Source organism: Neoarius graeffei, chromosome 4 (genome assembly GCF_027579695.1).
Source record: "Neoarius graeffei isolate fNeoGra1 chromosome 4, fNeoGra1.pri, whole genome shotgun sequence".
NCBI lineage: Eukaryota > Metazoa > Chordata > Actinopteri > Siluriformes > Ariidae > Neoarius > Neoarius graeffei.
In genome coordinates, this window is record NC_083572.1 from 116,579,028 (window position 1) to 116,651,116 (window position 72,089).

A 72,089-nucleotide genomic window follows, 5' to 3' on the forward strand; every position below is an offset into this window, starting at 1 on the left:
TTTCCTTCCTTGTTTCAGCAATGCAGCTTTATGTTTTCGATTGATGAATCTCATGATGATGGCAGTGTTTTCCTTGTCTCTCCTGGGTAGAATGTGGCAGGCCTTGACGTTGCTGCAATCAATATCGATTCCCTTTGAGTGTAGGAATGCCGACACTTGTTGCTCCACGGAGTTGCTGCCCAGTTCATCAGATTCTCCCTCCCTTGTCACTGCTTTTGCATATGACCTGGGTTTAATCTGAATCCCAGTGATGATGACATCGTTCATCCTGGTGTACTGTTCCAGTTCAGCAACTCTGCTTTCCAGGTGGGCGAGACGCCGGTCCTTCTCGGCGTTCTGCAGCCTGAGCGACTTCACTTCCATCACCAGGTCCATGATGGTTTTCTGTTGTTGTTTAATAACAGAAACTTCTTCTGCCAGAAAGTTGAGTGACTTTTTAATGTCCTCGCCTTCCTCGGCTGTAAAGTTCTTTTTTGGTGGCATAACTCCGTGTCTGTGTGGGTTTCCTCCGGGTGCTCCGTTTTTCCCCCCACAGTCCAAAGACATGCAGTTAGGTTGACGTGGGACGGCCTTGGGCTGAGATGCCCTTGAGCGAGGTACCGAACCCCTGACTGCTCCCCAGGCGCTGTGTGTGGCTGCCCACTGCTCTGGGTGTGTGTGCATGTGTTCACTGCTTCAGATGGGTTAAATGCAGAGGATGAATTTCACTGTGCTTGAAGTGTGCATGTGACAAATAAAGGTTTCTTTTTTTTTAATCTCAGAAATATTACAAAGATTGAAAAAACAGTATCACTATATGATGCAGAAAAACCAGTTCTTGCTTTGTTACCCCTAGGTTAAATTATTATAATACATTTGCTCTCTGGATGTTCCAGTAGTTGCATAAACATGCCCCATAAATAAGCTCCAGCAGCAGCTACATGCTTGCAGTTCTTACTAGAACCACTAGCAGCATCGTTGTTTGTCCTTTCCACAGTAGACACCTATTAGAATACTCATCTCATTCTCATCTCATTATCTCTAGCTGCTTTATCCTGTTCTACAGGGTCACAGGCAATCTGCAAAGCCAGCAGCATTATGGATGTTCCCTCCTACCCCTCTAATCGACTCTACATTGTCCTGCCATCTGGCAAAAGGTACCGAAGGTCCTCAACACACTGCTGCCTTCCACGCCCACCTCAACTAACCAAGCCCTTCTCAATATCCTCAATACCATAATCATATCTTCACATTTTGAGTGCACTTTAAATTTACAGCATCCCACTTTCACTTCATATTTGAACAATATTCCTTTGCCTACTGTTAGGACTGGGACTGTTTTGGCCTCTAGAGGCCACTGTAATTTCCTTTTCGTGTCATGTTTGTTTTGGCCTCTAGAGGCCGTCATTGTTCCTGTGTTTTGTGTTTGTGTTAATTGCCTGTTTAGTCCTGATTATTTTCACCTGTGTTCAATTTAGTTTGTGTATTTATACCCCCTGAGTTCAGTCCTCTTGTCACAGAGTCTTTGTGCTGTTATGTTTATCTCCAGTTTCCTCTGTACCGTGTTCTTTATTTTGCATTTTGCTTTTCTTTTGGACCTAGTAGTTACTGTGTTTTTGGATCTTCTGAGCTTTGGTATTTTTGCCTTTTCTTTTCTGTTTTTTTTTTTTTTGGCTTTTGTTTTGTACTTTTGGATTTTTTATTTTTTCCCTTATATCTTCTGAGCGTTTTTGTATTTTTACTTTTTGGATATTTTTTGTACATATTGTAAATAAACCTTTTGATACTTTTTCTACTTCCGCCTCACGCCTCTGCATTTGAGTCATCCCCCTGGTGGCCTAGTGGGGGTTTGCTGGATTATCACACCAACGAACCAGGTTCGAATCCCAGCAAAACCCTAACAGAAAGACTCCGTCATGACCAACTCAGCAGAGGCTGCTTCTACTGTCTACCCGGCCAACCTTCAGGGAATTATGGCAGCTTTGACACGCTTCGGAGCGACCATGGACGCTCATGGACATACGCTCACCAGCCAACGTGAGGCCCTTCCTCGCCACAAGGAACTCTCATCTCATCTCGTTATCTCTAGCCACTTTATCCTTCTACAGGGTCGCAGGCAAGCTGGAGCCTATCCCAGCTGACTACGGGCGAAAGGCGGGGTACACCCTGGACAAGTCGCCAGGTCATCACAGGGCTGACACATAGACACAGACAACCATTCACACTCACATTCACACCTACGGTCAATTTCGAGTCACCAGTTAACCTAACCTGCATGTCTTTGGACTGTGGGGGAAACCGGAGCACCCGGAGGAAACCCACGCGGACACGGGGAGAACATGCAAACTCCACACAGAAAGGCCCTCGCCGGCCCCGGGGCTCGAACCCAGGACCTTCTTGCTGTGAGGCGACAGCGCTAACCACTACACCACCGTGCTGCCGCCACGAGGAACTGCTTCAGCAAATTGGGAAAACCCTGGCACAGCTGACATCTCTGCCTGCATCTCCTCATCCTGATCCAGCTCCCGCTCCTGCTCCAGTGCCTCCTGCCATGCTGCCTTCTTCACCTCGCGAACCCAGCCTTCCTGCACCACAGAGGTATGACGGCAAGCACAGTGAGTGCCGAGAGTTCCTTACCCAGTGTCAACTCACCTTTGAGCTTCAGCCTACCACCTATACTACGGATCGCCACAAGATTGCCTTTGTGATAACCTTATTAGCTGGTAAGGCGTGAGCCTGGGCTACTGCTATCTGGCAGAGACAGGGACCTGAGTGCCTTGATTTCCAGCTGTTTTCTGAAGAGATGCTTCGGGTCTTCGATCAGGCAGACATCAGTACCGACGCAGCCCGAAAGCTCATGTCCATCCAGCAAGGAGGAAGCATCGCAGATTACGCCATCTCGTTCCGGACGCTCGCAGCAGTAAGCGGATGGAACGAGACTGCCCTGGTGTCAGCCTTCCACCATGGTCTGTCTGACCCCATCAAGGACGGTCTGGCCTCTATTGGATGCCCAAGTGACCTCGAAACCCTCATCTCACATGCTATTCGTCTGGACAACAGGATGAGAGAACACCACCAAGCCTTGAGCCCCCCCAGCCTCCCTACCTCTACCTGGAGACCGTCAACCTCCTTCAGTGACTGTCCAGAACCCATGCAAGTGGGTCGTACTCGCCTCTCCGCATCTGAGAGGGAGCGCAGAAGGAGGGACAAGTGCTGCATCTACTGTGGCAAGCCTGGTCACTTCCGAGCATCATGTCCCGAACTCTTGGGAAAAGGACCGCCCCGTCCAGCCGAGGGAGGGTTGTGACGGGGCCTACCCTCTCTCCCGGACTCCCTGGCCAAGGAATCTACATCCCGGTCTCCATCTCCTGGGGTGAGTCTGTCCACTCTTGTCAAGCTTTGTTAGACTCAGGGGCGGCTGGGAACTTTATGGATATTCACTTTGCCCAAAGCATCAATATTCCTACTGCACCTCTTGAAGTCCCACTGTCTGTGTCTGCCCTCAATGGCCAAGCGTTAGGTGATGGAAGAGTCACCCAAGTTACTTCTCCAGTCTTCCTCCAGTCTCAAGGTCACAAGGAAGAAATATCCCTGCACCTGATTCCTTCACCTGAGTTCCCAGTTATTCTAGGCCTTCCTTGGCTTACTCGCCACAACCCTCGCATAGACTGGGTAACAAGCCAGGTTGTGGAATGGGGTCCTGCATGCCATGCCTCTTGTCTGCTCTCTAGCTCTCCTGTGTCTCCTGCCGAGCCCCCTGATCTCACCGAGTTATCTCAAGTTCCCACAGAGTACTGGGATCTCAAGGAGGTATTCAGCAAGAGCAGGGCCGCCGTTCTTCCTCCGCACCGGGTCTACGACTGTGCCATCGACTTGCTCCCTGGGACTACCCCTCCTCGTGGCAGACTGTTTTCCCTCTCTCAGCCAGAACACAAGGCCATGGAGGAATACCTCAAAGACGCCCTGGTCTCTGGGTTCATTCGACCCTCCACCTCACCTGCTGGTGCCGGCTTCTTCTTTGTCGGCAAGAAGGATGGGGGGCTCCGACCATGTATTGACTACAGGGGCCTGAACAAGATCACTGTGCGCAACCGATATCCCCTTCCGCTGATGTCCACTGCTTTTGACCTGCTCCAAGGCGCCACCGTCTTCACCAAGTTGGACCTACGGAACGCATACCACCTCATCCGTATCCGACAGGGAGATGAGTGGAAGACTGCCTTTAACACCCCGTCTGGGCACTATGAATACCAGGTGATGCCCTTCGGACTCACCAACGCACCAGCTGTTTTTCAGGCCCTAATCAATGACGTCTTAAGGGACATGATTAACCTGTATGTTTTTGTCTACCTCGACGACGTCCTTATCTTTTCCAAGACCGTGCAGGAGCACCGCCACCATGTCCGCCAGGTTCTCCAGAGGCTGCTACAGAACAATCTGTTCACCAAGGCCCAGAAATGCGAATTTCATGTTCCCGAGGTCTCCTTTCTGGGATTTATTGTACGGACAGGCCAACTCCAAATGGACCCTGCCAAGACCCTGGCCGTCCGGGACTGGCCTACTCCCAAGTCCGTTAAGGAGGTTTAGCGGTTCTTAGGATTCGCTAATTTCTACCGCAAGTTCATCAGGAACTTCAGTTCTGTAGCAACACCCATGTCGGACCTCACTAAAGGGACAGGTGGATCTTATGTCTGGTCTCCTCAGGCGGAAAAGGCATTCAAAGACCTCAAGGACCACTTCTGCACGGCACCCATTCTGGTCCTCCCGGACACCTCCCAACCATTCATCGTGGAGGTGGATGCCTCGGACAGTGGTGTCGGCGCGGTGCTCTCTCAACGTTCGGAACGAAAGCTGCACCCCTGCGCTTACTCCTCCCACTGCCTGAGCCCTGCGGAGTCCCGGTACGATGTGGGGGATCGAGAACTGCTAGCGGTCAAACTGGCCCTTGAGGAGTGGAGGCACTGGCTGGAGGGAGCGCAACATCCATTCCTGGTTTGGACTGACCACAAGAACCTGGAGTACCTCCAGCAAGCCAAGAGACTGAACCCTCGACAGGCTAGGTGGGCCCTCTTTTTCAGTTGGTTTGACTTCACCCTCTCGTACCGCCCCGGCTCCAAGAACACCAAACCTGACGCACTGTCCAGGCTGTTCTCTGCCACTAACAGGGAGAATGAAGTCAGGCCTATTATCCCTGTGTCCCGGATTGTGGCCCCTGTCCGCTGGGGTATTGAGGAGGCTGTCCGACGAGCCCAACGCCAGGACCCCGGTCCTGGGACGGGGCCACCGGGCCTCTTGTACGTCCCACATCAAGCCCGGGCCAAGGTTCTCCAGTGGGGTCACTCTTCCCCTCTCACCGCCCACCCAGGAGCTCGGAGGACCCTGGACTTCCTGAAAAGACGCTTCTGGTGGCCTAACATGGAGAAGGAAGTAAGGTCATTTGTCCTGTCCTGTGAGGTTTGCACCAGAACCAAGAACCCACGACAGCGTCCCCAGGGTCTCCTGCATCCTCTGACCATTCCCCGGCGTCCCTGGTCCCACGTGGCAGTCGACTTCATCACTGGTCTCCCTGAGTTACAAGGTAACATGGTCATTTTGGTCATAGTTGACAGATTCTCCAAGGCCTGCCGCTTCATACCGCTGTGCAAACTCCCCTCTGCTCTTGAAACAGCGAAACTTATGTTTAATCATGTCTTCCGAGTCTTTGGTCTTCCACAGGACATCGTCTCAGACTGAGGGCCCCAGTTCTCCCGAGTGTGGCACGGGTTCTGCAAGGTCATCGGAGCCACTGCCAGCCTCTCCTCTGGGTTTCACCCACAGTCCAATGGTCAGACGGAGAGGCTCAACCAGGACCTGGAAACCACCCTGCGAGGCCTGGCTATGGATAACCCGACATCGTGGAGCACCTGGCTGCCATGGGCAGAGTATGCCCACAACACCCTGCAGTCATCGGCCACCAAGCTGTCGCCATTCCAGTGCCAATTCGGGTTCCAGCCACCTCTGTTCCCAGACCAGGAGGAGGACGCGGGGGTGCCCTCGGTCAACCAATATGTGAGACGGTGTCGCAAGACCTGGAGCAAGGTCAGGAAGACCCTCATACAGACCTCCAGAACCAACCAAACTCAGGCCAACCGCCATAGAAGACCTGCACACGCTTTCCGCCCTGGACAGCGGGTTTGGCTGTCCACTAAGGACCTTCCGCTGCGGGTGGAGAACCGCAAGCTTGCTCCTCGCTACATTGGCCCCTTCAAGGTGGTGCGCAGGGTGAACCCTGTCTCCTACCGGCTCCAGTTGCCCCGGACTCTGAGGATCAACCCCACTTTCCATGTTTCCCTGTTGCGGCCCGTACTGACGTCTACGTATGCCCCTGCCTCAGGAACCCCCCACCCCCCCGCATCTTCCAGGGTCAGACTGTGTTCACTGTGCATCACCTGCTTGACTCCCGCCGGGTCCGCGGCGGGCTGCAATATCTGGTGGACTGGGAGGGCTATGGTCCTGAGGACCGCTGCTGGGTTCCTGCTCGGGATGTCCTAGATAAAGAACTGTGTCGGGACTTCCATTTGGCCCATCCGGATCGCCCTGGGAACGTCAGGAGATGCTCCTAGAGGGGGGGTCCTGTTAGGACTGGGACTGTTTTGGCCTCTAGAGGCCGCTGTAATTTCCTTTTCATGTCATGTTTGTTTTGGCCTCTAGAGGCTGTCATTGTTCCTTTGTTTTGTGTTTGTGTTAATTGCCTGTTTAGTCCTGATTATTTTCACCTGTGTTCAATTTAGTTTGTGTATTTATACCCCCTGAGTTCAGTCCTCTTGTCACAGAGTCTTTGTGCTGTTATGTTTATCTCCAGTTTCCTCTGTACCGTGTTCTTTATTTTGCATTTTGCTTTTCTTTTGGACCTAGTAGTTACTGTGTTTTTGGATCTTCTGAGCTTTGGTATTTTTGCCTTTTCTTTTCTGTTTTTTTTTTTTGGCTTTTGTTTTGTACTTTTGGATTTTTTATTTTTTCCCTTATATCTTCTGAGCGTTTTTGTATTTTTACTTTTTGGATATTTTTTGTACATATTGTAAATAAACCTTTTGATACTTTTTCTACTTCCGCCTCACGCCTCTGCATTTGAGTCATCCTAGTGGTGGTTTGCTGGATTATCACACCAACGAACCAGGTTCGAATCCCAGCAAAACCCTAACAGCCTACCATTGCAGAGGAGGATTGCTCCAGGTTAGACGCTGCATTCACGCTGGAGGAGGTCTGGGCTGCAATCCAATCTATGCCAAATGGGAAGTGTCCAGGCCCAGATGGGTTTCCACTGGAATTTTTTAAGAAATTCTGGACAGAGATCCATCCAATTTTTATGCCTGCCATCAATGGTATTTTAAGAGATGGCATCCCCCCCCCCCCCCCCCCCCCCCGGAAATACGCTTCCATTAGTCTGCTTTTAAAAAAAGATAAAAACCCTTTGGATTGTTCATCATTTAGGCCTATTAGTCTCCTAAATGTGGACTACAAAGGTTAGGGTTAGGGTTAAACCTAACCCTAACCCTTGTTGCAAAGGTACTGGCTCGGAGATTAGAAAACATCCTTCTGAAAATAATAAACCCAGATCAGGCAGGGTTTGTAAAATCAAGATATGGCACAGACAGTGTACGTCGTGCTCTTAATGTTGTTCAGTATCTTAATACTCATAAAAACCCGGCGCTGATAGTCTCCCTTGATGCCGAAAAGGCCTTTGACCGAGTGGAATGGTCTGTTTTATTTCTGGTATTAGAAAAATTCGGTCTGGGCTCTAACTTCATTAATATGATTAAAACTTTCTATTCAGACCCAATAGCCACAGTTAATACTAACGGCCTGTTGTCTGATGGCTTCCCAGTGCGCAGGGGCTGCAGACAGGGGTGCCCCCTGTCACCTTTATTATTTATATTGTTTATTGAACCTTTGGCCGAGGTCATCAGAATTAACCATGATATATCTGGAGTTAGGGTAGGTGACAAAAACCACATTATTTCCTTATTTGCAGATGATGTATATTTGAATAAACCTGAGAAACCTATTCCAGCAGTTTTGAAATCTATAGCCATATTCAGTACCTTATCGGGTTATAAGATTAACCTAGGGAAGTCAGTCGCTACACCCTTTAATATCCCCCAGGATATGTCAATACTGTTAGGACTGGGACTGTTTTGGCCTCTAGAGGCCGCTGTTACTTCCTTATCTTGTCATGTTTGTTTTGGCCTCTAGAGGCTGCCACTGTTTCTGTGTTTTGTGTTTTTGTTTTGACAGCCATGTGCCTTTGTTTTTCCATGCGCCTTGTGCCCCGCCTAGTCCTCATTATTGTCACCTGTGTCCTATTTAGTTTGTGTATTTATACCCCCTCAGTTTGGTCCCTAGTCACGGAATCTTTGTGCTGTTATGTTTAGCTCCAGTAACCTCTGTTCCGTGTTCCTCGCCTGTGTCTTTGTGGTTTTTGTACTTTGCTTTCTTTTGGACTTTTTGGACTTTGTGTTTACCATTTTTTGGATCTTCTGAGCGTTTGAATTGTTTGCCTCTTCTTTTCTGGTTTTTGGCTCTTTGTTTCGACTTTGAACTTTTGTTTTTTTCCCGGTTATCTTCTGAGCATTTGGATTATACTTTTGTTTTTGCCTTGGATTGTAAATATTGTAAATAAACTGTTTTTTCTACTCTATTTTCGTCTCACTCCTCTGCACTTGAGTCATTCCCCTGGTGGCCTAGTGGGGGTTTGCTGGATCACTACACCAGTGACCTGGGTTTGATCCCCAGCAAAACCCTAACAGAAAGACTCCGTCATGACCGACTCAGCAGAGGCATCTTCAACGGTCTACCCAGCTAACCTTCAGGGAATTATGGCTGCTTTAACATGCTTCAGAGCTACCATGGACACTCATGGATGAACACTTGCAAGCCAACGTGAGGCCCTTGCTCGCCACGAGGTACTGCTTCAGCAAATTGGGAAAACCCTGGCACAGCTAACTCCTCTGCCCACATCTCCTCATCCTGATCCGGCTCCTGCTCCACCATCTGCTCCCGCTCCAGTGCCTCCCGCCATGCTGCCTCCTTCACCTCGCGAACACAGCCTTCCTACACCACAGAGGTATGACGGCAAGCACGGTGAGTGCCGGGAGTTCCTTACCCAGTGCCAACTCACCTTTGAGCTCCAGCCTACCACCTACACTACGGATCGCCGCAAGATTGCCTTTGTGATAACCTTGTTAGCTGGTAAGGCATGAGCTTGGGCAACAGCCATCTGGCAGAGACAGGGACCCGAGTGCTTTGATTTCAAGCTGTTTATGGAGGAGATGCTTCATGTCTTCGATCAGGCAGACATCAGTAAAGACGCAGCCAGAAAGCTCATGTCCATCCGGCAAGGAGGAAGCGTTGCAGACTACACCATCTCATTCCGGATGCTCGCAGCAGTCAGCGGATGGAATGAGACTGCCCTGGTTTCAGCCTTCCACCATGGTCTGTCTGACCCCATCAAAGACGGCCTGGCCTCTATCGGATGCCCAAGTGACCTCGAAACTCTGATCTTGCATGCCATTCGTCTTGATAACCGGATTAGAGAGCACCACCAAGTCCTGAGTTCCCCTTGCCTCACTGCCTCAACCTGGAGTCCATCCACCTCCTCCAGTGACTGTCCAGAGCCCATGCAAGTTGGCCATACTCGTTTCTCCGCAGCTGAAAGGGAGCACAGGAGGAGGGACAAGTGCTGCATATACTCTGGCAAGCCTGGCCACTTCCGAGCATCATGTCCCGAGCTCTCAGGAAAAGGACCGCCCCGTCCAGCCAAGGGAGGGTTGTGACGGGGCCTACCCTCTCTCCCGAACTTCCTGGCCAAGGAGTCTACATCCCTGTCTCCATCTCCTGGGGTGAGTCCGTCCACTCTTGTCAGGCCTTGCTAGACTCCGGGGCAGCTGGAAACTTTATGGATGTCCACTTCACCCGAAGAATCAATGTCCCTACTGCTCCTCTTGAAGTCCCACTGTCTGTCTGCCCTGGATGGCCAAGCTTTAGGTGATGGAAGAGTCACCCAAGTTACTTCTCCAGTCTTTCTCCAGTCCCAAGATCACCGAGAAGAAATATCCCTGCACCTGATTCATTCACCAGAGTTCCCGCTGATTCTAGACCTTCCTTGGCTTACCCGCCACAACCCTCGTATAGACTGGGTAACAAGCCAGGTTGTGGAATGGGGTCCTGCGTGCTATGCCTCTTGTCTGCTCTCTAGCTCTCCTGTGTCTCCTGCCGAGCCTCCTGATCTCACAGAGTTATCTCAAGTTCCCACAGAGTACTGGGATCTTAAAGAAGTTTTTAGCAAGAGCAGGGCTGCCGTTCTTCCTCCACACCGTGCCTACGACTGTGCCATCGACTTGCTCCCTGGGGCTACCCCTCCTCATGGCAGACTGTTTTCCCTCTCTCAGCCAGAACGCAAGGCCATGGAGGAGTACATCAAGGATGCCTTGGCCTCTGGGTTCATTCGACCCTCCACCTCACCCGCTGGTGCCGGCTTCTTCTTTGTCGGCAAGAAGGATGGGGGGGCTCCGGCCGTGTATTGATTACAGGGGCCTGAACAAGATCACTGTGCGCAACCGCTATCCCCTTCCGCTGATGTCCACAGCGTTCGATCTGCTCCAAGGCGCCACTGTCTTCACCAAGTTGGACTTACGGAATGCATACCACCTCATCCACATCCAACAGGGAGATGAGTGGAAGACTGCCTTTAACACCCCGTCTGGGCACTACGAGTACCAAGTTACGCCCTTCGGACTCACCAGTGCGCCAGCAGTGTTTCAGGCCCTTATCAACGACGTCTTGAGGGATATGATCAATCAGTACGTTTTCGTCTACCTCGACGACATCCTAATATTTTCCAAGACCGTGCAGGAGCACTGCCACCATGTCCGCCAGGTTCTCAAGAGGCTGCTACAGAACAATCTGTTTGCCAAAGCCCAGAAATGCAACTTTCATGTCCCCGAGGTCTCCTTCCTGGGTTTCATTGTACGAACGGAACAACTCCAGATGGATCCAGCCAAGACCCTGGCCATCCGGGACTGGCCCATTCCCAAGTCCATTAAAGAAGTTCAGCGGTCCTTAGGGTTTGCTAACTTCTACCGCAAGTTTGTCAGGAACTTCAGTTCTGTAGCAGCGCCCATATCGGACCTCACCAAGAAGACAGGTGGATCTTTGTCTGGTCTCCTCAGGCAGAAAAGGCGTTCAGGGACCTCAAGCACCGCTTCTGCACGGCACCCATCCTGGTCCTCCCAGACACATTGCAACGATTTGTCGTCGAGGTGGACGCCTCAGACAGTGGCGTCAGCGTGGTCCTCTCTCAACATTCGGAGGGAAAGCTGCACCCCTGCACTTACTTCTCCCACCGCCTGAGCCCTGCGGAGTCCCGGTATGATGTGGGGGATCGGGAACTGTTCGCAGTCAAACTGGCCCTTGAGGAGTGGAGGCATTGGTTGGAGGGAGCACAACATCCATTCCTGGTTTGGACAGACCACAAGAACCTGGAGTACCTCCAGCAAGCCAAGAGACTGAATCCACGACAGGCTAGGTGGGCCTTGTTCTTTAGCCGATTCGACTTCACCCTATCGTACCGCACCGGCTCTAAGAACACCAAACATGACGCGCTTTCCAGGCTGTTCTCTGCCACCAACAGGGAGAGTGAAGTTGGGCCTATTATCCCTGTGTCCCGGATTGTGGCCCCTGTCCGCTGGGGTGTCGAGGAGGTTGTCCGACGAGCTCAACGCCAGGACCCCGATCCTGGGACAGGGCCACCGGGCCTCTTGTACGTCCCTCGTCAAGCCCGGGCCAAGGTTCTCCAGTGGGGTCACTCGTCCCCTCTCACCACCCACCCGGGAGCTCGGAGGACCCTGGACTTCTTGAAAAGACGCTTCTGGTGGCCGAGCATGGAGAAGGAGGTGAGGTCATTTGTCCTGTCCTGTGATGTGTGCACCAGAACCAAGAACCCACGACAGCATCCCCAGGGCCTCCTGCACCCTCTGCCCATTCCCCGGCATCCCTGGTCCCATGTGGCAGTCGACTTCATCACGGGCCTTCCAGACTCTCAAGGTAACACGGTCATTTTGGTCATTGTCGACAGATTCTCCAAAGCCTGCCACTTCATACCACTGTGCAAACTTCCTTCTGCTCTTGAAACAGCCAAAAATATATTTACCCATGTCTTCCGAGTCTTTGGTCTTCCGCAGGACATCGTCTCAGACCGGGGGCCCCAGTTCTCCTCCCGAATGTGGCGGGGGTTCTGCAAACTCATCGGGGCCACTGCCAGCCTCTCTTCTGGGCTCCACCCCCAGTCCAACGGCCAGACCGAGAGGCTCAACCAGGACCTGGAAACCACCCTGCGAGGCCTGGCGATGGATAACCCAACAACTTGGAGCACCTGGCTGCCATGGGCAGAGTATGCCCACAACACCCTGCAGTCATCTGCCACCAGGTTGTTGCCATTCCAGTGCCAGTTCGGGTTCCAGCCACCTCTGTTTCCTGAACAGGAGGAGGACGCTGGGGTGCCCTCGGTCAATCAGTACGTGAGACGGTGTCGCAAGACCTGGAACAAGGTCAGGAGGACCCTCATCCAGACTTCCAGGTCCAACCAGACTCAGGCCAACCGCCATAGAAGGCCTGCCCACGTTTTCCGCCCTGGGCAGCGGGTTTGGCTGTCCACCAAGGACCTTCCGCTGTGGGTGGAGAACCGCAAGCTTGCTCCTCGCTACATTGGCCCCTTCAAGGTTGTGCGCAGGGTGAACCCTGTCGCCTACCGGCTCCAGTTGCCCCGGACTCTAAGGATCAACCCCACATTCCATGTTTCCCTGTTGCGGCCCATACTGTCGTCCACGTATGCCCCTGCCCCTAGGAATCCCCTGCCCCCCCTGCATCTTCCAGGGTCAGACCATGTTCACTGTGCGCCGTCTGCTGGACTCCCGCCGGATCCATGGCGGGCTCCAATATCTAGTGGACTGGGAGGGCTATGGCCCTGAGGAGCGCTGCTGGGTTCCCGCTCGGGACGTATTAGACAAGGATCTGTGTCGGGACTTCCATTCGGCCCATCCGGATCGCCCTAGGAACGTCAGGAGACGCTCCTTTGGGGGGGGGTCCTGTTAGGACTGGGACTGTTTTGGCCTCTAGAGGCCGCTGTTACTTCCTTATCTTGTCATGTTTGTTTTGGCCTCTAGAAGCCGCCACTGTTTCTGTGTTTTGTGTTTTTGTTTTGACAGCCATGTGCCTTTGTTTTTCCATGTGCCTTGTGCCCCGCCAAGTCCTCATTATTGTCACCTGTGTCCTATTTAGTTTGTGTATTTATACCCCCTCAGTTTGGTCCCTAGTCACGGAGTCTTTGTGCTGTTATGTTTAGCTCCAGTAACCTCTGTTCCGTGTTCCTTGCCTGTGTCTTTGTGGTTTTTGTACTTTGCTTTCTTTTGGACTTTTTGGACTTTGTGTTTACCATTTTTTGGATCTTCTGAGCGTTTGAATTGTTTGCCTCTTCTTTTCTGTTTTTTGGCTCTTTGTTTCGACTTTGAACTTTTGTTTTTTTCCCGGTTATCTTCTGAGCATCTGGATTATACTTTTGTTTTTGCCTTGGATTGTAAATATTGTAAATAAACTGTTTTTTTCTACTCTACTTTTGCCTCACTCCTCTGCACCTGAGTCATTCCCTGGTAGCCTAGTGGGGGTTTGTTGGATCACTACACCAGCGACCTGGGTTCGATCCCCAGGAAAACCCTAACAAATACAATCTCCTTTTCAAGTGTCTAAGAGGGGTTTCAAATATTTAGGTATCTTTGTCACTCCTGACTTAAATAATCTGCTTGAAACTAATTACTCACCCCTAATTCAAAAGGTTAAGAATGATCTGACAAAATGGGCATCCTTACCAACTTCTCTTCTTGGGAAAATCAACACTATAAAAATGAACATTCTTCTTTGGTTGAACTATGTATTTCAAAATCTCCCATGCTATTTGACCCCTGCCTTCTTTAAGTCACTGAACTCTTGTATCTCTTGCTATATTTGGAATAACAAACCCCAAAGAGTTAAGTTCTCTATACTTACTAAGCCAAAGGATCTGGGAGGCTTATCCCTGCCCAATCTGCAACTATATTATTGGTCAGCACAACTTAAAACGATGTCAAATTGGTTTATGAACAGGAAAGATTCCTTATGGTTGGGTCTTGAATCCCTATCTTGTTATCCCAGAAGGCTTAACTCTCTTCCTTTTATCAATAATATAGATCAGTTAAATCATCTCAAGAATAACATAATTGTCTATAACACATTACTGGTTTGGTGAGATGTGAAGAAATACCTAATTATTTCCCCTGCCATCTCTCTCCATTCTCCCCTGGCTCTGAATCCAGATTTACCAGCACAGATTAGGAATATTGGTTTGATGGAGTGGACATCTAAGGGCCTGTCAAACTTTACAGACCTGTTGGTCTCTGACTCTGTTAAGTCATTTGAGCAAATCAGGGCTGGTTTTAATATCCCTCACATGGATTTTTATAAGCATCTCCAAATTCGTCACTTTATAGGGTCTCTCTTGAGGACAGGCGGGAGCCGCATGAGACTGTCAGAGCTGGAAAATACTATAGTTTTGGCCAAATCTCCCAAAGGACTGATTTCCAAGATTTATGCTTCATTACTTTATTCTGATTCTTCAGGCTACGACTCTCTGAGGCTGTTGTGGGAACGCGATCTGGAGGTGATGTTTAATCCTGTAGACTGGGACAAGATCTGCAGTGGGGGTTTCCCTAAATGCACTGTAAAAAAAAATAGTTGAGAATACTTGAAATTTCAAGGCAACAGTCTGCATTAAGAATTTTATGTTTTGCCAACGATGTGCCCATGATAATCCAAACTATGATAAAACTGTTATCTTTATTAAGAATTCTTAATTAAGTCAATTTTCAATTCCTCATTCTGCCAACATAGATTTCTCTTTTTGCTGAACAGTGGCATTCACAGTAGTGCAAAAAGGCAATTGAGGTTATCACAATTTTTTTTTTTAGATTTTTTTGGGGCTTTTTTCACCTCTATTTGGATAGGACAGCATAGAGACAGGAAATGAGCAGGAGAGACGGGGAGGGATCGGGAAATGACCTTGGGTCGGAACCGAACCCAGGTCCCCGGATTTATGGTATGGCGCCTTATCCACCTGAGCCACGACAATTTATCATTAAACTATACATGCCTTTTTTCATTGTTCTACACAATTACAAAACTTCAATATTGAAATAAAGTTTTTAAAACCCACATCGTGGGTATGGCGTCGTGGCTCAGGTGGATAAGGCGCCATACCATAAATCCTACTACTGTGAATGCCACTGTTCAGTAAAAAGAGAAATCTATGTTGGCAGAATGAGGAATTGAAAATTGACTTAATTAAGAATTCTTAATAAAGATAACAGTTTTATCATAGTTTGGATTATCATGGGCACATCATTGGCAAAACATAAAATTCTTAATGCAGACTGTTGCCTTGAAATTTCAAGTATTCTCAACTATTCTTTTTTTACAGTGTGTACTTCAATCTCTATACATAACAGAACTTTACATTTTTTCACCGAACTTATTACACACCTGTTCACCTCCAGAGAATGTTCCCTGGCACTTCTAACCTTTGTTATAAATGTAAAGCACACAAAGGTACATTTATTCACTTGTTTTGGTCATGTGACCACATCCAGACTTTCTGGAAGGGGGTTCACTCTGTAATCCAGGAGGACACTAGTAAACAGTTTTTGCTGACTCCTTCTTTCTGTCTACTTGGCCATGCTCCAGATAATTTCTCAGACATGGACACCAAGTCTCTGTTGATAATTCTTTTGTCTCATCTCATTATCTCTAGCCGCTTTATCCTTCTACAGGGTCGCAGGCAAGCTGGAGCCTATCCCAGCTGACTATGGGCGAAAGGCGGGGTACACCCTGGACAAGTCGCCAGGTCATCACAGGGCTGACACAGACACAGACAACCATTCACACTCACATTCACACCTACGGTCAATTTAGAGTCACCAGTTAACCTAACCTGCATGTCTTTGGACTGTGGGGGAAACCGGAGCACCCGGAGGAAACCCACGCGGACACGGGGAGAACATGCAAACTCCACACAGAAAGGCCCTCACCGGCCCCGGGGCTCGAACCCAGGACCTTCTTGCTGTGAGGCGACAGCGCTAACCACTACACCACCGTGCCGCCATAATTCTTTTGTTTCTGGCTAAAAAATTTATTTTGCTGCGGTGGTCAACTCCCCAGGTCCCTACAGTCGACATGTGGATATCTCAGATTTCTGCTCTCATTCCTCTCGAGAAGTTGACTCATGACCTTAATCACAAATCGGACAAGTTTTGGAAGATCTGGGAACCATTGCATTCCTTCTTACAGAAGCTTTAACTCACCATCTGTCCCTGGAAGATGAGGACTGTCTGCCCTTTCATTTATTTCAAGAATGTGCTCTTCATGTACCTGTCTCCTGTCGTCTTTCTATTTACTTACTTTATGTATACATAGATATATATAGCGCAGCGCTCTCTGTTAGGTTAGGTTTGGGTGGGACTTTTTTGTTTTGTTGTTTGTTTTTTTTCTAATGTTTGTTTATAAAAATTGAAAAACCAATAAAAAGAGTATAAAAAAATTTACAGCATCATTTCATAAATAATGCTGCTAATTAAATATTCTCATTTAGTTATTTACTTTTAATTATTTGTTTCAGACTCTACGATAATTTGTCACTGTGACTGAACACACCCTGACACACCTTGGTAATAGCAATCCCAGACATGGGTGGTATTAGGCCTCCTTCATTTGTAACCCTGCTCATCTTTACCCCATCCCTCCTCCTTATTCTCCTCCATATACTAACTGTTCAATCTGTAAACTTGAGGTGGTTAAACTTTTCTGGAAGCATGCTTCTTTTGAGGAAAACTGATATGAAAATTCTTCAAGCAGAAAATAAATATCAGTCTGAAGATCAGCACTATCAGTTTTTCTACCCCGCTGCATGATAGTGTAGCGTCAACGGTTTACAGACATTTGTTTGCACTGCTTCCTTAACTACAATTCTGTTCTCTCATTCTGTTTACTTGGTGTGAACTGTCCTGTGTATTTATTGTATATTTCACACTCGTCTAACACTGTTATGTATTTGCATTTTATGTAGTTCTATGTACTATGCTACTACAGGGTATCTGCACATTTTTCAAGTACAAATTTAGACTTTTAAGACCTTTTCAAGACCTCTAAATGAAAAAATTAAGACTGTACCATGGCAAAGAAAATGATAAATACGGCAACTTAAAACTGTTTTCTGCAATAGTTTTTTTTTACTAACTTTAAGAAGAATGCACACAATTGGTGAACAACAGGGTGCATCAATGGCAACTGTTAGACATGCAAACAGCTGAAGCAAAGTCGTGTGTTCTGGGCCTGCAGAACTACTGTAGCAGCAAGGAGAAGACTGGAGTTTACTGGAGAAAACACCATGAATCATTTCAAAAACGAAAACAATAAACGGGGGCGGCACGGTGGTGTAGTGGTTAGCGCTGTCGCCTCACAGCAAGAAGGTCCTGGGTTCGAGCCCCGGGGCCGGCAAGGGCCTTTCTGTGCAGAGTTTGCATGTTCTCCCCGTGTCTGCGTGGGTTTCCTCCGGGTGCTCCGGTTTCCCCCACAGTCCAAAGACATGCAGGTTAGGTTAACTGGTGACTCTAAATTGACCATAGGTGTGAATGTGAGTGTGAATGGTTGTCTGTCTATGTGTCAGCCCTGTGATGACCTGGCGACTTGTCCAGGGTGAACCCCGCCTTTCGCCCGTAGTCAGCTGGGATAGGCTCCAGCTTGCCTGCGACCCTGTAGAAGGATAAAGCGGCTAGAGATAATGTGATGTGTGTGTGAAACAATAAACGGCAAGTAGAACCAGCTGAACAACCTTAGCTGGCATTATTTCAATCCCCAAAGATTATCTTTGATGACGTGTGATTTTGTGTCCGACAGCAAAATCAGTCTGCGTGTGGTACAGTATACAGCTGGCTGAGGAAGTTCTCGAGTATCTTCTGCATTATAGCAGGTAACAGCATAAACCTGTTTATGCAGTCATACAATCATCAGAGCGTTACATTAAACACAGAAAAACATCTGTCACCTTTCATAACCATTATCAATATTAATCAATGTGTTGTAATAACTAAACTAATTATCATCAGTGCAATTGTTATATCAATGTTCATTATTCAAAAATAATCATTAATTATTATCTATAATCCATGAATAATTGTTTGTATTACTACTACTACTAATAACTACTTTTTTAATAATAATTTAAAAAATTAACTCAATTTTATAACATTTTAATAATCACTACTTATTAGCTGAATTAATTAATAATAGAGTAGCAATTATTATAATTCAGTATTATTAATTACTACTTAATAAGCAGTGATTATCAAAATGTAATTTAATAATAAGTAGTAATTATCAATTACTAAATTATACTAATAATAAGTAGTGATTATTAAAATGCTATAAAATTGAGTTATAAGATTAGTTAAAATTATTATTAAAAAAGTAGTAATTATTATTATTAGTAGTAGTGATACAAACAATTATTCATGGATTATAGATAAGTTGTTTTTAATAGTGAACATTGATATAACAATTGAACTGATGATAATAATAATAATAACAACAACAAGTATTACTAGTAGTATTATTGTTTATTATTATTATTATTATTATTATTAGTATAACTATATCAGTGTTCACTATTTTAAAAAATTATCTATAATCCATGAGTATTTGTTTGTATTCTACCAATTACTACTTTTTAATAATTTGTAATAATTTTTAATAACTTAATTTTATAACATTTCATAATCCCTAGTACTTATTAATCACTAATTCCTAAGTAGTAATGATTAATAATCAATAATAATTACTACTAATTATTATTAGTGGTTGTTAATATTATTCTTATTATTATATTAAAAACACTGTTGTAGACGATAAGTAATAAAACTAAAAAACTTTCTGTACAAATTATTTATATTGTACTATATTTAGAATTATTGTATTTTCTGGAGTTCTTTTTAATTGAGTTTTGAAATAAAGGTTTATATATTTATATTAAACTTAGTACAATAAACAATGTTAATTATGTAAAAAAAATGATGCTAATCACTATTATTAGTAGTATTATGTCCTATAAGTCCCATTTTCCACCTGACTCTTGTGCGCATGCGCGAACCCCCCTGCGTTTCACTCCAGAGCGCTTGACCTCTAACACGCACGCGCGCCTCGTGTCGGTGAAAAGCCAGTTTCCCAGTCCGCCGTGTCCCCAGCGCTGCGTTACCGTCTTTAAACACATTTGTGCGATCCAGCGCTTTTTATCGCAAACGATTCTTCTCCTTATTTTGGGGGTATTTGTCATCCCCCAACCACTTGTCGTTAAACAGACATCTTCCCATAATTATCAACGCTTTCTAGCGCCCACGTAAGCTACCTGCGCATCTCTCACTCTTCACACCACACCCACACCACACTGCCTCCAGTAGCCTCCTAACATTAGTTCTTGATCTACGGAATGCACTGAACGCACAGAACCAATGCTGCCCTCAAAAGGTGCACTGGTCACTTTTAAAATTACGGTTAAAAAAATACCCCAAACCGGATGGAGACATTTCACTCGTTCGGTCCAATATTAAATTTAATACCTCCCTTTCGAAAAGTCCAGTCATTCCAAACAATTTAAGACGTTTTTAGGCTTTGAAAACCAAAAGTTGTATTTAAGACTTTTTAAGGACCCGCGGGAACCCTGTACTATATTATTACACTACCCGGCCAAAAAATGTCACCATTTGGATTTAAATAAGCAGATAATTAAGAACCTTAACGGCAGCACAACACATGTAAATGGGAAATGGCAACACCAAGAAGAATACAAAAGATTAGACTCCTGCATATGTGAATAGTCTGCTCAACATCATGCTTTATTGGCAAAGTACACCTTTACATATTAGAAATTTGACAAAGTTATCACACTGAACTTGTCTGCAAAACCACTGGAGGAAAAAAAAATTAAATATTAATGAAATATTAAGGGAAAATGTAAATAATTGTTTAATGCCTAACTGAATAAATGAAATAAGCTTTACTGTAATAAACTGCCAGATGTCTTGCTGTAGGTGTCAACAAACTCCAACAACCTTTCTTCTGAGTGAGGTTGGACTAAGGAGGGCTTATGTAGAGTGAGGAGGCTTGGTACATGTTCCAATTCATCCCAAAGGTGTTCAGTGGAGTTGAGGTCAGGGCTCTGTGTAGGGCACTCAAGTTGTCATGCTGGAACAGGTTTGGGACCATTAGTTCCAGTGTGCTTCTAAACTTTGTGACAACAGTTTAGAAAGGCCCACATATGGGTGTGATGGTCAGGTGTCCACATATTTTGGCCACAGAGTACCAGGTTAGGCAGTATACAAATGACTTATAATACAAATGGGAAGAGGAGGTGAACTACTATGAGCAGTGATGTGTCTTTATGCTAATATGAATGCATTGGTGTTTTTGGAGATGATCCTGTCCATCAAAACTCTTTCCACACTGTAAACAGTCATACGGCTTCTCTTCTCCATGAATATGCTGGTGTTTTCGAAGACTATTCTGGTGATTATAACTCTTGCCACACTGTGAGCATTGCTATGGCTTCTCTTCTGTGTGAATGTTCTGGTGTAGTTTAAGATGACTTCGGCGATTAAAACCCTTTCCACACTGTGAGCAGTGATATGGTTTCTCTCCTGTGTGAATATGTTGGTGTTGTTGAAGATTACACTGTTGAGTAAAACTCTTCCCACACTGTGAGCAGTAATATGGCTTCTCTCCTGTGTGAATGCGCTGATGTTTTCGGAGATTACTTGGGTGAATAAAACTCTTTTCACACTCTGAGCAGTGATATGGCTTTTCTCCTGTGTGGATGCGCTGGTGCAACTGTAGTGCACTCTGTTCAGTAAAACTCTTTCCACATTCTGAGCAGTTATATGGCTTCTCTCCTGTGTGAGTACGCTGGTGTCGTTGTAGAGAACTTGGATGAGTAAAACCCTTTCCACAATCTGAGCAGTGGTGGAATTCCTTCTGCAGTTCATTGTGAGAGTTGTTGGAACTGAGAGTACCAGACGCTTGCTGATTAACGGAGCATTTCACGGGCATCTGAGTCTCATACTTGATCCCTCTTGATTTATGAAGTCTCACATGCTCTTCATAGTGGCATCTCCGCATGTGTTTGTCGAGGTAAATTTGAGATGTATAGGAAAGTGTACAGAAGGAGCAGGAGACAACTTGCAACAAAGCGTTGTTTAGTTCTGGAACAGTGAAAGAAAAATCAGTATGAAATGCAACCAAATTAAACTATCCTTAGGAACATGTTTCAGACATAAAAGAATGCTAAAATGATTTTACGTTATTATTATTATTTATTCATTTAAACCACTGTAAGTTGCTCATTTATTGATTCATCTCCAGTAACTCCTTTATCCTGTTCAAGGTGGTGGTGGATCCAGAGCCTATCCTGAGAACACAAAGGGTGGGAGGTGAGTATACATCATGGATTGGGTGCAAATCCATCACAGGGCAGCATGCACATGTTGCCCTGTCAACCACTGGCATGTTTTCAGAAGGTGGAAGAAAACCAGGGAACCCAGAGGAAATTGTTAGTTACCGTGGTTGAGTGCATTCATCGTTGGCTACAGGAGCTACGGAATACTTCTAGAGTAGGCTGTTTTCTGTGTTTTGCTGTCTGTTTTTCCATGATTAGAATACTGTGTTTTTCTGTTGCTTGCAGGCTTGTAGTACTCGAGTCCAGGACTTGGACTCGAGTCCGACTCGTGCCCTAATTTTAAGTACTTGTGACTTGACTTGGACTTGAGAACTGATGATTCGGACTCGTAAATTGCAGATGAGGACTCGGATATTTTTTTTTTAATTTTGTAACATGCCATAATAATTTGGCATAAGATATTTAGATCTACGTTAATTTTTGTACGAATTTCGTGCAAGAGCATCACACCTGCGTGCCTTGGCGCATGCATCAGATAGACTCTTGGGCACGCTCCAGATAGCACGCGCCAAGAGGACCCTCTTGCGTGCGTGCCGTAAACGGTTTCACATAAAGGCAGCAACAGCCACCATCAAAGGGTGCGGTTTGAGTCTTGTTCTTGGACTCAACATTTTTTTAATGACTTGGACTTGAACATTGGGGACTCGAGACTGGACTTGGACTCGAGCTTTAGTGACTCGACAACAACACTGGTTGCTTGTATCTGTTGAATACTTGGTGTTTATCTGTTGCTTTTTAGGCACATGCTATTCCATTACCTTGTGTTTTATATCTGCTTAGCTACTAGACGGGATTTGCCCATCAGTTTTGATTGCACAAGCGATCAGATGTTTTTCATTTGCTACGTAGCAAGGCTTTTAGTGTGGTTTTGAGCTCCTTCCCAAAATCTCTCCTCTTTTCCTACCACTGCCATAACTTGTTCATTGTGTCTCTACCCCATTCCTGTTTGTGGTCTCACCCACAGAAGGTGCTTCAATCATCATGGCCCCCTGCGAGGCCAATGCCTCTCCAACCACATCTACCACCCACTGACATGTTCTGGATCACTGCTGGACTATGGAACTGCCAGTCTGCCACATGGAAGGCTGACTTCATCTCTGCCTACACTTCCCTCTTGTCCCGCCACATCCTTGCACTGATGGTGATGGATTTCACCTGAGAACACCACGACACCTGGAGCCCTCTCCACCTCCCTCTCCTTATCTCACACCCCTCGATTGTCTGGTTGTGGTTTTGGTTTGTTGATCTCTCAGTCATAGAAATTTTCAACTCCACTCCCTCACCTCCTTTGAATTTCACACTATTTCAGTCTTCTCTCCAGTTAACTTGTTTATTATTGTTGTTTATTGTACTCCTGGACCTGTAGGATGTTTCTTTGATGAACTGGACATCCTACTCAGTTCCCTCCCAGAAAATGGCACCCCACTGATGTTCCTGGGAGACTTCAACCTTCTCTTCGAAGACTCCCACTCTACTGCCTTCCTTCCACTAATACACTCCTTTGGTTTCTCCCTGCTGCACTCATCTCCAACCCATAAAGCTAGTAACCTTCTAGACCGGATCTTCCTCAGAAACTGCTCTGCCTCAGATCCCACAATTACCCCTCTCCACCCCTCTGTCTGACCACCTTTTCATTTCATTTTCACTTCCTCTCCATCCATCCTCCTCTCTCCTACCTCCACTGTGACAGTCCATCATAACCTCTGCTCACCCTCTCCCTCTTGTCTTGCCTCCTTTGAATCCTTCTCCAATCTTCCCACTAAATCTGCTGCATCTTCTCTACTCTTCCTCATCACTTAACACATTACCTCCTCTTGTTTCCAGGCAGGGAAGATTTTTCCCCTCCTAGCCCCTGGCTGTCTGAAACACTTCACTCCAGCAGAAGTAGCCTGCGAACAGTGGAGAGGAAGTGGAGAAAATCCAGGGCCCCAGTCAACTGGTCTCACTACCAGTCCCACTTGGCCGAGTTCACAGTTTCACTCGCATCAGCTAAAATCAAAAATTCTATCATTTCAAAATTCATAACTCCATCTCTAACCCTCGTCAACTGTTCTGTTTTCTCTTCTTTTCTCACCTCTCCACCAGCTGCACCTCAGTCTTTAATCGTTGCAGAGGACTTTGTGGTCTTCTTTGAGGAAAAGATCATGTCCATCTGTAACTCCTTCACAACCCCTGCCTCCCCACCCTCCCTGTCTCTTCCCCCTTGCTCTTGGCTCCCCCCCTTCCATTTCCAATGTCCCCCAGCTCTGCTCTCTCACCATCCTAAAACCTGTGCCCTTGACTCCTTCCCCTTGTCTCTCCTCCAGACCATCACTCCTGACATCCTCCCATTTATCACCTCCCTTGTCAACTTCTACTTGTCCTCTGGATACTTTCCCTCTAGCTTCAAACAGGCCCACATCACCCCTCTGCTGGGGGGGGGGGGGGGGGACACGGGTCATCCAGAATTACCACCCGGTTTCTCTTCTCCCCTTCCTATCAAAGATGCCTGAATGTGCAGTTGCTAACCAACTCTCCTCTTTTCTCTCTTAGAACAACCTCCTGAATCCTCACCAGTCTGGCTTCCGAGCTGGATACTCAACTGAGACTGTGCTTCTCTCGGTCAGTGAGGCACGCCATGCAACACATGCCACCTCCCTCTCTTCTGTCTTGATTCTCCTCAACCTTTCTGCTGCATTTGATACCATTGATCACCCCCATTCTCCCATCATTGCTATAACCTCTGGGAATCTGTGGGACAGCCCTGGACTGGTTCAAGTCCTACCTCTCTGGTTGCTCCTTCCAGGTTACCTGGTCTGGTACTGTATCAGCACCATGCTCACTTGTCCCTGGTGTCCTTCAAGGTTCAGTCCTTAGTCCGCTTCTCTTCTACTTTTTACACCCAGCCTCTTGGCCCAATTATCTCTGCTCATGGTCTATCCTACCACTGCTATGCTGATGACACTCAGTTTTCCTCCTTCTGACACACAGGTTTCTGCTCGCATCTCTGCTTGCCTGCATGACATCCAGAGCTGGATGGACAACCATCACCTGAAGCTCAACCCTAGGCAAGACAGAGGTGATCTACATTCCTGCCCCATTCTCTCTATCCCTGGACTTTGCCATCTCTCTCTGGGGGACATCTCTAGGTCACCTTCACCCAGTGCAAAGAACCTAGGGGTGGTGTTCATCTACAAACTCTCCTCCTCAGTGAACATAGCTGCAGTGACACAGATTTCTCCTTTACAACATCTGAAGGATCTGCCCCTTTCGCACCACCTACTCTACTCAGCTCTTGGTCCAAGCACTGATCCTCTCCCACTTGGAATACTGCAACTCTCTACTTGCTGGCCTTCCAGCATCTGCCATCAGACCCCTACAGCTCATCCAGAATGCTGCAGCCCACCTGGTCTACAACATCCTTCATTCTTCCCATATTACCCCTTTGCTTGCTGCCCTTCACTGGCTACCTGTTGCAGCTCGCATGAAATTTAAAACGTTGGTGGAAGCTTACCAGGCAGTCAAGGGGTTAGGTCCAGAATACCTCCAGAGTTTGATCCGCCCCTACACACCAGCCAGATCCCTACACTCTGCTGCTACTGGTCACCTGGCCTTCACTCCTGCTCAGCCCACTCAAGACTGCTGTCTGTCCTGGCTTCCCATTGGTGGAATGACCTTCCCATCGAAGTCAGGACTTCCGACTCCCTGACTACCTTCAAGCGCAGACTGGAGACCCAGCTCTGCGGGCTGCATCTCTCCCCTGCTTCCCTGCCCACTATATAATCTTGGTGGTCTTGACCAACCCAGGCTGTGTACCGCCTAGCCTGGTCATGATGTGGGGTTAGCTACTGGTGTTTTTTCTCCATTTACCTGTACTTTGTCAAGTCAAGTTTATTTTTATAGTGCTTTTAACAATAGACATTGTTGCAAAGCAGCTTTACAGAATTTCAATGACTTTAAACATGGGCTAATTTTTTCCCTAATCTATCCCCAATGAGCAAGTCTGTGGCTTTGTCAGCTCATTTGTGTGGTTGACTTGTTTTCCCTGGCTGTTTGTGGTTACTTCAACAGAATATTTCACTGTTATTTGGTCACTTGTTCAGTTGGTACTAAAACTTTGTCTAGAAATTCAGGACTTTTTGTATGTGCGCGTCACTCTGGATAAGAGCATCTGCTAAATGCCTGTAATGTAAATGTACTGTGGTTATAACGCTGATTAACAGCCAGGACCAGTGTATAAAAACTGGATGTCCATTAGTGCAGTGATTCTCAATTTTTTTCCTTCTTTGAGGCCCACCTCTTCATACTTGTAGCAAGTCAGGGCCCATTACAGAAAAGATCCCCAATTATTTTGGCTCATTAATTCTATTAGAATCTAATAAATCTATTGTAAAGTGTATTCATGGGATGCAACATCACTCCCTGTTACAGATAGGGGCCCAATAATTAAATAAATGCAATAAAACACTGTTTTTAATTGTAGGTATTGTATTTAAAACTGTATGGATGTGCCAGAAGCCAACATAAAATTATGCATGCAGGGCATTCTCAGCCAAAAGGGATTAATGATCCAAAAGCAGAGTCTGGTCTGTTAACAAGAATTTATTGCCATGTTTTTGTACAGTAAACAAGCAAGTTATTAAAACCAATAAGTACACTCAAAAGAAGTGGATATAGAAACCACTCAATGGGATAGAGCCTTGCATGCTAACAAAGGACTTTTCCTAAAAGTTGGAAAATTATCCATCTGTTGAGTTCCCCAACATCTCAAACTACCTGGTGCTGCAGACCTTGTTCTACACAGACACACAGATGAAAACCGGGCGAGTCGGGGACGTCAACTATGAGGTGAGGAGAACGGGCAGGGGTGGGGCGTTACAGGTATACCACCTCAATCTGTTAAAATGTTGGAGCAAGGAGGTCCCCGTGGCGCTGGTGTTGGTGGTTCCAGAGAAGGCGGAGCTGGGGCCGGAGGTTCAAAAGGGAAAATCTGCATCACCCACCGCTCCGGTCCCCTGTGGAGCCCACCTCTCCCCGACCCAGCTCGCGGAGGTCGCCCGGTTGCAAACAGAATTTTCTGACATGTTCTCGCCCCTGCCCGACCGCACCCACCTCATAGAACACCACATTGAGACGCCCCCAGGGGTGGTAGTGCACAGCCGCCCTTACAGACTGCCCGAACACAAGAAAAAGGTTGTTCGGGAAGAACTCGAGGCCATGCTCGAAATGGGCATTGTCGAGGAATCCCACAGTGACTGGAGCAGTCCGGTGTTCTTGGTTCCCAAGGCTGACGGGTTGGTCTGGTTCTGTGTGGACTATAGAAAAGTCAACACGGTGTCTAAATTTGACGCGTACCCAATGCCTCATATTGACGAGTTGCTCGATCGACTAGGCACGGCTCGTTTTTATTCGACACTGGATTTGACAAAGGGATATCGGCAGATCCCCTTGACTCCACTATCCCGAGAGAAAACGGCCTTTTCCACACGGTTTGGCTTACACCAGTTCGTCACACTTCCGTTTGGGCTGTTTGGGGTGCCCGCTACTTTCCAGTGGCTTATGGATAGGATCCTCCGCCCCCACGCCACCTATGCGGCCGCATAATTAGATGACATTATTATTTATAGTAATGACTGGCCACGGCACCTAAAACACCTGAGGGCTGTCCTGGGGTCGCTGAGGCGAGCGGGGCTCACAGCCAACCTGAAGAAGTGTGTGATCGGATGGGTGGAAGTACGGTATCTGGGCTTCCACTTGGGCAATGGGCAGGTGTGTCCCCAAATCAATAAGACAGCAGCGATTGCGGCCTGCCCGAGGCCTAAGACCAAAAAGGGGGTGAGGCAGTTCCTGGGGCTGGCTGGCTACTATCGTAGGCTTATACCTAATTATTTGGACGTCACCAGCCTGCTGACTGATCTCACTAAAAAGGGGGCACCAGATCCGGTCCAGTGGACGGAGCAATGCCAGCGGGCTTTTTCTAAGGTAAAGGCTGCACTGTGTGGGGGGCCACTGTTACACTCCCCTGACTTTTCTCTCCCCTTTGTTTTACAGACGGACGCATTAGACAGAGGGCTGGGGGCTGTTCTGTCCCAGGAGGGGGAGAGGGAGGACCGTCCAGTGCTGTACATCAGCTGCAAACTGTCGGTGCGCGAGGGCAGGTACAGCACCATAGAGAAAGAATGCCTTGCCATCAAGTAGGCGGTTCTCGCCCTCCGCTACTATCTGCTGGGGCGCCCTTTCACCCTCTGGTCGGACCATGCGCCCCTGTAGTGGCTCCACCGCATGAAGGATGCCAATGCATGGATCACCCGTTGGTATCTGGCACTCCAGCCGTTTAAGTTTGAGGTGGTCCACAGGCCGGGGGCGCAGATGGTTGTGGTGGACTTCCTCTCCTGTCAAGGGGGGGAGGAGTCGGCTGCAGGCCGGATGGCTGTCCAGCCTGAGTCAGGCGGTGTGGGTATGTGGCAGCGGGGGCGTGCTCAAGCGTTGGTTTGTGAATAGAGGGTGGAGTCAGGGAAGGTAAGTGGCAGAATCACTGCACCTGATGGGAATTAACCTGTGTTTGTGTGTCTTCCCCAGTGACCGCGCCCTATAAGAGGAGAGGGAGAGCAGAGGAAGGGAGCTTCTCCCCAACCTGGATACTTGTGTATATGTGTAGTTCAAAGCTGAAAAGCTACAATAAAAGAGTCTTTGAGAACTCAGTTCTGGCCTGCCGTGCTTCTGTGCTCCACCCACCTAGAACACGTGTTACACCATGATCTCGTTCTTTTGGTCATTACCCAGAGCTCGTGACCATAGGTGAGGGTAGGAATGTAGGCTGACCGGGAAACCGAAAGCTTTGCCTTATGGCTCAGCTCGCTCTTCACCATGACAGATCGGTAGAGCATCTGCATGACTGGTGACGCTGCACCAATCCGCCTGTCAATCTCGCGTTCCTCCCCCCCCCCCATATGAACAAGACTTGAAGATACTTAAATCCCTCCACTTGAGGCAGCGACTGGTCACCCAACCTGGAGAGGGCATACCACCCCTTTTCCAGCTGAGGACCATGGCCTCTGATTTGTAGGTGCCGATTCTCATCCCAGCCGCTTCACACTCAGCTGCAAACCGTCCCATGGCACGCTGCAGGTCACAGATTGACGAAGCCAAAAGGACTACATCACCTGCAAAAAGCAATGACAATTCTGATGCCCCCAAAATGGACATCCTCCACTTCATGACTGTGCCTAGAAATCCTGTCCATAAAAATTATAAGCAAAATCTGAGACAAACTGCAGCCATGGCATAGTTCAACGCCCACTGAGAACAAGTCTGTCTTACTTCCAGCAATGAAAACCAGGGTTACTCCCCTTAGAGAAACTGAACTAATTTCATTAATTTTCACATCAAAATCTTCAACTTGTATACTAGGATGCCTTACTTGCATGACCCTTCAAACAGATAATAGCAGAAGCAATTGAACCTCTTCTAAAAATAAGAAATTCTTCCCTTAGAATTGGCTACCCAAATCCTTTCAACTAGCAGTGATCAAACCCCTGTTTAAGAAAACTTGGCCTTGGTCCCTGTCAACTTTCCAAATACAGGCAATATCAAACTTCCCCTTTTATCTCAAAGATCCTAGAAAAAGCTGTGGCACAGCAGTTATGCACACATCTACATAGGAATATGTATGTATCCATGAAATGCATCAGTCAGGATTTAGACCTCATCATAGCACAGAGACAGCTCTGGTTAAAGGAGTAAATGACCTACTGCTGGCATCTGATCAGGGCTGTCTCCCCCTGCTTGTGTTGCTTGACCTTAGTGCAGCATTTGATACCATTGATCATTCCATTCTCCTGGATAGACTACAAAATGTTGTGGGAGTTAACGGAATGGCCCTCTCCTGGCTCAGCTCTTATTTAACTGATCACTATCAGTTTGTTGATGGAAATGGTGATTTTTCTATGCATACAAAGGTAAAAAGTGTGGTGTTCCACAAGGTTCTGTCTTAGGCCCACTGCTCTTTTCTTATATAAAATGTTACCTCTGGGTAATATTATTGATAAGAACGGTATTAGTTTCAACTGTTATGCTGATGACACACAATTGTATGTTTCAGCAAAACCAGACGAGAGACACCAGCTTAATAAAATTGATGAATGTGTAAAGGACATTAGACACTGGATGCTGATCAACTTCCTTCTACTTAACTCTTACAAGACAGAAGTGCTTATACTAGGACCACATGCAGCTAGAATAGGTTTTCTGATTACATAGTAACTCTGGATGGCCTTTGTTTCTTCACATGCAGCAGTAAAACACCTCAGGGTGATCATTGACTCCAGTCTTTCATTTGAAACTCATGTCAATCACATTACATGGATAGTTTTCTTTAAGCTCAGAAATACTGCTAAGATAAGAAACATGATGCCACTACATGGTGCAGAAAAACTAGTTCATGCCTTTTTTTTACCTCTAGGTTGGATTCTTGTAATGCCTTACTCTCTGGATGTTCCAGCAGGAGCATAAACAAGTTCCAGTTAGTTCAAAATGCAGTGGCGAGAGTCCTTACTAGTTTGCATGTTCTCCCCATGTCTGCATGGGTTTCCTCCGGGTGCTCCAGTTTCCCCCCCACAGTCCAAAGACATGCAGGTTAGGCCAATTGGTTGCTCTAAATTGACCGTAGGTGTGAATATGAATGGTTGTTTGTCTCTATGTGTTAGCCCTGCGATGACCTGGCGACTTGTCCAGGGTGTACCTCGTCTCTCGCCCATAGTCAGCTGGGATAGGATCCAGCTTGCCTGCAACCCTGTACAGGATAAGTGACTACAGATAATGGATGGATGGACTGACCTTTAAAGCACTGAATGGTCTTGTGCCATAGTACCGGAGTGAATTTCTGGTCCTTAATGACCTACCATGGCTACTTAGATCAAAAGGTGCAGACTATCTGTTGGTACCTCATATAGTGAAGGCTACATCAGAGGGCACAGCCCCACAGTTATGGAATAGCCTTCCAAGTAGTGTCTGGGACTTGGATACAGGCTTGGTGTTTAAGTCTCGGCTGAAAACATACCTTTTTAGTCAAGCTTTTTGTTAATTATTATGAGATAAAGGAGTAGATTTGGAGGGTCCTCAGGTATCGAGTGTTTTGGTAAACTGGGCTGTATGGACCCCCCCAACTCTCACACATTCAGTCAGGTTTGTCGACAGTGGAGTGGCTGCTGCTTTATGTCCCAGGGCACCCTCATGTCTGTGTTACCTTCTGGCTCTCCATTTTAGTAATGCTGTCATAGTTAGTCTTGCCAGAGTCCCTGCTTGCACACAGTGCAAAATCTATACTGTTCTTAACCATTAGGTGATATGGGACATACCCAACAACCTGTGTCCCCCCCCCCCAGTTTGTATCCCTCTGTCGAGTTACATGTCGATCCTGAGACACCAGTGATGCTGACCTCTTCTGCTCTTCAGACCTGCCTGATCCATCCTGATGCCCTATGTCTGGCTGGATTCTCAATCACATCACATCACATCACTTCTCTGGAGGACATACCCATATGGACAATCGAAAGGCACACTTAGAAGATGGCTCTGGACACTTAAGGTGACGATACAGGCCTAGAAAGTCATATTTTTTCACCAGCCAGCCAGACTAGTTACCTTCCAAAGTAACTCGCCAAACAGAAAATCAACTAGCCAAAATTTGTTCATGTATGAATTTTACTTCTGTCAAAAATAAACGCAAAAGAGAGTAGTTACCATTGTTCATGACTAATGTGCATTTATTTCAAGACCCATAATATTTTGATACTGTTAAATACATAAATGAGAACAACACAGAGCACCATAATATAATATCAACAAATAATAACTTGGAAAACTTGGCAACTTGGTGTATGAGTATTGAAAACAAATATACTTACCATCATGACTATAGCACCCAAAATATGTCCAACATGCTTTCTGTATTTAACCATTTATGAGAGAGAAAGCATTAGGAGCTTCATATTGACTAGGAATCAACTTGAAAAAAATTAATTATTCCATAAAAATCATATCGCAGCCAAGGCCTACCCTGCTCCCACGTTTGCTTATAAGTCCTTTGTCGTATCTCCTTCTCGTACGCTTTATCGGCGGCCTTTTTCTCTTCTTCAGACCGAGGTCGCTTTGCTCCCGTCTCTGGCGGTTTCTGTACACCTTTCAGAAAATTCCACATCGCAACGTAGCTTTGGCAGATGTAAACAAAACAAAACAAAAAACACGTGTTTAAATGGGCAATAATGTGGCCACATCTATTGAATTTGATAACGTGATGTGGCAGCAGGGGCGTGGCCAAGCGTCGGTCTGCGAATGGAGGGTGGAGTCAGGGAAGGTAAGTGGTGGAATCATTGCACCTGATGGGGATTAACCTGTGTTTGTGTGTCTTCCCCAGTGACCGCGCCCTTTAAAAGGAGAGGAGAGCAGAGAAAGGGAGCTCTCCCCAACCAGAACACGTGTGTGTGTGTGTGTGTGTGTGTGTGTGTATGCGCGCGGCTGGGAAGCGATAAAAGGCTGAAAAGCTAGCAATAAATATTTAATTGAGAACTCAGTTCTGGCCTGCCGTGCCTCTGTGCTCCACCCACCTGGTCCAATACTACATGTGATTACTGCGATATTCAACGAGATGCGTTATATGCATGCGCAGTAGTGAAAAAACCGACAGCCTGACTCGTACACGATGTGATTCGGAATTCTTCGGTATTTTCCGTCCTGCTGATAAACACATCGATTAACACAGACACGGCACGCGCTTAATATGTGGCGGCTTTAGTTGACGGTGTGTCTGAATCTTCGCTTCAAATATATTTTTTATTTTCAAACTAGCCAGCCGGGCTAGCTAGTGACAGGAATTACCCACCAAATGACAAATTAAGTCGCCTCGGGCGACCAGACCACCGCGAATTTCGAGCCCTGCGATACATAGGGCGACTTTTTGGGCAATTGCACTTAAACACTTTCCCATTGAGATTGGGCAACATTAATTTCTGCCTGAATGATTTTGATCATTTTGGGCAACTTTTTAAGATCACCTAATCAGAGTGCCATCAGTGAATCACATGACCACCTAAGAGCTTCTGAAATTTTCAACAAAGATAGCAGCATCTCCAGCAGTGGAGCAAAGAAAAAGAGAGACAACATATCTTTTTATGCTGGTAAACTGTTGTGTAAACCAAAAGTGGTGAATTTACCTCATCAAATGCTTAGAAAACCAACAGACATCTATTTTTTTTGTGTGCGCTTAGGTTATAAGGAAGACATTTTTTTTTTCAGCAAAGTGTAAACTGCTGTTAGCTAACCACCACTCCAGAGAGATTAAATGGGATTTAGCTAACTAGCAGTGGTTTTTCATAGCTAGCTGAAAATTATTGCTAGTTATGTTGGGATAATGTTAGCTCTCTTGCATCAAGTTAAAAGTGATGGGCAGCTTATGATTTTTTTTTTATATGAGTTGCAATAGAGATTGTCCAATTTATTGTCTGCTCTAATTCACATACAGAGCACAACTACTTGTAGAACCCGAGGGCAAAACAGTACAAACTTCAGAATCTAAAAAAGAAAAAGCCTTTCAGGAACGGTCACCCCCTTTTCCTCCTCAGCAGCCATCTCCTGCTCCATGTCCTTTTTCTTTTTTGCCAAAATGAGAATTAAACAATTGTTTTTGTCATTATGTTTTTGTGATGCATGTTTTAGTCATTAGTTACAGCATATGCGGGCCTTTCAGTTACATGAAACCTGCAACGGAGAACGTCGTAGACACCCAAATTAAAAAGGTGCCCAAATTATGCTACCAAAAGTTAAAAAAAAAAAAACGAAATGTTGATTAAATGAACTTGGCTGCATAAAACCCAATGTCTTGACTTTTTTCTTTAAAAACACAGAAATTAGCAAGAATTAGCATGTATTTCTCGTAATTGACACAAAATCCGCACCATTCCCATGTTGTTCCGGGTTCGTCGAACTAGCCGTAAGCCTCGCACAGAGCACGAATTCTCCAACGGTGATTGGCACACCATGATTTCATGGAGGAGCGAGACTCACGTACCAATGACCAGAGCGGGACTTCCACATTAGGTAAAGCTTCTTTCTTCTTTTATGGCAGTTGGCAAACAGCTTTTAGGTGCATTACCACCACCTTCTGGACTGGAGTGTGAACCAGAATGTTTACTACCCCAATATGCTAAATTCTCCTAATAATTTCTGTATCATTTAAAAACCTAAAAATAGCCCTATATCCCACATTATCTGACCTTAACTGCAATATCTCTCTGATACCTAGTGTCATATGATTTAAATCAGGTAAAAGACTGAATAAGAGAGAGCTATTCAGGACACAACTGTGTGTATTTAAGATACAGTTTGCATCTTAAATACACGCAGTTGTGCAAGTGTGGGTGGAATCAGTGACTTGGAGCTTGGTCCTCTTGTTGATGATAGTCTTATGCTTAGTTTACACGTACCTGGGTATGTATAGAAATGGATAACCCCGTCTCTCCATTTTCAAAAATATCCACGATTACACCAGACCGTTCTCCAAAATATCTGCATTTACACAGATCCGCGGCTAAGCCCTATTATAAGTATGCCAAACATATAGGTGGCAGTATAAGGAGAAGTATAAAGCCATATTAGCCCATCAGAATCGTGAAAATACAAATGACATGACTTCATTTGTGAAGTTTAGCCACCAGGCAGCAGTTTGCCCGGGTCGGATCCAAAAGTGGCGGCAGCGGCGACGTTGGTAATGCCTCGGTCACAACCGGCCGTACGTGCTCCTACGGCCAGTCTACGTGCAAAAAACGCAAGAAATGCACGGAGGGCGCACGTGAAACGCACGGAGAGCTCGCGTGTGACGTGCTGATTTTCGAGCCGTAGACTGGCCGCAGACCGGCCGCAGAGGTTCTTTGTCATGTCAAACAAACTCTACGGGCGCTTACGTTTTTTTCAGGTTGCAAGACAAACTTACAGCCAACGTGCGTTTTTCTCCATGAACAAAAAAAATGCAGCGATTTGGGAAACGCCAAAAATCGCACGGCCAAAAAATCGTACGTCCGGTTGTGACCTAGGCTTAAGCAGCAAGCCTTTGTCTTGGTGGGAGGAAAAGTGCCTGAAAAACTATGACCCTCCTCGCAGTCCTTCTCCTCTGCTCCTCATAAAGCAGTTGCAGTCCTATTTGCAAATGCAAACAAACCATAAAAGTGTTTGCAAATATGTAAAAAGAACGACCACCCGTGTTGCATCCATGAGACCATCAAACAAACAAAACGAGGGGTGTCTAGCTCTAAAAGTGCACGAATAGAGTGTGTAGAATAGTAAATATAAAGGCAGTGACCTTACCTGAAGTCGGGCTTCCTCAGACGCCATCTTCAGTGGACAGTCCGTAAAAGTCGAGTGCTGACGGACTGTCCACTGAAGATGGTGTCTGAGGAAGCCCGACTTCAGGTAAGGTCACTGCCTTTATATTTACTATTCTACACACTCTATTCGTGCACTTTCAGAGCTAGACACACCTCGTTTTGTTTGTAGGAACCCTCTACTCACTTCCACAGAACTGTCATGTTGTTTTGAGCTTTGCGATGGTTTTAAAACTAGTGTTTTGTATCGGCAAAAAGACATGCCCCGGCCACTGCCGTGTTACCGCTTTCCGGTTGAAATCACAAAAAACTAATTTTCTCAACACATCCGATTGATGTGATTGTGATAGCAACTCAACGTATGCACTCCCAATAATGAGAAAATAGACCTAAAAAGCATTTCACTCTGGAGTTTTCCTTTAATGCACCATTAGGCACTGGCCTTTCATTTAAACTAAGATCTTTTACCTGACTACAGACTGAATTGCGCTGCCAATTCTTGTGATGTGACTGAAAAACCTTTTGTCTCACAGGTCTGCTACAGGTTTGTCTCTTTGATGGCAACAGTACATAACTTGCTTTTTCATTCACAGGCTCCTTTCCTCCAGGCTCTCCTCAGGCCCCAACACATCTTTTAAATACTAACTGTATTCTAATTATTTTTGTCACGTACATCAAGAGTGATTAATGCTGTAGACATTTTGCAATAAAGGTAAAAATAACATTCACAGATTTCTTTATTCATAACTTTGTAGCTAAAATAGCAGCAGCAGGTTTAAAACACAGAGCACTGGGAAAACCAGCACTTTGCGCGTGCAGAAAAGCCCAAATTACCCTGTATCACAACGGAAAAAAACCAAATTCAGAAATACAGGGTGTAGCCCAAATTATGTAATTGAAAGGCCTGATATGTGATTGAGGCTTGGAGCATTTTTAAAGAGCTTTAAAAAGTGCTCATTATTAACAGAATAATGTGGTTTTGACTTATAAAATGTTAAAATGATGACAAATTATCTTTTGACCAGAGTTTCTATTCAGTTTTGTTCCAGAAATGATACTTGCTTGAGCGAAATAAAAGGCTGAAGCCAAGACAAAAGTGACAGCTGCAAATGTTTCAGTGTTCATCTTTGCCATGTCTGTCTCCCTAGCAATAGATTTGCTCTTACCTGATTGGTTGTTACCAATTATCTGTTACCCTAATTAGTTGCCCTGCTTTCACCTGGTTGCCTGTTGCTGGCAACATTGCCTAAAAAGTTGCCCCGTGTGTCATCACCTTTACAGTTTTGCTACAATGGTTTAAGACTACAATCACCATGATAACTTTAGGACTGCAGTTGTTATGAACAGTTTTAGACTCAAGTCTCCATCAATGAGCAGTTTACAACTTCAACAAAATAGACTTCATGTTAAACTACAATGAATTTCCTGGTTACACAGTTGTACTTTCTGACTCTATAGGACAGTTACATATAGAAGGGAGTTATTTATAAATCACACTATCTGTTATCACCCAGATGGGGATGGGTTCCCTTTAGAGTCTGGTTCCTCTCAAGGTTTCTTCCTCATGTCGTCTCAAGGAGTTTTTCCTTGCTACCATTGCTACATGCTTGTTCATCAGGGATAAATACATTTCTTAGGGATAAAATTAGTTCATATGTTGAAGGTCTTTTTGTCAGTAAAGCTGATTTGCGACAATGTCTTCTGTTAAAAGTGCTATACAAATAAACTGACTTGACACGAGCTGCAGTTTGAAAAAGATGCGGATGTTGGCTTCACATGTCTTGGAGGAAAGCACATGCTATACTCACTAGGGCTGTAACGATACACCCAACTCACGATTCGAATCGCGATTTTTGACCCACGATTCGATACACCCACGATTTTTTTAAAAATGTTTTTTTAAAGTAGTAAATTTGACTTATTAACATTTACTTACTTACATTAACTATTTAATAACAAATAATTCAGACCACTGCAGAGAATGAGTAATATGTATGCAAAAATGAACAAATGTATATCCAAAGATTGTTTTATTTCTCAAAATAATACTGTTGAGCCAGAAGCTCTGTTTTTTTCGGTTCTGAAAAAGTCATTTTTCCAAATCGTGTAAATCCGTTAAGATTTTTTTTGGGGGGGTGGCTCTCTCACTGTCTCACTCTCATAGGGCCAATGATTTTCTGTGATCGCAGAAAACAGATGGAAATTACGGAATTTTTATAGTGAAACATTGCTCGCGTGTCAAAATGTAACTGCCGCAGAAGGCTTCCGCCCAAGCAGACATGCCTTCAGTGTTGCCAGATATTGCTAATGTTTTCCACCCCAAAATATGTTCAAAACCAGCCAAAAAGCACCTAAACCCACCCAATCTGGCAACACTGCATGCCTTTCCGGTCAAGTGATTGTGATTGGCTTGTGGCACACCTAGCCAGCCAATGAGCTGCTTGTTTACAGATTCGCTCCCCGCGTTGCAACCAGAATGGCGACCGCTTAAAAGAAATGAATGCTCTGCCAGTGGCGAGTGTGGACGTTGCGTGACTCGCAGAAGATTGTCGCAGGTCGGCGAAAAAACGACTTACTAATAGATATAAAAAAATAAAAGTAATTTAAGTAAGTTTAAAATGTAATTTAAATAAAAAGTAAAGTATTCATAAATTGAAGTTTGGAAGCGCCTCTGTTTTTGGGCTGAGGAGAAGTTTGAAAGGCTGTACCGCGATTCTGCCTTCTTGTATCGCGACACGGATCGTGGCTCTGCGTATCGCGATTTCGATACGCATATTGTTACAGCCCTAATACTCAGCCTCCCCGGTTGTTAGATGTTGCATAATAGGGGAGAGTTAACTAGTGAGTGGGAAATGGTGAGACCAAATTGAGGAGCCTATTGGATGAACAGCTCACATCTACAGACAAACGTTGTCAGGAATGCAAAATATACGCCATGTTTAGTTCACTTCATGCAGTTGAATTGATTCAGGATTGAAATCACTCTCTCACTGCAGCTGAACCGTGTTAAAGTTTGAATGGAATAGTACCCAGACCACCTCACTTCAATGTCTTGGACCATTTATTTTATTCTACACCCCAGTGTGATTGCTGTGTACTCACTGCATACATGGACCACACCAAAAAGGAAAAATTGCGCTGGCTTGATTTTGACACAACCAGATTAGGTTTTAAATCATAATATATTTTAAAACCAAATACTTAAATAATAAAATCAAGCTCTTTACCATTTGCAGAGCACTTTTTTTTCCAGAGGAATTCAAATGCAGGGCCCTGATCTTTGGGATATTCCTCTTCATACCACATCAAGAGCTCCTGTCCTGGGTTGATGGGTCGACAACAACGATACAGAATCACCCCTCGATACTGAAATGCCACAAGATTCTGCTCTTCATCATTATAAGCACAGTTCACATACCTAGGAGAAGGAGGAAAAACAGTAACAAAAAAAAAAGTAAAAAAGATTTTTTTTTAAAAATGAGTGAGAAATGAGTGACAGGAAAATACAATGGTATATTAGGGCCATTGGAGGTTTATAAAAAAAATAATAAATTAAGGCGGGGGGTAATATTCTGAGGAAAAAACTAAATTTCCTGGGGTTGCTGGTGAGCCAGGCAATGGAGTAGGATGTGCTGGGAGAGGCTCCTGCCTAACTTTCCTCAAATTATTGTTTCATTGTGCATTGTGTTCACTTTTGATGTGAAATCTGTATTCTAATACATGTGAGGATACTTTGGAGCTAATATGGACTGCATTTCTTCTGTCTATGGCCACCAGTCTCCATAAATTTTTATTTTTTATATCTTTATCTATATATATTTCTCCTTCTATTTATGATGTGGTTGTCCTGTCTTACTGTTATGTGTTGTATGTATGGTCAGGTGGCGTTCAATTTCCCCCTTGGGGATTAATAAAGTTCCTCAATCAATCAATCAATCAATCAATCAATCAATCAATAAATATAGCGGTACCTCAAGCAGTAGGTCTAAAGCTGCTGTCACACATATTTCTCCAGACAGCTGTGATCCACCACTCAGCCACTGGTCAGAGTCAGAAATGGATGCTATGGCTTTTAAAGCTGATATTCTTTCCTCATTGAAAGTGGACATTTCTACTGTTATCAAGTTGGAGCTGAAGAATGCACTTGCTGAAGATTTGCGTTATCATAAAAGCAAGCTAAAAGAAGTTAAATCTGAAATTGTTAACAGCATAACTGTTCACTCTGAAATTAACACTATGAGGACCACCATCAAGGACCTGGTAACAGGAGAAGGTAAGGCCTGTCAACATGATCGGCTGAGGTAACTGCTACAGACTACAGCATCTGGATGTAAAACTGAGATGGTAAAATTGAGAGAGAAGTGTGAGGACATGGAGGGAAGGATGCGGAGTTGTAACATCCGAATCACGGGCATTGAACAGGAACCTGGTTTAAAGTTCCACTGCATTGATTTCCAAACTTTTGAAAGAAGTGTTAAACCTGGAAAAAGACATTCTGTTCAGTCTTGCACCAAGAAAGTCCAATGGAAAACCACACGTTATCGTTGCTTAAATTGATTACTCCACGACTGATATACTGTGATGTATATCATTGAACACGGGGGCCCCCCAAGGATGTGTGCTAAGCCCCCTCCTCTTCACTCTGCTGACCCACGACTGCACACCCACATCCAACTCTAATCTCTTCATTAAGTTTGCGGATGACATGACTGTGGTGGGTCTCATCAACAATGGCGAAGAGACAATCTACAGGAGTGAGGTGAGCCGCTTGGCCATGTGGTGCAAGGACAACAATCTCCGTCTGAACGTGGAGATGATGAAGGAGATTGTTGTGGACTTCAGGAGAGAGCACACCCAGCATGCTCCACTATCTATCGACGGTGCTGCAGTGGAGAGAGTGAGCAGCACCAAGTTTCTGGGTGTACGCATCTCTGAAGACCTGTCCTGGAGCAACAACACCGCATCACTGGCCAAGAAAGCCCAACAGCGTCTGTACTTCCTCCGCAAACTGAGGAGAGCAAGAGCCCCGGCCCCCATCATGCACACATTCTACAGAGGCACCATCGAGAATATCCTGAGCAGCTGCATCACCGTGTGGTATGGCGCCCGCACCGTGTCCTGCTGCAAGACTCTGCAACGCATCGTGAGAGCAGCTGAGAGGATCATTGGTGTCTCTCTCCCTTCTCTAATGGATATCTATAACTCCCGCCTCACCCACAAAGCCATCAGGATTGCAGGTGACCCCACCCACCCATCTCACAGCCTCTTCAGTCTGTTGCCGTTGGGGAGGAGACTGCGGAGTCTCCGGGCCAAAACCAGCAGGCTCAAGAACAGTTTCTTTCACCAGGCAGTCAGGAGGCTCAACTCCCTCCCTGTTCTGCCCCTCCTCCCCCCTCTGCCCCCTGCTACAGATTCTGCTCGCACACCCCCCGCCCCCCCTTCAGCATCTGACATGTCATCCTCACAGTTTCCCCCCCCCAAACACACACGCACATACACATCTCATCGTTCATTAGGCCTAGAAAAAAATTGTGTTTCCTGTCAACCCTTCAAAAAAAATTTAGGGTAGGACGGTCGGATTTTTAAAAAAAATTTTCTATGTTGACTACGCAGCTTCACACTAGCGACAAAATATTTACCGATGGAGCAGATCGCCCAGATTTATATCCTCAGCTATTTCTATTCCATGTGGGGCCGTTGTTGACGGTCGTGTGTGACCTATGTCATACAGTGGATGTTTTAAGGTTGTGTGCTATATCTTGTGTTGGGTGGTGTAAATTATAAATTTGAATTAAATTGAGATTTGATTTAAAAGGACAAAATTATTGAAAAATTACAACATAAGAAGTTAATTTTAAAAATCATGGTGCCACTGGTGGTTGCCATGTTCTCGTTCTTGTCTCGACAAACTCCCATAAGTGATCGCGATAACACGTGGTCATGTGACCGATCAACATGGCAGCGTCCGGAACGGATTTTTTTGTGTATCGTCTTAAGTAAACGAGTCCACACAGACTGTATGTCGTGTTGTTGATCATTTTCTCTATGTATTTTGTTTAGAAATTGAGTTCTTTATTGAATGAACTAGTTAAAATATGCACAGGGTCGGCAAGGTTTTAGCAGGGTCAGGCGGACGACCGGAAACACACAATTTTTTTTTCAAGGCCTTAACACACTGAACTCAGGGACCGCACATCTCACTTTACCTCGCTCATTTGCACTATTCCGCACTACCTCACCTTAACAGCTGCTCGTTTGCTTATTCTGCTTATTTCATGTTTACCTGCTTTACCTCAAGTGCCCTTGACTATTTGTTTATTTGCACCAATTTACGTGTGTATGTATGTATGTATGTATGTATGTATGTATGAATGAGTGTTTAGTCTATCTAGTTCTTATCTAGTGTTTATACTGTTTATATTGTCTGAGTGTTTAGTCTATGTCTAGTTTTTATCTAGTGTTTATACTGTTTATATTGTTTGTTTGTTTTTTCAATTATTCTATTTTTATTTATTGCATTGCCTGTTTGCACCGTGGGTCAGAGAGGACTGAAATTTCATCTGTGCTGCATGTTGAGCATGTATAGCATATTTGACAATAAAGTTGACTTGACCCCAAGAAAATAGCCCACTCTGATACAATGGAAACCCGACTGCCATCCATCCAGACTAGACTGAGTGTTGCCAAGGCCTGTGCTGCATTAAGGGACCTCAGGAATCTCCTCTGAGGCCTGTGTAGATTCACAGGTAATTAAATGGTAAATTAAATGGTAATTTATTCTCTGCTCGACTCTGTATCTTGTTCAACGGGGACAACAAGGAATTTCTGGACCCTGACAAAGCAATGACCTACATGAAGAATACTATTTTAATTGCAGAGGCCAAAGTCTGACTCCATAATGTGACTCACTTTGTTCTTGTCTCAACTTAATAGTAATAATAATTTCCTTATTTAACCTCAGGCAGATGACACTATTTGTAAGGCTTGATGATAGCTTGTATAATTTTCTTTATCATTTGTGAAGCCTTTATTTGCTCCACTGGCATCAGTGAATGACAAAATGGATGCACTCTCCGTCCTCCTTCCTCAATTCAAGGTGGTTTGGTGGGGGCTGGCCTGTTGGACACTTATGCCGCTTTTCCACTACCAACGCGGCTGAGTTGGGCTGAGCCGTGCCGTGCCGGGCTGAGTCGAGCTGAGTGGGGCTGTTGGAGTTGCATTTCGACTACAACCGCGCTGAACCGTCCTGGATGGAAGTGGGTGGACACATTGGGTGGAGTTAGCGAAAGTGGGTGGACGTCACGTGATGTCGTTAGGCGGCACAAACAGTGAGATCAGTGACTTTTAAGCGGTAGTCTCACGACTTGGATAGTAAACAATAAACATGAAGTCGTTAGTGTTGCTGGTCTTGGTGCTGTGGCTTGTTGTCACCGACAACGCCAACAGATACTGGCAAGAGCGTATAGATGAGGCGAGGCGCATAAGGCTTCAGAAATTCTCATAATTCGTAATTCTTCTTCTTCCGGGTTTACGTCTCGTCTCGTCTTCTTCCGCTTATCCGGGACCGGGTCGCGGAGGCAGCAGTCTAAGCATGGAAGCCCAAACTTCCCTTTCCCCAGACACCTCAGCCAGCTCCTTGGGAAGAACACCGAGGCGTTCCCAGGCCAGCCGAGAGACATAGTCCCTCCAGCATGTCCTGGGTCTTCCCCGGGGTCTCCTCCCGGGGGGACATGCCTGGAACACCTCCCCAGGGAGGCGTCCAGGAGGCATCCGAAAAAGATACCCGAGCCACCTCAGCTGGTTCCTCTCGATGTGGAGGAGCAGCGGCTCTACTCCGAGCTCCTCCCGAGTGACTGTGCTTCTCACCCTAAGGGAGCGCCCAGCCACCCTGCGAAGGAAACTCATTTCAGCCGCTTGTATCCGCGATCTTGTTCTTTCTGTCATTACCCAAAGCTCATGACCATAGGTGAGAGTCGGAACGTAGATCGACCGGTAAATTGAGAGCTTCGCCTTTTGGCTCAGCTCCTTCTTCACCACGACGGACCGGTAAAGCGACCACATCACTGCGGAGGCTGCACCGATCCGCCTGTCGATCTCACGCTCCATCCTTCCCTCACTCGTGAACAAGATCCCAAGATACTTAAACTCCTCCACTTGAGGCAGGACTTCTCCACCAACCTGGAGAGGGCAAGCCACCCTTTTCCGGTCGAGAACCATGGCCTCGGACTTAGAGGTACTGATTCTCATCCCAGCCGCTTCACACTCGACTGCAAACCGCCCCAGTGCATGCTGAAGGTCCTGGTTTGAAGAAGCCAACAGGACATCATCATCTGCAAAAAGCAGAGATGAAATCCTGTGGTTCCCAAACAGGATTCCTTCCGGCCCCTGGCTGCGCCTAGAAATTCTGTCCATAAAAATTATGAACAGAACCGGTGACAAAGGGCAGCCCTGCCGGAGTCCAACATGCACTGGGAACAGGTCTGACTTACTGCCGGCAATGCGAACCAGACTCCTGCTCCATTCGTACAGGGACCGGACAGCCCTTAGCAAAGAGCCCCAAACCCCATACTCCCAAAGCACCCCCCACAGAATACCACGGGGGACACGGTCGAATGCCTTCTCCAGATCCACAAAGCACATGTGGACTGGTTGGGCAAACTCCCATGAACCCTCGAGCACCCTATGAAGGGTATAGAGCTGGTCCAGTGTTCCGTGACCAGGACGAAAACCGCATTGTTCCTCCTGGATCCGAGGTTCGACTATTGGTCGAATTCTCCTCTCCAGTACCCTGGAGTAAACTTTCCCTGGGAGGCTGAGAAGTGTGATTCCCCTATAATTGGAGCACACTCTCCGGTCCCCTTTCTTAAAAAGAGGGACCACCACCCCAGAGGCACTGTCCCCGACCGCCACGCGATGTTGCAGAGGCGTGTCAACCAAGATAGCCCCACAACATCCAGAGACTTGAGATACTCAGGGCGGATCTCATCCACCCCCGGTGCCTTGCCACCGAGGAGCTTGCAAACCACCTCAGTGACTTCGGCTTGGGTAATGGACGAGTCCACCTCTGAGTCATCAGCCTCAGTCTCCTCAGTGGAAGACATGACGGTGGGATTGAGGAGATCCTCAAAGTATTCCTTCCACTGCCCGACAAATGTCCCCAGTCGAGGTCAACAGCTCCCCACCCGCACTGTAAACAGTGTTGGCAGAGTACTGCTTCCCCCTCCTGAGGCGCCGGACGGTTTGCCAGAATTTCTTCGAGGCCGACCGATAGTCCTTCTCCATGGCCTCCCCAAACTCCTCCCAGTTCCGAGTTTTTGCCTCCGCAACTGCCCGAGCTGCAGCACGCCTGGCCTGCCGATACCCGTCGGCTGCCTCAGGAGTCCTGGAGGTCAACATGGCCCGATAGGACTCCTTCTTCAGCTTGACGGCATCCCTTACTTCCGGTGTCCACCACCGGGTTCGGGGATTGCCGCCACGACAGGCACCGGAGACCTTGCGGCCACAGCTCTGAACAGCTGCGTCCACAATGGAGGTAGAGAACATGGTCCACTCAGACTCAATGTCCCCCGCCTCCCTCGGAAGCTGGGAAAAGCTCTCCCGGAGGTGGGAGTTAAAGACCTCCCCAACAGAGTGCTCGGCCAGACGTTCCCAGCAGACCCTCACCATATGTTTGGGCCTGCCAGGTCTGTCCAGCTTCCTCCTCCGCCAGCGGATCCAACTCACCACCAGGTGGTGATCAGTTGACAGCTCAGCCCCTCTCTTCACCCGAGTGTCCAAGACATAGGGCCGGAGATCAGATGAAACGACTACAAAGTCGATCATCGACCTCCGACCTAAGGTGTCCTGGTGCCACGTGCACTTATGGACACCCCTATGCTCGAACATGGTGTTCGTTATGGACAAACCGTGACTAGCACAGAAGTCCAATAACAAAACACCACTCGGGTTCAGATCGGGGAGGCCGTTCCTCCCAACCACGCCCCTCCAGGTGTCACCGTCATCGCCCACGTGAGCATTGAAGTCCCCCAGTAGCACAATGGAGTCCCCAGTCTGAGCACCCCTCAGTACCTCTCCCAGGGACTCCAAGAAGGCCGGATACTCTATACTGCTATTTGGCCCATAGGCACAAACAACAGCAAGAGCCCTCTCCCCAATCCGAAGGCACAGAGAGGCGACCCTCTCGTTCACTGGGGTAAACTCCAACACATGGCGGCTGAGCTGGGGAGCTATAAGCAAGCCCACACCAGCCCGCCGCCGCTCACCACGGGCGACTCCAGAGAAGTGGAAAGTCCAGCCCCTCTCGAGGAGCTGGGTTCCAGAGCCCAAGCTGTGCGTGGAGGTGTTCCGGGTTTACGATGTTTACAAATCCCAGCGTGCTCGTGGGGCGTGTGTGGGCATGTGAGGACACTCCTCCTCACCAATCAGTGCACAGGGGAGTGTCTCCTCACGCCCCTAGCCCCACTCGGCTCGGTTTGGCTCGCTTCAGCCACACTCCAAAACTGTGCGAGTTTTGGGGGCCGAGTAGGGCTGAAGCGAGCTGAGTCGTGCTGCTCTGAGGTAGTCGAAACGCGAGCCGTGTCGGGCTGAAGTGAGCTGAAAAAGGGTAGTGGAAAAGGGCCATTAGTTGTACCCCACCCCACAACTAACAGATTATGTGTTTTGTTTTTTTTTTGCGAGGGGTGTTACAGACATCATATTCAGTTATAACAACAGGATTTGGGGATCGACTCGACCTGTATGTGTACTTGCTTATTTTGTGAACTGTTTTATGTGTTTTGATTTTACCGTTTTATTTTCTGGGGAAGTATTTATAGCATACTATCCATTATGATTCCTAAGAGGGGATACAAATACTTTAGGAGGATCTAAAAGGAGGATCTTGGTGAACTTTTTGGAAATTGGAATTTTAAGTCTTTAAATCATCCTGTGAAACACACACACACAAAAAAAAAAAGAAAAAAAAAAAAGAGTACTCTCACAAAGATATTGCCTTCCTCCAAGAAGCTCATTTCTGTACCACTGACCAATCCAGATTGGGGGATAGGACAACCATATCCCTCCAATTTCAGCTCCAAGGTGAGGAGGGGCTATTATAATCAGTTAGAACGTACCATTTGTACCATGTTGCACCACAAGCATCCAGTGAAGTAATTATTTTTTTAAAAGTTTTTTTGGGGCTTTTTTCACCTTTATTGGATAGGACAGTGTAGAGACAGGAAATGAGTGGGAGAGAGAGAGATGGGTAGGGATCAGGAAATGATCTCGGGTGTAGTGGTTAGCACTGTCGCCTCACAGCAAGAAGGTTCCGGGTTCGAACCCCATGGCCGATGGGAGTTTGCATGCTCTCCCCGTGTCTGTGTGAGTTTCCTCCGGGTGCTCCGGTTTCCCCCACAGTCTAAAGACAGGCAAATTCGGTAAAATACCCAGCCACTGTGGCTGTACAGGACAGTGCATACCAGTCCCAAGCCCGGATAGATTGGGGAGGGTTGCATCAGGAGGGCCATCCAGTGTAAAAATTATGCCAAATCAAATACAGTGGGGCAAAAAAGTGTTTAGTCAGCCACCAATTGTGCAAGTTCTCCCACTTAAAAAGATGAGAGAGGCCTGTAATTTTCATCATAGGTACACTTCAACTATGAGAGACAGAATGGGGGAAAGAATCCAGGAAATCACATTGTAGGATTTTTAATGAATTAATTGGTAAATTCCTCGGTAAAATAAGTATTTGGTCACCTACAAACAAGCAAGATTTCTGGCTCTCACAGACCTGTAACAACTTCTTTAAGAAGCTCCTCTGTCCTCCACTCGTTACCTGTATTAATGGCACCTGTTTGAACTCGTTATCAGTATAAAAGACACCTGTCCACAACCTCAAACAGTCACACTCCAAACTCCACTATGGCCAAGACCAAAGAGCTATCAAAGGACACCAGAAACAAAATTGTAGACCTGCACTAGGCTGGGAAGACTGAATCTGCAATAGGTAAGCAGCTTGGTGTGAAGAAATCAACTGTGGGAGCAATTATTAGAAAATGGAAAACATACAAGACCACCGATAATCTCCCTCGATCTGGGGCTCCACACAAGATCTCACCCTGTGGAGTCAAAATGATTACAAGAACAGTGAGCAAAAATCCCAGAACCACACAGGGGAACCTAGTGAATGACCTGCAGAGAGCTGGGACCAAAGTAACAAAGGCTACCATCAGTAACCTACTACGCTGCCAGGGACTCAAATCCTGCAGTGACAGACGTGTCCCCCTGCTTAAGCCAGTACATGTCCAGGCCCGTCTGAAGTTTGCTAGAGAGCATTTGGATGATCCAGAAGAGGACTGGGAGAATGTCATATGGTCAGATGAAACCAAAATAGAACTTTTTGGTAAAAACTCAACTTGTCGTGTTTGGAGGAGAAAGAATGCTGAGTTGCATCCAAAGAACACCATACCTACTGTGAAGCATGGGGGTGGAAACATCATGCTTTGGGGCTGTTTTTCTGCAAAGGGACCAGGACGACTGATCCGTGTAAAGGAAAGAATGAATGGGGCCATGTATCGTGAGATTTTGAGTGAAAACCTCCTTCCATCAGCAAGGGCACTGAAGATGAAACGTGGCTGGGTCTTTCAGCATGACAATGATCCCAAACACACCACCCGGGCAACGAAGGAGTGGCTTTGTAAGAAGCATTTCAAGGTCCTGGAGTGGCCTAGCCAGTCTCCAGATCTCAACCCCATAGAAAATCTTTGGAGGGAGTTGAAAGTCCGTGTTGCCCAGCGACAGCCCCAAAACATCACTGCTCTAGAGGAGATCTGCATGGAGGAATGGGCCAAAATACCAGCAACAGTGTGTGAAAACCAGGCTTTCGTCTAAACGGGGGAACAGGGGCGCTGCGCCCTCTTACTCTCGGCGTGCGCCCCCTTACCGACTCCGTGAAAACATCCCAGCAACACTACGTGACAATGTGTCTGATCATCAAATACGTTATAATTGCTCCAAAAATATTCCAATCATAGTAGATACACCGCCAGACGGTGCAAAAACAATCCGAATTGGCGTTTTCCAGACTGAAGGCCTCTGCATGCTCTTGCGACAAGGCTTTCGCAGATAGCTTTTCGCAGACAGTTGTAATTTATTGTTGAGCGGGGATAATAGGCGTGTGCGATGTTATTCACCGGCACAACGCAAGAGGGCGCGAAGTCGCTAGGAGTAGTTGGTGGGTGTGGTTAGTGGAGTGTTTATCCTCCGGTTACTTATAATGACTAGAACTTTTTTTTTTTATAATGACTAGAACTGGAGTCGCATAGATGTACATACTTCCTCAATCAACCGCTCTTCATGCTGCTCCATCTTCGCTCGTGTTTTTAAAAATGCCGGTCGTGAAAACAAACCAAACCGGGAAAGTAGGGAAGCGGAAGTGCGTGTACAGCGGATGTAGAGTGGACCAATCAGAGCCCTCTTGTCTGCGGCGCGGTCTGCGAGGCTTCTGCGGTGGTCACAATTTTTGGGAGGTGCGCGCAGAGCATCTGCGAAGGTGGGGGGGCTACGCAGACACTGTCTGCGACGCTATCTGCGAGGACTGGGTTGTCAGCATAAATTGGCCTTAAGGCGCCATGTTGTTTAGTTGTTTACTTGTCGCGGCTGCTCTCGCGAGATTTGACATGGGTTACATACAAGGTCAGCTGACTTGTAGCGCGAGATTTCTCGAGACTGAATGACCTTTCACCCACCGGCGCGGGAGCTTTTGACAGAAGTAGTTCGCAAGTTGTTTTTGTTGACACTTGGGCATTTAAAGATGTCATCCCGCGGCACGAAGCGGAAGAAAGCCAAAGACTGTCTGGGGCAGAAGAAGATTAGGCCAAAAAAAAAAAAAAGCGTGTTTCCGGTAACCCGACCCATCGAGAATTTCCGCGTCGAAATTGCCGACCGTAAAGTTTTTATTACAAATTTGCCTCAATATTTTAGTGTAAGCGGCGTTAGTTTGTCATAATTTTTTGTTTCAACGCATTCAAGTTGTGAAAGAAACGATAAAAAGTAAAATGTTTCGCCACTTCTATCAGCCGTCCTGCATAAACTGAGCCGAGTCGCCATTTTGTATCCTCATTCAAGGCTGTAATGCAAATTGCTTCCTTTTCAGTATACAAGTGCACTTCCATGGCAGGGAAAAATACATTTTGCTGCCTATGTAGTCCCCTATTTATACAAATAGGAGTCATTCAGGATTCAGCCATGTTTTTGCTCGACCCAAGTTCTACAGTAGGCTAGGCCGTCTGCTTTTAATGGAAGTAGCCGAGCCTAGGACGTTATTTTCACGTTATTTCTTGATAAGGTGTTTTCACGTTATTACATGAAAATATCATGAAATATCGCTTCCGTAGATCATAACTCGAACTCTCGCGATATTTTTTTTATTCGTTTAAAGATTTAAAACACTTATTTTATTATGATGTGTGGTATAAAGGATTCTGTGCCAAAATACTATTTTGTAAGATGTTTGTGTTAATTTTTTCGAACAAAATAAAAAAAAAGAAAAAAAAAAAAAAAACTTTCCTACCTACCGACCTTATTTTAGTATTTCATGTTACCGGAAACACACTTTTTTTTTTTGGCCTTACTTCTTTCTTTTTCAATGTTGACAGACAATTTGTTACAATTTCCCTCTCAGATAGCCTCAGAATGTCCCATTGTAGCATTTTTCAAAGGCTTTGCACGGGGGGGGGGACGGACGGACAACCGGCACCATCCCCCCCCCCACTTCGCTTCCTCGCCATGGTGAGCGCCCTCATACTAAATTTTTCTAGAAAAAACCCTGAAAACCTTGTGAAGACTTACAGAAAACGTTTGACCTCTGTCATTGCCAACAAAGGGTATATAACAAAGTATTGAGATGAACTTTTGTTATTGACCAAATACTTATTTTCCACCATAATTTGCAAATAAATTCTTTAAAAATCAGACAATGTAATTTTCTGGATTTTTTTTTCTCATTCTGTCTCTCATAGTTGAAGTGTACCTATGATGAAAATTACAGGCCTCTCATCTTTTTAAGTGGGAGAACTTGCACAATCGGTGACTGACTAAATACTTTTTTGCCCCACTGTATGTGGAACAGATCTATTGTGGTGACCCCTAACGGGAGCCGCCAAAAGAAGATGAAACACTGCATTTCCTATCTCTCTCAGGTCAGCTGTGGCGTCTCTGGTGTGATGACATTGAACCAACCTTGCAATTTGAAGCAACATGGTTTTGTGACAAAAAAAAAAATCCCACTATTCCCCCCCCCCCCCCCCAAGTTTTTTTTCTCACAAATTTATGACTTTATAATCTCAGAGAATATCTGAATTTTCTCTTGTCAGTTTCTGACCTTAATCTCAGAAATTGAGTGTTTCTCAGAATATTACACCCTGCTTTTTTTTTAAGCTACAATGGCCCCAACACGCTGTTGTAGGAAAATGAAGGTTCTTCCAACAAATAAAAAATGTAAAATCAGTGACCAGATAAATATCCAAGTGTATGCCTCACCTCATCCAGTTAGCATACATCTCATTCTTGGCATCTATATATTCTTCACACTGGCTGCTCTTGTATATCTTAACAAACAAACAAACAAACAAACAAACAAACATTTACATTTTACTCAACAGCTCTACATTTAGAGTAATTTACAACAGAATCTATCTAGTCAATAGAATAGATATGTTAAGCATGTTAATGTTAAAAGTGAATAGACTTGGTTTACTGCCCTTCAAGACCTCACAAAAATGCTGCAGAATTTGAGTGTGACCTGAATGATAAACAAAGTGTGAAGATTTAACAGCTACCAGAAGCAACTTTTATTTCACATCCCAGAGCCTTTCCTATTTAAAAACAAATTGTCTTTTTTACCAGGCAGTTTTTCCATGTTCAATCTAAGCAGCTCTGTCTCATTATGAATTAGTCGAAATTAGTTAGTGATTAGTCTAAATGTAATCAACAGGTCAAAGCTGTGGTAATCCTCAGGATTAACCGGAGACTCGCCTTACCCAAGATGCACCAGAGTTAAACCATTCCATTTTAAATGCAGACTAATGGAATAATCGATCCATGGGTTTATTTAAAAAAAAAAAGTTTTAGATATGTTATTTATGAAGAATTCACAATGATAAACCAATATATTTCCTATTATTACAATTTTCTTGACTGTATCTTTAGGTTCCACAGAATAGCCATTAAGTTCTGTGGCAAAATCAGTAACCTTACTGCAGGCAGACTTGGTACCCAACATCAGTGTTTCTGTTTTATATTAATTTAAAACAAGGAAGGTTTTTTTTTCCTTCATCCAAGCATTCATGAAAATCCATTTAGATCATATCCCACGTTTCCCACCTAAATTTGTGTGAATTTATGTATAAGGAGACTCATTAATGTCAACTTTGACTGATCAGAAAATGAAGATGCATTATTAAAAGTAAACTGGTGAAAGAAAAAATAGTAGGCAATTACCCTAACCCCATTCATCTTCAGTAGCATACTGCATTATAACCAAAACCAGATAAGTTACCTTTTAATATTTGTCATACATTTATAACAAACTCACCACCCAGGAGTATTCACTGTTCATGGCTTCCTCTTGGTCTACCACCTCTCCCTGGTAGGGTCCGAAATGTGCACCTACTGGAACAGTCTCCCCCTTATTAAACACTCCCAGGCCTGCGTCAGGAATACCAGACTTTTGAATCTCAAGCCCAGGAGGAAGAGTTTGTCTGGCTCGGTCAGGGACTCCCATGGGAACAGGAGTATCAGGGATGAAGAGGGGCAGTCCATGAACCTCACACTTGTTGAAGAAGAAGGATTTGCAAACTTCACAGTCTGGACGGTGAGCATGAATAGGAACACAACAAGAAGAAATTATGACCAAAATAATTTTGCAATTATATACTTTAACACAAAAGGAGTTGCAAATTAAACATCAAATGCCTCATCTATTTTTCAGATTATTTTGTGTGTGCATTCATACAGTGGTGCTTGAAAAAGTTTGTGAACCCTTTAGAATTTTCTATATTTCTGCATAAATATGACCTAAAACATCATCAGATTTTCACACAAGTCCTAAAAGTAGATAAAGAGAACCCAGTTAAACAAATGAAACAAAAATATTATACTTGGTCATTTATTTATTGAGGAAAATGATCCAATATTACATGTGAGTGGCAAAAGTATGTGAACCTTTGCTTTCAGTATCTGGTGTGACCCCCTTGTGCAGCAACAACTGCAACTAAACATTTCCGGTAACCGTTGATCAGTCCTGCACACCGGCTTGGAGGAATTTTAGCCCGTTCCTCCGTACAGAACAGCTTCAACTCTGGGATGTTGGTGGGTTTCCTCACATGAACTGCTCGCTTCAGGTCCTTCCACAACATTTCCATTGGATTAAGGTCAGGACTTTGACTTGGCCATTCCAAAACATTCACTTTATTCTTCTTTAACCATTCTTTGGTAGAACGACTTGTGTGCTTAGAGTCGTTGTCCTGCTGCATGACCCACCTTCTCTTGAGATTCAGTTCATGACATTTTCCTTTAGAATTCGCTGGTATAATTCAGAATTCTTTGTTCCATCAATGATGGCAAGCCGTCCTGGCCCAGATGCAGCAAAACAGGCCCAAACCAGGATACTACCACCACCATGTTTCACAGATGGGATAAGGTTCTTATGCTGGAATGCAGTGTTTTCCTTTCTCCAAACATAACGCTTCTCATTTAAACCAAAATGTTCTATTTTCATCTCATCCATCCACAAAACATTTTTCCAATAGCCTTCTGGATTGTCCACGTGATCTTTAGCAAACTGCAGACGAGCAGCAATATTCTTTTTGGAGAGCAGTGGCTTTCTCCTTGCAACCCTGCCATGCACACCATTGTTGTTCAGTGTTCTCCTGATGGTGGACTTATGAATACTAACATTAGCCAATGGGCGGCACGGTGGTGTAGTGGTTAGCGCTGTCTCCTCACAGCAAGAAGGTCTGGGTTCGAGCCCCGTGGCCGGCGAGGGCCTTTCTGTGCGGAGTTTGCATGTTCTCCCCATGTCCGCGTGGGTTTCCTCCGGGTGCTCTGGTTTCCCCCACAGTCCAAAGACATGCAGGTTAGGTTAACTGGTGACTCTAAATTGACCGTAGGTGTGAATGTGAGTGTGAATGGTTGTCTGTGTCTATGTGTCAGCCCTGTGATGACCTGGCGACTTGTCCAGGGTGAACCCCGCCTTTCGCCCGTAGTCAGCTGGGATAGGCTCCAGCTTGCCTGCGACCCTGTAGAACAGGATAAAGCGGCTAGAGATAATGAGATGAGACATTAGCCAATGTGAGAGAGGCCTTCAGTTGCTTAGAAGTTACCCTGGGGTCCTTTGTGAACTCGGCGACTATTAGATGCCTTGCTCTTGGAGTGATCTTTGTTGGTCGATCACTTCTGGGGAGGGTAACAATGGTCTTGAATTTCCTCCATTTGTACACAATCTGTCTGACTGTGGATTGGTGGAGTTCAGACTCTTTAGAGATGGGTTTTGTAACCTTTTCCAGCCTGATGAGCATCAACAATGCTTTTTCTGAGGTCCTCAGAAATCTCCTTTGTTCATGCCATGATACACTTCTACAAACATGTGTTGTGAAAATCAGACTTTGATAGATCCCTGTTCTTTAAATAAAACAGGGTGCCCACTCACACCTGACTGTCATCCCATTGATTAAAAACACCTGAGTCTAATTTCACCTTCAAATTAACCGCTAATCCGAGAGGTTCACATACTTTTGCCACTCACAGATATGCAATATTGGATCATTTTCCCTCAATAAATAAATGGCCAAGTATAATATTTTTGTCTCATTTGTTTAACTGGGTTCTCTTTATCTAAATTCTAAAAAATTCTAAAGGGTTCACAAACTTTCAAGCACCACTGTAGATAGATAGACAGACAGACAGACAGACAGTTAGATAGCATATAAAACTCAACAAACTAACCTGCAGTAAAGCAAATGGGCAGGGCCAACCTAAAGTCATAATTTCTCTTTTCTCTGACCAATCACTAAACTGATGATTGAATATGCAGAGGAACAGTCCCAAATGACTCACTACAGGACATTTAGTGCACTAGATAGTGTGTAGGGTAGAATAATCAGTGAGTGTTACTGAGCTCCAGAGAGGTCTGATGTCTTACAGAGCGAATCTTCAGTGTCAGTTTCTTCCTCTTTAATGGCGATAACTTCAGGCAAGTTGTTGATGTCATGGCCATGGCTGTAGATGTTCAGCTCCAATGTCTCCTCTTTCTTCACACAGACATCTGTCCCGCCGTCTAAAGACTCTGTTTTCACATCCTCATACAGCTAAAGAAGAAACATCAACAGGTTAGCTGCTGTTAAAACAAAATGACAAATCCCTCCTGATCAGATAAACAGTACACTACATAGGATGAAAACTGTCATTATACACACACACACGCTTATAAACTTGACATATAGTTTATAAAACATATTACTCCTCATTACCATGAGTGATTACCAGAACAGACTGTAAGCTGGCAGACAAACAAGGCAGTAAAATATTAAAGACTGGTTAAACTTTAACATCATGTACTGATACAAATGATCACGAAGCTTCACCTGTGAGTGACCAGGACCAGGACTCCAAGACTTTCTGAAAGAGTGCTGCCTGTCTCCTGCTGAACTCATTACAATATCTTTATCAAAGTAAAAGGAAATTAGAGAAATGTTTAAAGATGTTTTTACAACTTCAAAATTCAACAGTAGTTCACCTTGCTGTTTATAATTTAAACTATTTCAGAAAATAGTTATTTTAGCTGTTAGTCAGTCAAGTTTATGAAAATTGTTTTGACTTTAGCTGCTATAAACGGACGCTAACGGATTTTAGAACAAAGTATGTTTATACTTAAATAGGTTAGCTGCCGATAAAATAGAAATACGAATCCCTCCTAATTACATAAAAAGTGCACTACATAGGGTGTGAGCTGTCATTATTTCATACCTAATGTAGTGCACTTAAACCGGAAATTATAGATCAATTTGGGATTCGGCCATGCAGTTTCAGTTTAACTTACCTCAGAACGGAGCTTTAATTCCTCAAACACAAACAAAACAACGAGCTTTTATCTTTAAACTCCATCTAATGTAACTGTAAAACTGTCAGAAATAATTTAATGCGGAGATGATTACTTCGGGGTAATAACTCAACTGGAGATAACAACGGCAGCTTTTTTTTTTTCTTCGATGTTTTCTGACAGTTGGAAAAACACGCCACCACGTGGACTGGAGTATAAAGTTCCAGGTTGGAGGAAGCCTATTGAAACGAAGCTGAGCTAATTAAGCTCATCTCATCTCATCTCATCTCATTATCTCTAGCCGCTTTATCCTTCTACAGGGTCGCAGGCGAGCTGGAGCCTATCCCAGCTGACTATGGGCGAAAGGCAGGGTACACCCTGGACAAGTCGCCAGGTCATCACAGGGCTGACACATAGACACAGACAACCATTCACACTCACATTCACACCTACGCTCAATTTAGAGTCACCAGTTAACCTAACCTGCATGTCTTTGGACTGTGGGGGAAACCGGAGCACCCGGAGGAAACCCACGCGGACACGGGGAGAACATGCAAACTCCACACAGAAAGGCCCTCGCCGGCCCCGGGGCTCGAACCCAGGACCTTCTTGCTGTGAGGCGACAGCGCTAACCACTACACCACCGTGCCGCCCCCTAATTAAGCTCACTCCGTTTAAAAAAAAAAAAGATCCTATTTATATCCAGTGTATTTTATGAAATTTTATGATTGTCAGCAGTGAATCGTTCAGTGCGTCTTACTCAGACCTTTTACAGAACAGCCCATATATAATTTTTAGGGTTGTAACACAAAATTTAAAAAAAAAATTGATTTGATACAGTATGGTTGTGTCTTGATCCAACACTTTTTTATTATTCAGGAAAAACAAGCATTGAATATGTGCATTTTATTAGAGGTGCTATATGTAAACTTTTTAATTTAAAACATTTAAAAAATGAATTAACATTATCAAGAGAATGTGAAGAAATAGGTTTTGGCGTGATGTCGAAGACGTATTGCAGAGATATCCACTGAAGTTAGCATGCTAACCAGCTGGCCTCGAGACAGGAAGAGCAGTCCATCTTGCAATACCACTTTAAACCTAAAGAGGTGATAGTCACTGTAGCGTCCAGTCTGCCCTCAGTCCAAAATGAGAGAAGTAATACTGCTGCCCCAAGGGAAGGTGTATTATAACGCTTCATGTCAATCATGTTGAAGGTCCTGTTGCATGTCGGGATGGGGATGCAATCTTGTGAGGAATGCACTGTTACATGTGCCTACTACAGTAGTTACCTGCTTACCTTTTGTTTTGTTCAGATTGCTGAAGTTTTAGCTTCTTTCCTTCTTTCCTTGTGACTTCCTAAAAAAAAAAATAATAAAATCATCATCTGTCATCCGGCGGGCCGGTGACTTGGTAAGATATCCTATCCCAGACCCACCGGTCGAGCATAGCTGCTCTGAGTTGTTCTTCCTTCAACCCTGTCTCTCGCTCGAGGACCGTTTTCAGGGTGGTAGGTGGTCGACTGACTTTGCGCTTCGCCTCAGGCTCCCACAAGAGAATTTGTGCAGCAGGTTGATCGTGACGAAACACATGGCCACACAATGCCAGACGGCGTTTGGTGATTATGGTCGAGAGGTGTGGTAGGGAACCGTACAGGCGGTCGTTTGTCCAATGGTCCTGCCAGCTGACGTTGAACACTCTACGGAGCATGCGGGTGTACGTGCCATCCAAGGATTGCTCTTGTGCTCTTGTTAAAGACCAAGACTCGGATCCGTAGAGAAGAATGGATTCGACTGAGGCCTTGAACACTCTGGCCTTTGTGTCTCTAGACAGCAGGGCAGCCCACACCTTGATTAGAGAATTTAGGGCGCCCCAGGCTTTGGCCTTTCTGGAGTCAATGTCATGAGCAGTGTTCATCCAACTGCCAAGGTATTTGAAGTCGTCCACCTTCTCGATAGCAGAGTTGTCAAACGCGTGGAGAGATTGGTCCATAGAGGAATTTATATGCATCCATTTGGTTTTGCATTCGTTCAACTCAAGGCCAACTGATTTAGCAGCCAGTTCAAATCAAATCAAATCAAGTTTATTTGTACAGCGCTTTTAACAATAAACATTGTCGCAAAGCAGCTTTACAGAATTTGAACGACTTAAAACATGAGCTAATTTTATCCCTAATCTATCCCCAATGAGCAAGCCTGTGGCGACGGTGGCAAGGAAAAACTCCCTCAGACGACATGAGGAAGAAACCTCGAGAGGAACCAGACTCAAAAGGGAACCCATCCTCATTTGGGCAACAACAGACAGCCTGACTATAATCTTAACAGTTTTAACAGGTATAACCCTCAACTGTCCTCATGGGGCCCGTCCTTCACAGGAGTGGGGCGATAAAACTCCGACCAGACACAGGGCACCAGGATGGATCAAGCAGGTCCGAGGGGCAGAAGAGGCCAGCATCTCAATCCCAGGATCAACATGTAACTCAGAGGGACAGATGGGGGGGGGAAGAGAGAGAGAGAAAGAAAACACGTTGTTAGGTATGCCCTAAAAATGACAAGTATTAAATCTGTGTGGTAGGCTCGCAGAGACGAGAGTCTTTACATCAGGCATAACACACAATGGCATGTTAATATGGTAAAAAATATATCATGACCTGCTCTGGCTGGATGCTTGATTGGGTGATGGGAGCACACTCCTCAGCAATGATGAGATGCAGATGGGACCCTTAGGCCTGGCCAAGACAATTCAGTTACATTTCACCGGGTCTGGGACATGCGACAGAATGTCTGACGGCCGATTCCCTGCAGGCTACGATAGCCAGTCGAGGTCCCCACCGTCTCCACCAAAAGATTTCCTGTTGACTCCATGTAACTCAGAGGGACAGATTTGGGGTGGGGGGGAGAGAAAGAAAACACAGGTGGTTAGGTATGCCCAATGTCACCTGAATAAGTAGGAACAGTATACATATTGCACCGAGTACAAGCAGGGACTCCGGCAACTAACTATGACAGCATAACTAAAAGGAGAGAGCCAGAAGGTAACACAGGCATGAGGGAGCCCCGGGACATAAAGCAGCCAGCCACTACACCGTCAACAAACTCGAGTGAGCAAGCGAGTGGGGACTGACAGCATCCATACATCCCAGTTTACCAAAACACTCTATGTCTGAGGACCCTCCAGATCTACTCCTTTACCTCATAAACACCATTAACAAAAGGCTTGACTAAACAGATATATTTTCAGCCTAGACTTAAATGCTGAGACTGTGTCTGATTCCCGAACACTACTTGGAAGGCTGTTCCATAACAGTGGGGCTTTGTAAGAAAAGGCTCTGCCCCCTGATGTAGCCTTCACTATACAAGGTACCAGCAGATAGCCTGCACCTTTTGATCTAAGTAGGCGTGGCGGGTCATAGAGGAGCAGAAGTTCACTCAGGTACTGTGGTGCGAGACCATTTAGTGCTTTAAAGGTCAATAGTAGTATTTTATAATCAATACGAAATTTGATTGGGAGCCAATGCAGTGTGGATAAGACAGACGTGATGTGGTCATATTTTCTAGTTCGAGTAAGGACTCTTGCTGCGGCATTTTGAACTAACTGGAGCTTGTTTATGCACTTATTGGAACATCCAGACAGTAAGGCATTACAATAATCCAACCTGGAGGTAACGAAAGCATGGACTAGTTTTTCTGCATCATGCAATGACATTAAATTTCTTATCTTTGCAATATTTCTGAGATGAAAGAAAGCTATCCGGGTGATGTTATCAATGTGAGTTTCGAATGAAAGACTGGGGTCAATAATCACTCCGAGGTCTTTTACTGCTGCACGTGAAGAAACAGAAAGGCCATCCAGAGTTACTGTGTAATCAGAAAACTTACTTCTAGCTGTATGTGGTCCTAGTACAAGTACTTCAGTCTTGTCAGAGTTAAGCAGAAGGAAATTTATAAGCATCCAGTGTCTAATGTCCTTAACACATTCCTCAATTTTATTAAGCTGGTGTCTCTCATCAGGTTTTGCAGAGACATACAACTGTGTGTCATCAGCATAACAGTGGAAACTAATACAATGTTTACGAATAATATCGCCCAGAGGTAACATATATAGAGAAAAAAGCAGTGGACCCAAGACAGAACCTTGTGGAACACCAAACTTTACCTCGGTACGTCTAGAAATATCACCATTTATATCAACATACTGATAGCGATCAGTTAAATAAGAGCTGAGCCAGGAGAGGGCCGTTCTCTTAACTCCCACAACATTTTCTAGTCTATCCAGAAGAATGGAATGATCAATGGTATCAAATGCTGCACTAAGGTCAAGCAACACAAGTAGCGAGACACAGCCCTGATCAGACGCCAACAGTAGGTCGTTTACTACTTTAACCAGTGCTGTCTCTGTGCTATGATGAGGTCTAAATCCTGACTGATAAATTTCATGGATGTTATTCCTATGTAAATATGAGCATAACTGCTGTGCCACAGCTTTTTCAAGGATCTTGGAGATAAAGGGGAGGTTTGATATTGGCCGATAATTGGACAGCTGACAGGGATCAAGGTCAGGTTTTTTAATCAGGGGTTTGATAACTGCTAGTTTAAAGGATTTGGGTACATAGCCAATCATAAGAGAAGAATTTATTATTTTTAGAAGCGGTTCAATTACTCCAGGCATTATCTGTTTGAATAGATGTGTCGGTAAGGGATCTAGTACGCAAGTTGAGGCTTTTGATGTAGAGATTAATGAAAGTAATTCAGTTTCTTTTAGGGGAGTAAAACATTCTAACTGATGATCTGATACAGTTATATTGTTAACTACAAGGTCACTTTCATTGTCTAACCTTAAATTAGTAGTTTGAATTTTTTGTCGGATATTCTCAATTTTGTCATTAAAAAAATTCATGAAGTCGTTGCTACTACATACTGCAGGTGTGCATGTGTTGATAGTGGACTTATTCCTGGTTAATTTTGCTACAGTATTAAATAGGAATCTAGGATTATTTTTGTTATCTTCTATTAGGGAGGAGAAATATGTTGATCTCGCAGCACTAAGAGCTTTTCTATACTTCAGGAAGCTCTCCTTCCAAGCTAATTTGAACACTACCAATTTTGTTTGACGCCATTTACGTTCCAATTTTCGAGTGGTCTGTTTTAATGTGCGAGTGTCATCATTATACCAGGGTGCTAATTTTTTGTCTCTGACCATTTTCCTTTTTAGAGGAGCTACATTATCTAAAGTATGGCGGAATGTTGACTCTAAGCATTCAGTTGCCTGATCAAGTTCTGCAGGGGCTGACAGTGACCCAATCAAAGTTGACAGCTCTGGGAGATCATTTATAAAGCTCTGTGCAGTAGTTGACGTGAAAGTACGTTTAATACAGTAGCGTGGTGAGGTGCATATATTATTACTCAGACATATTTTGAATGAGATGAGACAATGATCTGAGATAGCTTCAGACTGTGGAAGTATGACTATATTGTCTACGTTTAATCTGAATGTTAGAATTAGATCAAGGGTGTGACCACCATTATGGGTCGGTCCTATGACATTCTGCTTAATCCCGACTGAATCTAAGATGGACACAAACGCTGTTTTTAAAGGGTCTTCTGGGTTATCGAAGTGAATATTAAAATCTCCAACAACTAAAGCTTTGTCTAAGGAAATAACCAGATCTGAGATAAAATCTGCAAATTCAGAAAGAAACTCAGAATATGGCCCCGGAGGCCTGTAAATAATAAGCAATGGAATTAACTGGGTAGACTTATTTTTCGAGGCTACATACATTATATGAGTATGAAGAACTTCAAATGTATTAAATTTATAACCAGGTTTGTGTGTTACACCTAGATAATCGTTATAAATAACCGTGACGCCTCCTCCTCTGCCAGTTAGACGAGGCTGGTGTATATAACTGTATCCAGGAGGACTCGCTTCATTTAATGCTATATATTCATTTGGCTTAATCCATGTTTCTGTTAAACACAGTACATTAAACTCCTGATCAGTAATGAGTTCATTAACCATTAGCACTTTAGATGTAAGAGATCTAATATTTAATAGCCCCACCTTTAGATCAAAGGTGCTGGCAGCAGCTGTACAGTCAGTCTGATCTAATTTTATATTGATTAGGTTACTGGAACAAACTCTCTGAAAATTTCTACCTTTTTGTTGAGCTCGGGGAACAGACACAGTCTCGATGTAGTGGGCCCTGAGTGACGACTCTGTGCAGCTAGCAGACAGTCGGTTTAGCCTGTTCGTCTGCTCCCTGGCCTTGGCTCTGGATTGTCAGAAATTAACTAGGCCTGTTCTGAGACTATGACCTATGCTGCAGGAAATGAGAGCAGCACCTTCCCGAGTGGGATGGATACCGTCCCGCCCTAACAGGCCAGCAGTGCCCTCAAAATTAGCCCAATTATCTATAAAGCCCACACTGTTTTCAGAGCACCACCTGGACAGCCAGCAGTTCAGCGACCATAACCTGCTGTAAGCTACATCGCCACGCCGCATTGGGATGGGGCCAGAGCATACTACAGCATCGGACATCGCCTTCGCTAATTTAAACACCTCTACAAAGTTACTCTTAGTAACCTCAGACTGACGAAGGTGTATATCATTAGCTCCTGCATGGATAACTATCTTTGAGAACCTGTGCTTGCCTAGGACCCTAAGATTACCTGCTATGTCCGGCACCCTGGCTCCCGGTATACACCTGACTAAAGCTGCTGGTGCCCCTAAAGGCTGAGCTAATTTCACGTGCCGTATGATAGAGTCCCCTATAACCAGAGCTCTTTCAGGTTTCTCAGTGGGTGCATCACTAAGGAGAGCAAACCTGTTCGACACGTGACGCGGAGAGGAGTGGTGCTCCCGTGGGCGAGCCTCAGCGGTAGCTTTGGCTCTACGCTTATGCCGCCGAGCCGTCACCCATTCGCCCCGCTGTAAGGGCTCTAATGCCGGAGTTGGGGGATTGCTAACTCCACCTAGGGCGTCCAGACTTTCCCTAACAGAAACTACACTGTTCTCACGCTCACTAACCTGCTCTAAAGCCTGGACACGCGCTTCTAGCACTGAAATCTTCTCCGTCAGAGAGCTAACTAATCTGCACTTATCACAAGTAAAGCTAATAGAGCTATCGCTAGTGACGGAGGAAGAATGACTAAACATCCTGCACTCAGCACACTGAACAGGCTGAAGGTGTGCCATGATGAAAAGATTCACGTACCTTAAATGAAGATCTGTTGATATTAAAGCAGATCAGATGGCCTCCGCTTGTGGACTTTACACAGGAGGAGAGAAAAAGAAAGCTTCCTGTCTCGGCGTTCTTCCGAAAAAAGAAAGAGAAAAAACCGGGAAAAAAAACGGAAAAAGGAAAGCGAAAGTGAAAAGTAGAAAAATGAAAGCGACAGTATAGTAAAAATGAAGAGGATACTCTACCAGTTCTACTAGGTGGAGAAGATCCTTGCCTGAATTCACCGAGTCCTTGAGAAGAGCAATGTCATCAGCAAAGTCGAGATCGGATAGATGGACAGCAGGGTGGCGAGAACTTCTATGGCGTTTAAGAGTGAGCCCATCATCCATGCGAAGGGCTAAATGCAAGGCGTAATCAAGAACAATGATGAAGAGCAGAGGAGCTAGGGGGTCTCCTTGGAGGACACCCGAGTTGATAGAAAACTCCTCAGTTACACCGTCAGGAGTTATATCCATGGCAGTGTTATCAATATACAGTACATTGTCCTGATTGCCTCGACCATGCTAGGGGGGACGCCATATGCTTGTAGAATGGAAAACATTGTGTCACGTCTGATGGAATCAAAAGCATTCTTAAAGTCCAAAAAGACTATCACACCTTTATGGTGGTTCATGAGCTCTTCGATAATGCGCCGGAGGGCTAAGATATGAGCGCTAGTAGAATGCAGTTGATGGAAGCCATTTTGGTTTGGGCGCAAGACGTTATCCATTACCTGCCTCAACCTATTGAGTAACAGTCGGTTATACACTTTAGAGGCGATCTGAGCCAGACTAATTCCCCTGTAGTTGTCAGGCAACGTCAGGTTGCCTTTCTTAGGGACAGGGACGATGCCTGCTAGACCCCATTCCTTGGACCTGTTGCCTGCAAGGGTTTCACTGCAGAACGTGAAGAGGAAGTCATGGATGTTTGGGAGCTTCCATAGCTCAATAGGGAGACCATCCATCCCAGGAGCGCGACCAGATTTCATCTCATCAACAGCAGAGTTAACTTCATTATGGCCGAACGGCCCAGTGAAGATTTGCTCATTGAGTTCAAAGATTTGGATGATCTCAGTTGGCCTTTCTGGCATAGGGCTATCAGATGATAGCGCACGTTGAAAATGGTCCTTCCAGAGCTTCAAACGATCTTTGCCTTGGATGAATACTAGGTTTGGAGATTTGTTGGATAACTTCTTCACTAGGTTCCATGCACTTTTTGTGTCCATCAAGGTGTTACTGGAGTCGAACCAGTCGAGGATGGCTTGGATTCTTAAGACCATCCACGTGGCTCTCAGTGCCGCCCCTAGTGTTGCAGAACGCGGCGGACCTATGGGAGTAAACCCAGACAGAAAATCCCGGGAGTATTTGCGTCATCCCAGTTTTTCACAGCAATTTGAAAACTTGATGATGATATCCAATACTTGCACCACGGTTCAAGCACATGCTCTAACTTCACCCGGTACCATGCCTGTCGATGCCTGTCAGACATCTCATGACGACAGTGCCCCAAACCTCCAAGGGAGGTCACTGTCTGATCGCCAGCCCAGGAAAGGTCTTATGCACCCTGGTAAAACACTCATTATAGGGCAGCTCAATTGTCGAACTCTCTCGACTACATCATCCAAGGAGGAACTGAATTTCCTTACGTGCCACTATAACACACCCATAGTCTGCATCCAAGAACATCGTTTAGTCCATAACGACAAGTCCTCAGACATCGTAACCCATAATCTAGGCGCAGTGACGCTGTTTACCATCACGGCTTCCCGTAACGCCCGAGGCGCGGCCAATCATGGAGTAGGGATAGCTATACTTTCATCTTTCTTACCACTACTTTCTACTATCAGGAAGGTCTCAGAATGAATTATTATTGCCATTTTTAAAGGAAATCCAAGGCTCAATGTTATGTTGTGCTACTCGCCTCATAACGTTTCCCCTGAGGAGGAAGTCACGCAGTTCTACCGCTCTTTGCATGAGGCAGTTGCCTCTATACCAGCGCATGCTTTCCTTGCAATTGGGGGCGACTTCAATGCCCATGTCGCGGCACGACATTCATATCACATGAGTGAAAATCGGAACGGGGAGCTATTGACCAAATTTGCTGGCGAGCACAGTCTTATCATTGCTAACACTTGTTTCCAAAAGCCCAGGCGTAAACTCTGGACTCATAGGTTCCTGAGAGGTGATCTCTCTCAAATCGACTTCATTCTATGTCGTAAGCGCTGGCGAAACAGCCTTAGAGACTCTCAAGCACATTCATCGTCCAATCCTGTTGGCAGCGATCACAGAATTGTTACTGTGTCTACCAAATTGAGTGTCCGTTCAACCAGGCGCCCGTGAATGAAACGGCTCAACTGGTCTTCCTTGACTTCCGACCCAAATCTCGCCTCCTCCGTCGATGCTTTAATATCCGAAGAATTCCGAAGCCTTCCTGAAGAAGACCAATCTTATTCGTCCTTCGTGGGAGTCTGTAATAAAGTGGGATCGTCCCTTTTACCCAAAGAACATCCCAAAAAGTCACCACTTTCCGATTGCCCTGCGGTGGCGGAGGCGCGCCATGTTGCTATTAACGCCAGTGTTCAGCTTACTCAAGCTGCCCAGGCTTCCCTTTGTTCTACGTATGTTATGCAGGAAGAATAATAAAATAATAATAAAAATGCAAACACTCACAGGATTTCAACTGGTGACTTGAAGCAAGGGGCAGCACAGTGGTGTAGTGGTTAGCGCTGTCACCTCACAGCAAGAAGGTCCGGGTTTGAGCCCCGTGGCCGGCGAGGGCCTTTCTGTGCGGAGTTTGCATGTTCTTCCCGTGTCCGCGTGGGTTTCCTCCGGGTGCTCCGGTTTCCCCCACAGTCCAAAGACATCCAGGTTAGGTTAACTGGTGACTCTTAATTGACCGTGAGTGTGAATGGTTGTCTGTGTCTATGTGTCAGCCCTGTGATGACCTGGCGACTTGTCCAGGGTGTACCCCGCCTTTCGCCCGTAGTCAGCTGGGATAGGCTCCAGCTTGCCTGCGACCCTGTAGAACAGGATAAAGCGGCTAGAGATAATGAGATGAGATGAGATGAGATGAGATGAGATGAGATGAGATGAGATGAGACAACATAAAGTGTAGACAACAAGGACAGTGCAAAAAATTACAATTAGCACAGGCAGACAGTACATTGCTAACCAGTACCTGTTAATGTATGGAAAGTTGAGTGTGTGTTTTGAGTAGGGTTGCCACCTGTGTCTGACAAAAATCCTGGACATTTCGACCATCCAATCGACCTTTTTACTTGTAAGCAACGGCGCCCTTCGCACATCTAACCCAAGACAAAAATCGCCCTTCTACGCTGAAATTGTATTGCTCTAATTAGTAAAAATGACACTTTTGCTAGTTATTTGTTTACTTAATTGCTTTACATAATATAGCAGGTCTTCATTATTTTGGTTTATTTCCAACAGTTTTTGGTTGTGGACACCTGGGGGCAGTAGTGGGCACAGGTAAAAGGGGAATACATAATTAAGTTCTGTTTGTTTGCTTATGTGGAATAAAAATAAATAATCTAATTTTTCATTGTATCTAAGAATACCTGAATGTAACAATGTAAGGTGTAGTGTCAAACAGCTTACCTGATTGCTTAGAGTGTGGTGTGGGCTTTGCTTGTGCTTGCCTGTGCCTCTGCTGCTTGCTGCTCTTGGCTAAACAAATACATAGGAGGACATTCATTCATTCATTCATTCATTCATTATCTCTAGCCGCTTTATCCTTCTACAGGGTCGCAGGCAAGCTGGAGCCTATCCCAGCTGACTACGGGCGAAAGGCGGGGTACACCCTGGACAAGTCACCAGGTCATCACAGGGCTGACACATAGACACAGACAACCATTCACACTCACATTCACACCTACGCTCAATTTAGAGTCACCAGTTAACCTAACCTGCATGTCTTTGGACTGTGGGGGAAACCGGAGCACCCGGAGGAAACCCACACGGACACGGGGAGAACATGCAAACTCCACACAGAAAGGCCCTCGCCGGCCCCGGGGCTCGAACCCAGGACCTTCTTGCTGTGAGGCGACAGCGCTAACCACTACACCACCGTGCCGCCCACATAGGAGGACATGTAACTGATATAACTGGGCACATACAGTACATGCAGGAGTATGTACTACACTACACTATTTCATTTAATTCACCAAAACCTTACCTAATCTTCCATTTATATTTGGTGTTTTTCTTTGCTGCTGCTATGAGTCCTGGCTGATTTTCAATGAATGTCTTGAACTCAGTACAGGACAACTGAAAGTTTAGCCTGACTTGAAGCTCAGCCTTCACCATTGCAACAGAGAGTCTGTTTCTTTTATCAGTCCAAGCATCCTCCATTGCCCCTTTTCCACCAAAGCAGTTCCAGGGCTGGTTCGGGGCCAGTGCTTAGTTTGGAACCGGGTTTTCTGTTTCCACTGACAAAGAACTGGCTCTGGGGCCAGAAAAACCAGTTCCAGGCTAGTACCAACTCTCTGCTGGGCCAGAGGAAAGAACCGCTTACATCAGCGGGGGGGGGGCAGAGTTGTTAAGACCAACAACAATAACAAGACCGCGAAAGATCGCCATTTTTAAGCGACGAGAAGCAGCAGCTGTACAAACGTGAAGTCAGACATTATTATTATTGTTGTTGTTGTTGTTGTTGCTGCTGCTGCTTCTTCCGTGTTGTTTTTGCTTTGATATTCGCGGCCAAGGTTTATGTAAAAGTAGCACCGTAGCTGACATATACAGCGACGTAAGTGACGTATACAGCGACGTAATGACGTATTCAGCGACGTAATGACGTGGCTCCGCTTAGCACGGCGAGCTATGGAAAGCAAACTGGTTCTCAGCTGGCTCGCAAGTTGAAATACACATTTTGCCCATCGTGTACAAAAAAACGGGACATTCAGTGTCCCGGATTTTTTTTTTTTTCCGGGACAGACCATGAAAATCCGGGACAATCAGGAAAAACCGGGACAGGTGACAATACTAGTTTTGAGGTCATAATTGCTTCCTGTGCCAGGATCTGGTCTCCCATCCCAGTACTCATCAGGCCCTTGAGACGCATCTTATTTCACTTTTAAGGGAACAGCCCTCTCCTGGCTCAGGTTTTACGGTATTTAAGTGATCTCTATCAGTATGTTGATGTAAATGGTGATTTTTCTAGACATACTGAGGTAAAGTTTGGTGTTCCACAAGGTTCTGTCTTGGGTCCACTGCTCTTTTCTTTATATATGTTCCCTCTGGGTGATATTATTTGTAAGCATGGCATTAGTTTCCACTGTTATGCTGATGACACACAGTTGTATGTTTCTGCAAAACCAGATGAGAGACACCAGCTTAATAGAATTGAGGAATGTGTGAAGGATATTAGACACTGGATGCTTATTAACTTCCTTCTGCTTAACTCTGACAAGACTGAAGTACTTGTACTAGGACCACATGCAGCTAGAAGTAAGTTTTCTGATTATGCAGTAACTCTGGATGGCCTTTCTGTTTCTTCACGTGCAGCAGTAAAAGACCTCGGGGTGATTATTGACCCCAGTCTTTCATTCGAAACTCACATTGATAACATTACCCAGATAGCTTTCTTTCATCTCAGAAATATTGCTAAGAAAAGAAATTTAATGTCACTACACGATGCAGAAAAACTAGTTCATGCTTTTGTTCCCTCCAGGTTGGATTATTGTAATGCCTTACTGTCTGGATGTTCCAATAGGTGCATAAACAAGCTCCAGTTAGTATAAAATGCAGCAGCAAGAGTCCTTACTAGAACTAGAAAATATGACCACATCACCTCTGTATTATCCACACTGCATTGGCTCCCAATCAAATTTCATATTGTTTATAAAATATTACTTACAGTAATGCTTTTATAGCTGAGGACTACAGTTGACTTGCTAACTTTAGGACTGCAGTTGTCATGAACAGTTTTGCACTCAAGTTTCCATCAATGAAGAGTTATAACATCAACTGTGTTTTCTGATTACACAGTAACTCTGGACGGGGGGCGCTGTTCTGTGAGGAAGGCGACTCCCGACACGGCTTGTGTATGTGTGTGGTTTATGGCATTTTTATTTGTTATGGTGTTTTTTATTCATGTTATTTTGTGTTTGTCAACTTGTTTTGATCCGTCGTTATGTGGATGGCAATAATGCTGTACTTGGCCTGCATGTGGCTCATAATCATGGGTCTGTGGCCCACAAAAGAACTCTGTTTGCAATCGCTGCAGCCATTTACCGCCGCTCCAGGTAGACTCACCTACTCCTGGGACTTATTGTTAAGGCTACGTGGCCCCTACTCCGAGCCAGCCAATGCATTCCTCTGCGCTAACAACATACCTCTGGAGATAGTACGAGGTCAAAAGCGGAAGCGATCATGGAAGCGAAGAGGTTCCAGAGGATGGATACACAACAGGCTGAGGAGGAGAGGCAGCCGGCTACCTTTACCTGCCATCACTCTGTTAAATGTCCGATCGCTATGAAACAAGACAGAAGAACTCTGTACACTGATTAAGTCTGACCTAGATTATCAACGAGCCAGCATTTTTTGTTTTCCGGAGACATGGCTCTCTAAAGATATGGACTTTCAGCTGGAAGGATTTGACATCATCCGCTTTGACAGAGATGTAGTCAAAACATGGAAGTCGATTGGGGGCGGGCTCTGCATGGCAGTCAACAGGGGGTGGGCTACCAATTACACGGTGAGGGAGACGGAGTGCTGCAAACATTATTACTTACTTACTTACTTACTTATATTTTTATTTCGAACATGTATAAAAAAAATGTATGTAACTATTTGTACATACAAAAGAAAGAACACGAGAAAGTGACAAAAAAATTAATAAGAATTATTGAGTGGAACAGGAAGCAATTATGAAATATTGACTGTGTCCTTCAGACCATTTTATTTACCTAGAGAATTCTCACATATCACTGCTATTTTAGTGTATGTCCCAGGTCCTGATTTTAACTTAGCGGCTGAGCGCATAGCTGAAACTTATAACAGAGCTGTCATTAAGACTGGAGAGCAGCCAGTATTCATACTGGGTGATTTTAACAGGTGTGATATCTCCATGTATCTTCCCAGTCTGGAACAATATGTCACAACTCCAACAAGGAAACATAACATGCTTGACTTGTGCTTTGGGAATATACCTGGAGCATACATTTCAAAACCACGCCCACCTCTGGGTCTGTCTGACCATAATGTCATCCTGCTGCTACCAAAATACAGGTCACAATTAAAGACAGGGGAAATTATAACAAAAATCATCAGTACCTGGAATGAGGATGCATCAGAGACAAAGGGCTGTTTTGAGCTGACAGATTGGGATGTATTCTTTGATGGCTGTGGGGATGATTTTAACATGCTTTCCAATGTACTTACTGCATACATTTTATTCTGTGAAGAAACTGTCACTCCCACTAAACTTGCAACTATTTATCCAAATAACAAAAAGTGGATTACCAAGGACATGAAAGCCTGTTTAGTCAAGAAGAAAAAGGCTTTTCAACAGGGTGACACAGTCAGAGTGAGGGAGCTGCAGAAGGAATTCAGGAGGAAAGCCAGTCTGGCTAAAATTAAGTATAAAGACAGCGTGGAGAAGAAACTAACATCAGGAAATGCGAAAATGGCATGGCAGGGATTAAATATCATGATGAGCAGAGCATCCAAACCTGCAGTGGTTGCCTGTTCAGATCCTGCCTCCCTCGCCGAACAGCTAAACTGCTTCTTCACCCATTTCAACAACAACGGTACACCAGTAACTTGGACTCCTGAAACCCTCAGCTCCCCCCTCCAAGCTCCCACCATTGATGAGCAGCTGGTAATCTCCATCCTGCATAGAGTAAACCCTGATAAAGCCGCTGGCCCTAACAGGCTTAGAGGCAGGGTGCTCAAGGAATGCTCAACCCAGCTAGGTGGGGTGTTAACCAGGCTGTTCCAGCACCTCTTGAACACTAGCAGTGTCCCTGACCAGTGGAAGGAATCCACCATCATTCCAATTCCAAAGAAGACACGATCAAAGGATCTGAAGGACTACAGGCCAGTGGCCCTGACATCGATCCTGTGCAAGTGTATGGAAAGAGCAGTGTGTACATTATTGTTAGATGAGCTGTCAGACAAATTGGATCCACTCCAGTTTGCTTACAAAGCAAAACGAGGCACTGAGGATGCAAGCCTCATGCTTCTCGACACAGTCACCAAACAACTGGACTCTACATGCCCATACAAATGGATTTTATTTATGGACTTCTCATCTGCTTTTAACACTGTTAACACCAACACTCTGCTGCACTGCCTCTCTGATCTCCTGGTCGACCCTGCACTTATTTTATGGATAAAGGACTTTTTAAAAGACAGACCACAGCATGTGTTTTTAAATGGTTTTAAATCCAGCACAATGGTTTTAAAGACAGGGCTGCCCCAGGGCTGTGTTCTGTCTCCCATTCTCTTCTCTGTCTATACCAACAGTGTCTCCTGTAGCAGAGAAGGAATGACTCTCTTAAAGTACGTGGATGACATGGCCTTGGTAGCCCATCTGACTGACTCCCAGGCAATGCAACATTATCAGCAGGAAATTAATGCCCTGGTCCAAACCTTTGCTGAAAGCTCATTAGAGCTGAATATTTCAAAGATGAAGGAACTGTGCTGTGGATCCAGGGGGAAAAACCCAGAGCACTTGTTCCAACCGCTCAGCATCCATGGTCAGCTGGTGGAGCAGGTACAGACTTTTAAGTATCTTGGGACAGAGATCGACACCTGCCTGTCCTTTTCACAACATGCTGACTCTGTCTACAAAAAGGCACAACAGCGTCTCTACCTGCTCAGGAAATTGAGGACTTTTAATGTCAGCAAAGACATTTTAACACTTGTTTATAGATCACTCATTGAATCCACTCTCATCTACAATATTTCAACCTGGTTCAATTTCCTCACTACTACCACCAAAACAAAACTCTCTCGCATAATAAATCAGGCCAGTAAAATAACCAGAACAGCCCAACTACCTCTGACTGAACTGTATAGGCGCTCAGTGATGAGGAAAGCCACCCTCATCACTGAAGACCCCTCCCACCCCCTGCACCACTCCTTCATGTTGCTGGCATCTGGCAGACGATACAGAACCCCACTGGCCCGGAAAAACATCTATAAGAAATCATTCATCCCCTTTGCAATAACTGTTCTAAACAGCACAAAATAGGTTGCACTATTTGTTGTTGTGTGTGAATGTGTTTGTGTGTTTTTAATTTCTGTTGAAGCCGTGTCTAAGACAAATTTCTGTTTTTTTACTGAAGAACAGACAATAAAGTTTCTAATCTAATCTAATCTAATCTAATCTAATCTAATCTAATCTAATCTAATCTAATCTAATCTAATCTAATCTAATCTAATCTAATCTAATCTAATGAAACAGACTTCATGTTAAAACTGTTAATGTTATAGTCATGTTGTCTGTTGTTGCCCAAATGAGGATGGGTTCCCTTTTGAGTCTGGTTCCTCTTGAGGTTTCTTCCTCATGTTGTCTGAGGGAGTTTTTCCTTGCCACCGTCGTCACAGGCTTGCTCATTGGGTATAGATTAGGGATAAAATTAGCTCATGTTTAAAGTCATTCAAATTCTGTAAAGCTGTTTTGCGACAACGTCTATTGTTAAAAGCACTATACAGTGGTGCTTGAAAGTTTGTGAACCCTTTAGAGTTTTCTATATTTCTGCATAAATATGACCTAAAACATCATCAGATTTTCACACAAGTCCTAAAAGTAGATAAAGAGAACCCAGTTAAATAAATGAGACAAAAATATTATACTTGGTCATTTATTTATTGAGGAAAATGA

The 72,089-nt window shown here is 45.2% G+C and overlaps 1 protein-coding gene across 1 annotated transcript; it reads right to left on the reverse strand.

The window, feature by feature from the left end:
* Window positions 1–19,968: 19,968 nt before the first annotated feature.
* Window positions 19,969–55,194, reverse strand: LOC132885531 (histone-lysine N-methyltransferase PRDM9-like). The gene is made up of 7 exons (XM_060920278.1): window positions 55,025–55,194; window positions 54,570–54,646; window positions 54,128–54,293; window positions 51,521–51,792; window positions 50,467–50,534; window positions 38,178–38,368; window positions 19,969–21,344 (listed from the first exon to the last, which is right to left on the reverse strand). The coding sequence occupies exons 2-7, from the start codon at window positions 54,636–54,638 to the stop codon at window positions 20,686–20,688; spliced, it is 1,425 nt and encodes a 474-aa protein (XP_060776261.1). The 5' UTR covers window positions 54,639–54,646; window positions 55,025–55,194; the 3' UTR covers window positions 19,969–20,685.
* Window positions 55,195–72,089: the final 16,895 nt, after the last annotated feature.

Bases quoted from the DNA above. Each gene is read 5' to 3' on its own strand.
- LOC132885531 (XM_060920278.1), bottom strand. From the start codon at position 54,638: ATGAGTTCAGCAGGAGACAGGCAGCACTCTTTCAGAAAGTCTTGGAGT. The intron at 50,535-51,520 runs GTGAGTTTGTTA...TTGTTTGTTAAG, and splicing joins ACAGTGAATACTCCTGGGTG to ATATACAAGAGCAGCCAGTG. The intron at 38,369-50,466 runs GTGAGGCATACA...TCCTTCTCCTAG, and splicing joins ATGTATGCTAACTGGATGAG to GTATGTGAACTGTGCTTATA.